General features: G+C 53.6%; 1 protein-coding gene across 4 annotated transcripts; it reads right to left on the reverse strand.

The window, feature by feature from the left end:
* Nucleotides 1–1004: 1004 nt before the first annotated feature.
* Nucleotides 1005–40132, reverse strand: LOC130017141 (minor histocompatibility antigen H13). Of its 4 annotated transcripts, none has more exons than XR_008791338.1 (13): nt 39900–40132; nt 26702–26800; nt 20359–20441; nt 15246–15334; nt 13524–13609; nt 13322–13447; nt 12850–12907; nt 11508–11591; nt 9106–9142; nt 7568–7670; nt 3457–3542; nt 2159–2361; nt 1005–1393 (listed from the first exon to the last, which is right to left on the reverse strand). XR_008791338.1 is itself a non-coding variant. In XM_056107844.1 (13 exons), exons 1-13 carry the CDS (start codon nt 40080–40082, stop codon nt 1294–1296), a joined length of 1281 nt encoding a protein of 426 aa, XP_055963819.1. In that variant the 5' UTR covers nt 40083–40132; the 3' UTR covers nt 1005–1293. The 4 variants fall into 4 exon arrangements, 2 of the variants coding, with proteins under 2 accessions (XP_055963819.1, XP_055963818.1); XM_056107844.1 differs by having other exon boundaries at nt 2215–2361; XR_008791339.1 differs by lacking the exon at nt 26702–26800.
* Nucleotides 40133–70255: the final 30123 nt, after the last annotated feature.

Consider the following 70255-nt stretch of genomic DNA (forward strand, 5'->3'; position numbering starts at 1 on the left):
CAGGGGACTCCATGCCTAGAGCTGATTGCAGTGACACTTGATTCTCTGATCCTACTTGTCCTTTAGCCAATCCAAACTCCGGGGAGCTTTCGGCCTCCAGCCTGGGTCTTAAGTAGGGGCGGGCTGGGGTTTGGAGCCTTGAACCTGAGGCCGTGCCCTCTCCCCTGTTTCTCAACCCCAGGATCCTGTGCCAGGCAGGTGGGTAAGGGCTGCGCCCGCACCTTGCCTGGTCCTCTGGGGGTGCTCCCGCGGGCCAGGGCCGCTGTTTGTCCTGGAGAAAGCCCTGACCCTGGCTTCTCCAGATCTTCGGCCTGGATGGCACTATGGGTAGAGGCCCCTGCAGACTCTCAGGCGGGCGGCCTGCCCAGGGCTCCTGGCCCGGCCTCCCTGTGGGGATGGGGGCATTCCTACATCAGGATCCTCCGGGATGTGCAGGAGTCACTTTAGGAAGGTCCCTGGCCACACACAGAACAGGAGTGATGGGTTTGGGTGTCCCAGCAATCTCAAGTCCAGCGTGCTCCCGCCGAAGCCCTCGAGACCACAGGCCTGGGAATAACCGAAACTTCTTGGGGGCCGCGAGGCCCTATCTTGTCTCTGGCTTTACGGATGCCTGTCCTGTGGGAGCCAGGCCAGTGTCCTGCTGCTCCCCTCCACGTCTCCAGCGGCGGCCAGGGCAGCTGCACTTGGCACCAGTCCACCATGCTCGTTCTCCCCCCACCCCCCTGTTGGGAGTGGATGGTGGTGGTGGTGGTGGGGGAAGGGCCCAGAGCCCGTTCTGCTGGCCAGGGTGTCCTTGGGGTGCTGAGTCGACTGACTGGTCCATGCGGGGCCAAGACCTTGGGGTACAGAAGGGAGCAGAGGTCACAGCCTCACCCCAGACAGTGTGAGTCCGGAGTGCCCAGGAAGAAGCAGACAGGAAAGTATTTTCGGGGAAGGGAAGACCCAGTAAATCCAACACGAGATGCGGGTGCGGCGAGCTCGGCCAGGACAGCGGCCCACGGGGGGCAATGGAATGAGTTTTTTAATGGGAGGCAAAGTCAGTTCGCAATACAAAACCCTATAAAGCACACCCACTTTCCCCACCTGGCACTGGGGGGGATGGGGACCGTAGGGGGCTTCCTTTGCCTGCGGGGGTGGAGAGGCAGGGGTGGGCCTGCCCCACAGTCAGTCGGTCGGTCGGTTGGTCGGTCAGCTGGTTGGTCAGTCGGTCAGTCGCTCCCGTGCCCGCAGGCTGCACACGCGGCCGCAGTCCCGCCGGCGGCTCTGGCTGCAGAAGGTCTGGGCGCTGCCGCGTCACTTCTCCTTCTTCTCCAGCCCCTGCGACCCTGACGCCTCGGTGCCCTCTTTGGATTCTGTCGCTGCCGCTGTATCCTTAGGATTTGACTCCTCGTAGCTGACCGAGAAGCAAAACGAGCAGAACATCAGGTTTAAAGGAGGCGGGGAGACGCCTGTGTGCCCGGCTGGCGGGCCGACCCCCCCCACCCAACAGGAGCCCCTCGGCACACGGGCCACCGCCCGCCACTGACAGGATGCTGCGATGTCTGTGCCCGCAGTAGCCAAGAGAGAGCGAGGGCAGCGGCGAGGGGAGGGGAGGTGGGGTTGAGGCTGCTGCAGACCAGCGCTCGGCTTCCTGAATGTTCCACTGGAGGGCAGTGGCAGGGGTGGCAGGAGAAAGGCCGGGAGCCGGGCCGCCTCCCAGGGCACGAGGTGTCCGGGGGTACAGGCGGGGGCTGGGGCAGTTCACCCGGCAAGTGGCAAGGCGCCACGCTTGCAGGCGGACACCCTGGCCTACCTCTTCCTATGGACTTCACTCATTGAGCAACTGAGTTCAAGCCAAGGCCAACGGCACATTTCCTCACCGGGTCCCCCCCGAGGCAGGAATGTGCCCACTGAGGGATGAAGAAAGAGAACTCGGGGAGAGGAAAGTAACTTGCCCAAGGTTATGGATACACACCCGGTGAGGAGCAGTAGCACCCTCACGGTCCTGATCCACTCTCGGGAGCCCCACGTTCCTGTGGACACCCCAGGCCCCGGCCCCCAAGGCCTGGCCATGGACACCTGGTGGTGGTGGCGTGGAGAGAGGGTCGTGCCGCCCGCCCCAGGCAATGCTCCCTGGCCCGTGCACTGGAGTGGGGGGGTGGGGGGAGGTCTGCCCTACCTTGGGCCTCGGGGCAGTGGGGGAAAGTGGGCAGGCGGACACCCGCTGGGCACTACATGGCGCTGGGGCTGTGCGGGCGCCGGCGGTGCGGGCCGGCCAGCTTCTGCTGCATGGAGTCGGCCAGGCTGGCGGGGGAGCCCGAGACCGTGGGGAAGTGGGTGAGCCTCGGGGTATGAGGCAGGATTTCCGCCGAGGACTCGTAGCTGTGTGAGAGACAGACAGAGAGAGAACGAAGAGATGGAGAGGAGAGACCAGGGAGGTCCGAGCAGGGGGCAGAGTCGTGCCTGCGGGCATCGGGGCTGGGGGACACCACCCCCAGGGACCCCATGCAGCTGGGCAGGGGCATGTAGCCGCAGGAATCCCAGAGACCCACGCCAATGGCTGCGTGCTAGCTAGCTAGCAGAGGGCCCTGTGCCACCCGGGCTCTTCGGGGCGGTGGGGCGAGTGTCAGGGCTGGCCTGCCCTTGGGCAGCTGGGCCCGCTGGGAAGGGAGGAATGAAGGAGAAAGCAGAAAAGGAGAAGGAAAGAGGTGGACAGGGAGGAGACGGGCTGCCTGTGCTCACTGCCACCCCCTCGGGCGGATGGGCAGGTCAGGTGCAGGCGCCGGGGGTGGGGGGGTGGGGGGCACTGCCGAGCTGATAAGCGGGGGCTGAAGCTGGGAGGGGGGAGGCCCCCCCCGCCTGCCCCCAGGTTCACCCCCAGCCGTGCCTCTGAGCGTGTGGGGCTGCAGGCAGGCGGGCGGGGAGCCTGGGCGCAGGGCAGGGCAGAGGCAGGTGCGGGGGAGGGTGAGTCACGGGTTCCCCTGCAGGCAGCCAGGTGCACCGAAGGCCCCAGCAGGCGCTTGGAGGGACAACCGGGGGCCAGGCAGGTGGAGCGGGGTGGCGGGCCCCCAAGTGGGCAGCTTCCAGCTATTTCTGGGTCCCCGGCAGGCGGGTCTGGGGGTGTCGGGGAGCAGACACCTGTCGGCGTCACGCACTCGGGGGGCAGGGGTGAGGCTGTGCACGGGGCGTGGTGGGTGTGTGTGTGTGGCCGCGGGGAAGGGGTGTGTGTGGCTGTGTGGGACCTGCCGTGCGGGGGCTTCCTGCCAGCCCAGGCCCTCCTCCTCTTACTCAGATGGGAGGACCAAGGTGGGGGAACCCTGACATGGGGATGGGGGGGCAGCAGAGTAGGGTGGGGTTGGGGCAGTCAGCTGCCGGCCCAGAGACAGTTCCCAGTTCCGGCTGCTGCCCACAAGCCAGGCACACCCTAAGCGGCGACAGACATTGCAGGGGACAGGAAGGGCCCCCACCCGGCCTTACCTGAACATCTCTGTCACTTCTCCCTTGGCCAGTGCCACCAGGACGGGAAAGCCGATGCAGGCGGGGACCAGGTAGAGCAGAGCTGGCTGCAGAAGGACAGGCGGGTGAGGGGATGGGCGGGGCACACCCTGGGCCCTTTGTGGGGCGTGGCTGTCCCGCCCGCTGCCCCGTGCCCAGCGCCCTTTCAGGAACACAGGGAGCCCCCCATCTGCCCAGCCCCCAACCATGGGGGGGTCACCCAGCATGTCACCCAGCGCCCCTGCCTGGGTCCAGCCTGTTCCCAGAGAGCCTCAGTCCTTAGGTGGGGGCTAGAGCTAGGACACGGCCCTCGGGACGCCCACAGGTGGTGGCGCTGCCAGGACTCGCCCAGGGGTCCAGGCCGGGCCTGTGTGAGACATCAGCGAGACCGGGGGGACGAACATCACAGGAGGAGGATGTGAGGGTGTCCCTGCTCCCCTCTGCCTGCCCCCAGCCTTGGGGGGGCTGTGGGGAGGGGGAGGGGTCCCGGCCCCTAGAGGGATGTGAAGAAGCCTGAGGACAGAGTTCGGCTGCGCCGACTCAGAGCGACTCTCCCCGGAGCACCTGGCCCAGGTGCAGCCCTGCGGGTGCTCGGTGTTCCCAGAGGTCTGAAGCCCCCAGGAGAGGCCCTTGCATCCTCCTGCAACCTGCCCTGACCCGCCCGCCTGTCTCCTTGTCACTGGCCGCAGGCCCCCTGCCCTGCAGTGTCTGGAGTGCCTGGCCCTGGCTGCGAGCCGCAGGCAGGCCCTGTCCACTCGCTGTCCCTCTCCCGGTGCCTGGTACGCAGAAGCCGACCCGGCCAGTCCTGAGCAAGTGGCTTCAACCCGGGGGCTCAGGACGGCCGCCGGGGAGAGGACACTGCCCGGCTGGGGAGCGGGACTCCACGAGCATCCCTGCCGGCCCTGCGGGTCAGGACCCACATTTCCTAGAGGACCTGGCGGAGGCTTACGCAGGGGGAAGGAGTTGCCCGAGGCCCCAGAGCGTGGGAAAGTGGCCAAGCTGGGGTTCAGACCCGGACAGCCAAGCCTCCCCACCGCCCCCCCACTGTGTCAGGGCCCTGCTAGGAGCTAGGCTCCGGGGCAAGAGTGACATCGCTCACAATGACACAGGTCCACACCAAAACCTGGCAGAGGCAGCCAAAAGCAGGACTCAGCAAAACTTACAACTTCAAGAGCATCTACTAGAGATGAGCAAAGCAGGCGATCTCAGCTCCCAAGTCAGGTAAAGCTAGGGAAAGCTAAAACGAAACAACTACCCCCCACTACCCCCCCGCCCCCCCAAAAAAAACCCGAGGAAAAAGAAATGAAGGCCGAAGCAGAAATCAATGAAGGAGAAAATGGAACAAACACAAACGCACTAAGCGATTATTTCCGAAAAGTCGATCTCCTCATACCCATTTCATAGATGAAGAGGCTGAGGACAGGAGGGAAAAGGCTCTGCCCTAATCACACAGCCGGGCAGGATGTGCGCGCAGGCTCCTTGATCGCTAAGTCCAGCATACTCTCTTCGCTGCGGCTATGCTGGCAAGAGAGAGGGCTTTCCGGGGGAGGGGGGGAGGGAGAGGTCAGCCCCCTCAAGCCCGCCTCGCGGCCGCCCTGGAACTCCTCTGGGAGTCCACCTGTTCCTCTGCCTTGGTGAAGTGAAACTGTTTTTTGTTTTGTTTGTTCTGTTTTTGGGGGGCCACACCCGGCGATGCTCGGGAATTACTCCTGGCGGTGCTCAGGGACCCTGCCAGGCAAACGCCCTAGACCTGCTCAGATCGCTCTCTGGCCCCCGAAGTGAAACAGTTTTACTGAGGGGGCGGGGGTGGTGGTGTGGGAATCCCAGAGAGATCAGGGGGCTTCCTCCAAGCGGGGAGTGTTCTCAGGCGGGGGTGTGGGCTACCCCCCAGAACGGGGGCGGGGGGGGGGGCGTCTTGAGATTTCTTCGTTGCTCTCAAGGCACGAGCTGAGGCCTCCAAAGAGAATGTGAAGGAGTGGGTGGCAGGCCCAGCAGGGGTGGGTGAGCTGGGCCACCTCCCACGAACCATCTGCATTCCCTCTGCGCCATGGACCCCCGGGGTTACTCCCTAGCTTGCACTTGTGGGTGGGGCTTTCGATGGAGGCTGATGGGCTGATGAGCACATAGATCAGGTGACCCCGATCAGGAAACCATCCCTGTGCCCAACAGAGGAGGAGATGAAACAATTCCAGCAACTGGCCACAGGGAAGAGTGGGGAGAGCCGCAGGGGCGCGCACGGGCTGGGAGCAGAGGTCAGGGGCCACTGGGCTGCTGTGAGACCCCCGGGAGGTTTGTCTTCTCCGGGCTGTTCTCTCCAGCGGAAACCGGCCCTGTCCTCGACCTCCTGGAGTCCAGCGTGGGCCTGATGCAAGCCTGCCACCTGGTGGCCTCCTGGGGAACAGTTCCCGGCCCGGGCGACCAAAAAGGTGAGTCCAGGCTGGCCCCCAGTTCCAGGCGCAGTCACTTGACAGCCTCCTTGCTAAATGCAGTTCACTCTCAGTCCGCAAAATCCCCGGGATTCTTTGGAGCAGAAATAAAGGGGAGGTGGTTCCCCACTGGCTTTTGCTTTGCTCCACTTATCAGCAGGGGAGCCTTGGATCTTCTATAGAGAATACTAGGGTCAGGTGGAGAATTCAAAGTGCTGGTGAGCATACTTTGCATGCAGGAGCCCCTGATTTAATCCTGGCGCCACGTGGCACCCTGAGCACCACTAGGCGCAAACCCCAAGATGGGAGAAGCTTCCAAGCCCCATCGGGTGTGGCCCCCAATCCCAACACCCCCCAATTCCTCTCCCTCCCCGACTCTCATGTCCATTTTGCAGATACTGTGAACCTATAAACACTGTGAGGACTGGATGCGTTAAATGAGCAAAAGCACATAGCAGAGGGCCTGGCACAGAGCGAGCAGCCTGGTGATTAGCTCAGAGGAGCTCCAGGGAAGAAGGGCTGAGGAGGGGACCTGGGCACTCACTGCATATCCACAGTGGCCACTCTTCCTTGTTCTTTTGACTCTGAGGTCACACCCAAGCAGCGCTCAGGAAACCTCACAGTGCTGGGGCTGAACTGAACCAGGACTCGTGGAGATGTCTGCGTGGAAGGCAAGCGCGTACCTCCCCAGCCCTGGTTCTTGTTAATTATGAGGGACTTAAGCCAGGGCCCAGCGAGGGGTGTGTGTGGGGGGGTGGGGGGGAGGGGAAGTGCAGGTCTGGCCAGCAGGCCCAGAGTGCGGGCAGGGACTGGGGCCAGGCCCCACGACACCCCCGTGGGAGACACCTGAACTCATCTCCCATTCCTGAAGGCCCCTTCTGAAGGACTGAGCGCAGCCTGGCACCTGGGAAGTACTTGTCCTGCTTTTGGTGGTACTGAGAATTGAACCGGGGGCTCCTGCAAGCGAAGCCCATGCTCCCGGGCTCTGCAGCGGCTCCCAGCAGAGTCAGCTCTGCCCTACTCCAGCCCAGTCACCCCCACCAGGCCATGCGGGCAGCTCCTGCCCAGCTGCCGTCACTCAGGGGCAGGCGGAGGGGAAGTGATGGCCAGGCAGGTGGGCACTGGGCTGAAACACCCAACACCTACCTCACCTCCTTTTTTTTTTTTTTTTTGCTTTTTGGGTCACACCTGGCGAGGCACAGGGGTTACTCCTTGTTCTGCACTCAGGAGTTACTCCTGGAGGTGCTCAGGGGACCATATGGGATTCTGGGAATCGAACCTAGGTTGGCTGCGTGCAAGGCAAACGCCCTACCCGCTGTGCTATCTCTCCAGCCCCCCACCTCCTTTCTTCACTGTTCTCCCCAGATCTACTGTCACTGGCGGCCAGGGGACACTCACCAGGCCCATGAGACGTGGGCAAAAAACTTGCTGAGGATTCTGGAAAAGGTTCTGCGCTCCTGACAACGCACCAGGTGTGGCTAATGTCCCTGTCCTACCCACACGCGGGTGGCTGCCTAGCGCAGTGGCAGCTGCTTTGTGACATGGAGGAAAGTCCAAGAGGATCACGGCCATGCTTACTGACCCCGCTGGGTACTGCCCATCTCTGCACTGCTTGTCACCTGCACCCGCCCTCCCACCCTGGCCCCACTGAGTATCGCCATGCTCACCTGGGCATGCTTGAAGATGTGCATGATGAAGATGGTGAGGCCCAGGCCAAAGATGTAGGCGGCAAAGCTGGTGTAGAAGTAGGTGTGGGTGTTCTTCTTCAGGCTTCCAGGAAGGGGCGGGGGGGGGGGCAGGGGAGAGGGGGGGAATGCAAGTCAGTACTGGAGTAGCAACGACCCGGAGTGCGGCAGGGACCCCAGAAGCCTGGAAGTGGGTAAGTGCATCCTAGTGTGGTCCCCAACTGTCTTTGAACCTGGAACTTGTCACCCCCCTTTAACACCCCCCCCCCCCCCCCCGCCTGTTTACTCAGGGGCAAAATGGGAAAATCACAAGCTGTCTTCCCGGTGGTTGTGCATATCAAATAGCTTAAACAAAACAAAACAAAGCAACACCCAGCACCCAAGGCCCAAGAGAGTGGCTGTATTTTTAGCCAGTGCATGAATCACCCAGAAAGCGTGGGAGGAGGAAAAAAAAAAAAAGGAATTCTGGACTCTGCTCTAACAGGTCCCGGGCAAGCACCCGGAAATCTGCATTCTGAAACCTCAGGCAGCTACGACACTGGTGGCTCAGGCTCTGAGACAGGGAAATGGTGACTGCACGGGGCAGAGGCCCTGCCCAGCCTTGCCCTCGTCACTCTGTCCTCTGCCACGTGAGCTCCACAAGCCCACCAGTCCCCAGCCTCTCCGTGAGGCCTGGGGAACTTGCCACCCCTCCTCTGCGCCCGGTGCAGCAGCTGCACGCACCCCAACAGCGCCCCCTGGGGGAAGCGTCTGGGAGTGCGGACGGGATCCTTGAAGCAGCTCTGCCCGGGTGGTCTAGCCGCCAAGTCCACGACAGAAGCCCAAGATTCTGCCTTGCAGGGTGCTGGTGATGGAACCTGCCTCACCAGCAAGACATGGGATCTCTGCACAGGTGGAGGAGAGTGGGCCCGGGTGTGTGTGTGAGCGTCCTGGGAGCGACTATTAATCTTGGTGCGGGGGTGCAAGTGGGCAGAGCTGAGTTGCCATGCACATGGGGGTTCGGTCTCACACCACTACTGGCCACATTACTGCTGGTTCTGCTTTGATGGGGACACAAGGAGACTAAGCAAAGCTCCTAATCCCCTCAAAACCAAGCACCCTCGCATGCCCTCCACGGGACACTTTCCCTGTTTTTTTTTTTGGACACACACACACACACACACACACACACACACACACAGCAGTGCTCAGGGCTTACTCCTGGCTCTGCACTCAGGAATCATTCCTGGTGACACTCAGGGCACCACATCGGGTGCCAGGGGTCGAGCCTGGGCCGGCCGCATCACAGGGAAAAGCCTACCCACTGTGCTAGCCCCCTGGCCCCACCTTCCCTGTGTCTCAGCTGCAGACCTGAGCTGGCCTGCTCTCCTCTCCCCAGTGCTCACTTCCTGCCATTGGAGCGAGACACAGAGGGGCCTGAGTCGGGATGCTGTAGGCTGGAGGCCCGGGAGGCGGGTGTTTCTTTGTGTTCGTGTTGGTTGGGGGGCCCCAAGGGGCAGAGCTTCCAAAAGCTTACTTACCTGATGTCAAAACGTAGCAGCAAGGCGATGAAAATTCCTGCGGGGAGAGAGGGTGCGTGAGAGGGGTGCGGGAAGGCGGGGCCTGCGGAGGGCCAGAAGGGGCAAGGCAGGAAGCAGCAGGGCAGGGGGAAGGCGTATGCCAACTGGGTTCAATCCTCATGACTGTGTAGGGTCCTCAGGCCAAATGAAAGTGATCCCAGGGGCTGGAGCAGTAGCACAGCAGGTAGGGCGTTTGACTTGCACGTGGCCGACCCGGGTTTGATTCCCAGCATCCCGTAGCACCGCCAGGAGTAATTCCTCAGTGCATGAGCCAGGAGTAACCCCTGTGCACCGCCGGGTGTGACGCAAAAAACAAAAAATGATCCCAGAGGTAGGAATAAGCTGAGCACTGTCAGATGTGGCTAACCTCCCCCGCTACCCCCAAAATATAACTTGCTTAATTGCGGAACCAGTGGCATGGGCCAAGGGGGCGGCCGCTACCCCGTCCCTCTACCCTCAGCCCACCTGGGAAGAAGCTTTGGTGCCATGGTCTTGCCAGCATGTCACTGGCCTGTCCACTCTCAAGCTCCCCACACAGCCGCTGCTGTTATTCAGGAGCCCAGGCGGGGGTGGGGGCAGGGGAGCGGCTGCTGACCACGGAGACACCAGCACTGTAAGTGCCCAAGTGGGCGGGCGAGCCTCCTGTGTCAGCAGCTGGTGGGGGCGGGGGAGAGGGGGTAAGGGGAGGTGGACAGGAAGGAGCGGCTCTTTGCCAGGGGTGGGCCATGTGCAGAGGTCTCCCTGGCGGGGTTGGAGGGCCGGGAAGGCTGCAGTTCTGAGCAGAGGCAGCCGACAGTGGCCACATGGCACGGGGCACCGACGGGGGAGGCCCTGGGCCAGGATGGAGGGGCCACCCCATGGGAAGGGTCTTGGCGGGGACATCCTGGAGACAGGTTTTCTTCCTTTTCTGATCACACCTGGTGATGTTCAGGGGTTATTCCTGGCTCCGCACTCAGGAATTTCTCCTGGTGGAACCCGGGGGACCATAGAGGATGCCAGGGACTGAAGTCGGGTTGGCTGTGTGCAAGGCAAACGCCCTACCTGCGGTCTTATCTCTCTGGACCCCAGAGGTAGGTTTTGTTTTGTACTTTTTGTTTGGGGGCCACGACTGGCAGTGCTCAGGGCTTATTCCTGGCCCTATGCCGCGCCTCCTGGAAGAGCCTTTTCCTCTGTTCACACTTCCCCTGAGCCCAAGGCCCAGCGGCCCCAGCACGAGACACAGCTTCTCTCTTTTCTCATCTCTGGGGGCCAGAGAGGACAACAGCCAATTCTGATCTGGTGGAAAACCCAAGTCTTCAGTTTCAAAAACGAAAACTGGCAAAGGGGCTGGGGCACAGTGGTGCGCAGAGCGGGTGGGGAGTTGATGGGTGGGTGGGGGTCGAAAGTGCAGCCTCTCTCCGCGCTGGGCGCCCCCTGGTGGCTGGATTCTCCAACCCACTCCGAACAGGGTTCTGCCCAGAACTTTCAGGCGCCTTCCAACAGCCCAAATGCTGCCTCTGAGAGGGCAGGGGCTCCGGCAGAGGCTCCAGGAGGGCGCAGGCAACTGACACCCGCTGAGAGGCGGAGGTATTTTGCAGGGGTGGAGGGAGACGAATGCCCCATTCTTGCCTTAAGCCCAGACTACATTCGACCAGCACACAAGGTGTCAGGGCACGGAGGCCCTGAGAAGCCAGACGCTTGCTGGGCCTCAGACTCTTTTTCTTTTTGACCACACCAGGCGCTGCTCCAGGCTTACTCCGGGCTCTGTGCTGAGATGACTGGGGGATCATCTGTGGTACCAGGAAATGAACCGGAGCCATCCATGTGCAAGACAAGCACCTAAACTCCCACACTATCTCTCTGGCCCCCAATGTTGTTTATTTTTTTTTGGGGGGGAGGGCTTTTTTTCATACAAACGCCCCACTCACTGTACTATTGCTCTGGCCCCCTGAAATTTTTTTTTTTCTTTTTGAACACCCAGCAACGTTCAGGGGTTACTCCTGGCTCTGCACTCATTACTCCTGGTGGTGCTTGGGGGACCATATGCGATGCTGGGGATCGAACCCGGGTCAGCCACATGCAAGCCCTACCCGCTGTGCTATCTCGCTGGCCTCTGAAAGTTCTTTTAAGCAGGCCTGGGGGTGGGGGGGTAGGGGTGGGGCTTCCAGGCCTGATTCTGATCCCTGGGCCCAGGAGACCAGGTACGCCCTTCAGAGGCCACTGCCCTGACTGATACCAAGCCCACCCCTGCAGGTGCAGCACCCGGAGCCTTGGCTGCGGTGGGTGGCCTGCAGAGGAGTCACCCTAACCCTTTCCTGCTGCCCTTCTGCATGGGTCCCCTTCTTCTGACGCCCTGGCCCTGGGGCCCCGCCCAGCCTGGTCACCTGGAATGACGATGTCTCCGAGTCCCAGCATGGCGAAGTTGTCGGCATCCAGGCCCTTTTCCAGCAGGTCCTGGGGAAACACCACTGCAGGAAAGCGCAGGGACGTGAGAAGTTGGCCGGAGCCCACCCCGCTCGCCCCGGCCCCTCTCTGCTTGACAGACACTGGGATTTCTGGGTGGGGTGGAGGATGGGTGGAGTGGCGAGAGGATGTGAATGGGCTGCAGTTACACGGAAGGATCCAGGACTGCCGGGGCCACAGCCGTGAGCGGCGAGTGAGCTGAAGCTCCCGGTGGCACTGGCCCTGCCTAGCAATGGGCAGCTCCCAGGGCACCGGCCCCAATGCTCGGAGTCAACGAGACGCGCGCCACGTGCCACTGACATCTGTCAGGCTCCCCAGGTCATGGACCCCCACGGAAGAAAAGGGCCACACGCCTACACATTTCTCACTCTAAGCCCTCCCCACAAGTCCGCCGGTGGACGTGTTTGGATACGCAGATGGAGAGAAACGTCTCACTGAGCCACGTGCGTGCGGCCCCAGGAGCAAAACAGGCCACCTGAGGCTGTGAACAGGCCATGTAAGGGCTTCAGGCTGCTCACCTGTCAAATGGCACAACAGCTTTAACCCCATCTACCGCGGGGAGGTTCAGAGACTCACAACCTGGGGAGCGGTGCGTCCCCTGACTCCTTTACAACCCAATCCCAAGGGTGGCTGGGAGGTGGGGACGACACACATCGAGAGGGGCTGTAGCCTTGAGCCCCTAGGCGAGACCAGCCACACCTGCCTGCTGCCATGAGCCTGTGCTCCCCTCGGTGCTCCCTGCTCCGTGCCATCGGCCCCCGGGATCCTGCCCTTGCCTCTGGGTCTCAGCCTGGATCTGAGGTTTCACTCCTAAGCCTGCTACACTTTCCCCCAGCCTCCCATGACAGGTCTGCGTTTGGCAGGGGATTTTGGGGGAAAAGCCTTTGATCAAAGACCAGATGCGCCCTCTGGCCCCTGATGCGGCTGAGGCAGGGGACTGAGGATGCCTGGGCTCTCGCTGCTGACCCGAGGCGCCCCAGCAAGCATGTGGAGGGAATGAAGGGAGGGAACTGGCGCAGGGACTGGCTTCCTGAGACCCGAACAGCGGCCACAGTCAGACCCAGACGAGCGGGGTGGGGACCTCCAGGTGACAGCCCCCTGCCAGCCGTGCGCAAGGCCAGTCACCCCACGGCACGCTGCACTGGAGCCAAAGGTGGGGCCTTGGGTAGTGGCCGCAGAGGTGAGCTCAGAGGCAGGAGGGAGGTGGGAGAGCCCCGAGCGCGGAGGCTGGCGCTGGCTATGGGGGGCGGGGCACGCACTCACATTTTATCGGTGCCTCAAAGGACTTGGCGACGGTCACCATTACGTTGGTGCCAAACACCTGTGAGGAGGAGGAGAGACGGGGTGAGGCCAGGGCCAGGGTGGGCCCTGGGCAGAGCCGAGGTCCACTCTGGGCCACTCGGCCCGTTCATGTGGTTCTGAGGGGCCGCCGGGCTCCAGGGAGAGGGGGGCATGCGGCAAGTCTGAGAGGGGCGTGTGTCTATTCCAGGTATGGCGCTGCCGGAGAGACTCGCTCAGCTCAGTGCCGCCCTCACCCCGGGCTGGGGATAGGGGTCTAGACCACTGCCCCTCCCCCTGGGCAGTCCCCCCACCGCCCCAGGACTGCTCCTTCAACTTGGCACCTGCCACCCTGCTCGACATCACCGTTGGTCCCCGGATGGGCCCAGCGGGCTGAGAGCACCCAGCCGGGGGTGGACACTCTTGGGTGGGCCGAGGCGGAGGCCTGGAGACTCACCCAGAACACGTCGTAGATGAAGAGGCCGCCCAGGAGGATGCAGCCGGTGCTGACGTTGTTGAGGTGCAGAAGCTCCACCCCGTTGAGGGAGAAGGCCAGGCCGAAGAGGTTGTTGGCGATCCAGTGCTGGGGGAGAGAGAGGGTGGTGAGGCCGGTGCCTGCGCCCACCCCGGGGCACCCCCCCCCGTCCCCACCCACTCACCTTCCGCAGCAGATACCAGACGCCCACGACGCTGCTCAGGCCCAGGCACACCAGGTCCTTGGTGTCGAACTCGTAGTTGATGATCTCTGGGCAGAGAGGCCAGGTAAGTCCACTCCCCGGGCTGGCCGGGGCCGCCCCTCCCACCTGTCAGCCCCTGGACGGAGGAGGGCAGGGCTGTGGGCACTGCTGGAGGCCACAGGTTGGGGTGCTCAAGGGTCAGCCCAGAGAGAAGGCGGGCCTGACTCGGCCCAGGGTCGCCCTGAGCAGCCACCACCAGTGTGGTGCCCCAGGGGTCCCTGTTTGCTACTCATGGCGGAGGCAAGAGGGAGGGTGCTGGCAGAGGAAGAGGAGTGGTGGGGGGTGCTCGGTGGCGCTCCTGGGGGGTCCCGCGGAGGCTCAACCCTCAAAGGTTCTCGTCGGCCCAGAGCCAGGGATGTCTCTCCAGTTTTGGAAGAGTGGGCCGTGTCTGGCATCACTGCCGCTTTGGCTGGCCACACCTGGCAGTGCTCAGAGCTTATGCCTGGCTCTGTGCCCAGGGTCACTCCTGGGGGTGCTCGGGATCAAACCCAGCCAGCCGCTTGCCAGGCTACTCTACTACTCGCTGTGTGTCTCTCGGGCCCCTGGAATGACTCTGAGGACACAGCCAGCTCGGGACCACGTTCCCCACATCCCCTGGGCTAAATGGGTCTACGGTACAGCAGCCCTCGCTCTAGCTGGCTGGACCGTACAACGAGGACCCTCGCAGACCACCAGACCTAGAAGTAGGATCCCAAAGGCTGCAGAACGTGCCAGGCACCCCAAGAGGGCAAGACCGTCATAAGCTCAGACTCGACTTGTTCTCTGAGAGAGGGACAACACACGCCACTCAACAATGGATGGCACATCTGACGGGCTTCACAGGCCACCCCACCCCGGAGCTGCCTCAGGACCAGTCTGTCAGCGCACAACCCCAAGGCTTGTCCACCTAAAGACGACTCCTGGGGGTCCTGGGGATTGCGGTTCCTGGGGGCCAAACTGAGGCGTCATGCCTGCTGGGCCCACTGTTCACAGACGGTGACTGCGCTTCCCTCTGGCCAGGCCACTCACACCCGCTGCAGCACACCCTAACCAGCCCCGGGACTGGGTGTGTCCCGACTCCCAGAGTCTTCATTTCCTTTTCTCTTTATTTTCTGGGGCTGGGGACTGGATTCAGGGCTAGTGTGTGAGGCAGGAACCCTACGGGGGAGCAGGGGAGCAACAGGCCTAGTTCTGCTTTCCCAAAAGTTGTGAAACCTAGCTCTCTGACAGGGCCATGACGGGGTGGGGGTGGGGAACGGGGCTAGCCTGGGTGTGAACCCCAGCACCACACACACAGCTACACATAAAAACCATCCTAGCGGGACAGCAGTCACACACGAGAACAGGCCTGATGAAAACAGTTCAGGATGGCCTCCCCATCCTGGTTGGTGTCCAGGGGTGCTCAGAGGAGCCTCCAGCCCATGGAGCTGCCTCCCCGGCCTGGTGCAGGCTCTCCCCTTCTCATACAGAGCCCTAACAACATGCCTCCGAGGCAGGAATGAGGTCCTGGGTCCACTGTACAGATGCAGAGAACTCTCCAACCAGGGACGGCCAAGGTTCGGGGAGGGAACCGTGCTGGCCCAGAGTTGAGGGTGCAGGTAGGTGGGTTCTGGCCCCACCATCCTGCCCTCCTGGAGAGGTGAAGGGGCGGCGGGTAGCACTGACCTTCCTTGTTCTCCCCAGAGCCCTGCGTGAAGAGCAGCTGGTACTGTCGGTTTGGGAAGTTGGCTGGGAAAAACTTATTCATGAAGGGGCTGGAAGGAGAAACAGAGACGTCAGTAAGCAGAGCTCCCGGGGGGCGACCACCGGCCCAGCCACCCCATGCAGGCACCAGTCACGGCCGGGGAATGTTCCCGCTTCACAGGGGAGAAAACAACCTGAGGAGGGTCAGGCAGGGAGTCGGGATCTGAGCGGACCCGCTTCTCGGTTCCGTGATTGCCCATGACGCACAGAGTCCAGGTGGGTGTGCGGTGACACTCACGCGGGTCCTCAGGCGGCCACAGACCCTGACGCCTGGTCCCTGCGCTATTCCCACACTGACCTGAGCCCACCTGAGATGTTTATGGGGCCGTTTATGGGGTCGCATGGGATGGGCAGGTGAGTCACAGCCCCGCGGGTGGGGCCGCCCTCACGTTCCTTCCTCCCACCAGGCCTTTTTGGACCTGGATCCAGACTGAAGGATTTTCTCTGATGACTCAGAATATGGCAATTCCTGGCCAGGCGGGCACTGACTTCCTCTCCAGGATCACCTTTCTACTTCAGTGCCTGGGGCCTCGGGGCAGCAGGGCTGGGGAGTAGGTGGCCCAGCCCCAAGGTCGCCTCCAGCTGTGGAGAGGCGAGAAGGCAGGGGCTGTGCTCAGGCTGGGCCTGGGCCCATAAACGCAGCGTTTGCTGTGATGTTCAGCTGGGGCATTGGCCTCAGCAGATTAGAGCGGCAATGACTGAGGAGGGTGTCAAACCCCGAGGGGTCGCCCCCGACAGCAGGTAGATGGAGGCGGTTGGCGTGCAGCTGTAAGGGGGAGCCGAGGGACCTCTTGATGAGACTCGGGGCCTTGGGAAAAGACGTGGATTCAAGAGACAACTTGGCCTCAATTCTCCGCTCGTCCAACAGCCAATCCCACGGAGGAAGGAGGGGCAGGAGTGAGTGCCTGGGCCGGGGACAGGGTGGCACCAGGACAGGCGGAGACGGGAAGGAACCATGAGGCTGGAAGTCACTTTCATTTACTTTTCGTTTTTGAGTCACACCCGACGGTGCTCGGGGGCTACTCCTGGCTCTGTGCTCAGGGATCCCTCCTGATGGTGCTCGGGGATTGAACCTGGGTTGGCTGTGTGCAAAGCAGCACCCGGCTCTGTTCTGGCCCGGAAGTCACTTTGATCCCGTCTGCAGAGGCAGGGAGAGGCTCGAGCTGCCCGGCCTCCACAGCGGCTTCTTCCACGGGGAGCTGGATCTGGAAAGCCCCTGCGTGTCCTGGAAAAGTTGCTCTCTGCTTCCTTACAGGGGAGGCGGCCAGGCCACAGTTCTCTGTCTCAAAGGCTACGGAGGAAGGCAACAGGGCTCGCCCGCTCTGGCACTGGGAAGGACAGGTAAGGGCAGCCTCAGCCTCGAGCAGGAAGCCTCTGCGAACCGGAGTCTGTGAGCCCGCCCTTGTAGGCAGGGGTCCCAGCTCAGCACCTCGTGCCCGGCAGCGGGGAACACTCGGTTCCCGGCTGGCCGCCTCTGGCTGCCTGACATCTGTGGCAGGCGGCCTCTTCCTGGCTCCTGTCAGAACTAAAGGTCACTCCTCCCTGAAACCACATCCTGGAGCCCTTCCCGCAGGCTGGGGGTGGAGGCGTGGGCAGGGGAGCCATAGTGTGGGTTCTGCTGGCTCAAAAGGTCAGCTGAAGGCGAGAGGGCGAGCTCAAAGGGCAGGAAAAGAGGCTGAGGTTAATTTGGCAGCAAGGATTCTGGCTGGGGCCTGGAGTCTTGGTGCCAGGGGGCAAGTGATGCTAGGCACAAGCTGTGGACTTGGTGGCGGCAGCGTCTTCCCGAGAGGTGTGAAGTGGGCGGGGGAGGAAAGGATCCCAGAGCCTCAGCCTGTGGCTCTGAGCTCAGCTCTTTGTTTTTTGGGGGGCACGCCTGGTGGTGCTCAGGGGTCACTCCTGAGTGCAGGAGACCATCGGGAATGACGCAGATCAAACGTGAGTCGGCTCTGTGCTACTGCTCCAGCCCCTCAGGCTCAGCTCTGGCAGCAGATCACTCTGCCGCCCCTGGAGACCAGAGGCCAAGGCAAGAGCACCTGGCCCAGGCCCTCTCCTTACCTGGCTTCCACCTGCCATGACCACCCCCGCTCCCAGGGCACACACCCTCTGCGCCCTGATCTCCCTGTCTTCAACCCTCCACAGACCACGTGGCTTGGAGGAAGGTCTGACTCTAGGTTTGTGCATGAACAGCTCACCAGAATTCTAGTAACAAGGCAGACTTTTTCTTTTTTGTTTCTGGGCTACACCCTGCAGTGCTCAGAGCTCTGTGCTCAGGGATCACTCCTGATGATACTCCCGGGACCATATCAGCTGACGGGAATCAAACCTTGCTGGCCATATGCAAGGGAAGCAGTGACCTGCTGTACTCTCTCTCTGGCCTGGTCATAGTAAATGTTACCATGGACAGTTCGTGGTGCTCCTGGCTTAGTCTGTGTTGCTCATTTCTAGGGTCAAAATTATAAACTGGCTAACAGACGACTGCCTCCTGGATAATAAACGAGGAATCTACACGGTTTCTTAGTTATTCTACTAAAAGGGGAAAACAATGGGAGCTGGAGAGAGAGTACAGTGGGTAAGGCCTTGCAGGCAGCTGACCGGGTCCGATCCCTGAGCACAGAGCTAGGAGTAAGCACCTAAGCACTGCCCAGCATGTCCTCTCTCCCTGTAACAAAACCAAACCAAAACAACCCCCCTAAAAAACCATAAAAAGATAACAGGTTCAAAACACCCAGTGTGGGCAACTGGGTGGAGATCTCTCTGGCAGAGTCGAGTTAAAGAACAAACAAGGAGGCTGGAGCGACAGCACGGCGGGTAGGGCGTTTGCCTTGCATGTGGCCGACTCGGGTTCGATTCCCAGCATCCCATGTGGTCCCCCGAGCACTGTCAGGAGTAATTCCTGAGTGCATGAGCCAGGAGTAACCCCTGAGCATTGCTGTGTATGACCCGAAAAGGAAAAAAAAAAAAAAAAACCCCAAAATAATACAAAACAAAGAAACCCCAAACAAGTCCCTCAGTAAAAGGTGAGAACCGTCTGGGTCACAGAGAGGATGGCGGTCTCAGGGCTCCAGTGGGTGCAGGGTAGGTGGGTGAGTGCTGGGGACTCGAATCATGACAGGAAGGAGAGGATCTGCCCACCAGTAACGGGACCGACCACATTGGGTGTGGCTGGGCGAGTGCACAGGAACTCACCCACTTCAGCCAGAACAAAAATCAAGGGTGAGGTGGCAGGGAAAGACGACAGGAAGAGGTGAAAGGGCAGAGCTCCAGGTTTAAGACTGTGAGTCCGGCCACCCAGCAGGCTCTGGCAGGCCGGCTCCATGCCCAGGGCGTCCCATGGTGGCTTGTCTCTCTCCTGTCACCCCGCAAGGGGAGATCTGCGTGAGCCTCATGTTTTTTTTGTTTTTTTTTTGGGCAGGGGTGAGGGGGGATCACATTCAGCAACACTCAGGGGTTACTCCTGGCTCTGTGCTCAGGAATTACTCCTGGTGATGCTTAGGGGAACCGTATGGAATGCCAGGGATCGAACCAAGATCGGCTGTGTGCAAGGCAAACGCCCTACCTGCGGTCCTATCGCTCTGGCTCTGCCTCCTGCCTTTTATTTCCCCTCTTTTTGGTTTCTGGGACACAGCTGGTGGTGCTTGAGGGGTGGGGACGGGGGTTGTCCCTGGTGGGGCTTGAAGAGCCGCTGCTGGGGGTCGGGCCTGGGGCTCCCACAAGCCCTTTGAGTCGTCTCCATTCACAGGCGAAGGAACGTGTCGGGACGTGGAGTGCCGCGTGAAAGTGCTGGAGCCAGGTTGTTCCTGGGCGCCTACAGAGCGGCCTGGCCTCTGGGGTCCACTCCTGACCACTGCACTGACCAGAAGCGAGTGGGAGCGAGGCCAATGCTCACCCTGCGTGCAGCCTCTTTCCGTCAGCACTCTCGCTCGCTCTCTCTCTCTGCACCTTCCACCCTCCTGGGCCATCCTTGGTTCTCCACCGCACACCAGCTCCAGGACCCAGCTAGGCAGGGCTGGGGAGCCAACTGAGGTGGCAAGTGGAGTGAGGGATGCCGGGTGCTGACGACCCCCCCATGAACAGGCCTTGGGGGCCAAAGTGGCGAACCGCAGACCCCCAGGCCCAGACCAGGAACCCCCACTGGACTCCCACCAGCCCGTGTCAGAGCAGGATGCCCGGGAGGAGAGCAAAGGCTCTGAGGCCACACAGGCCTGGGTTTGACTCCTGGCTTTTCCATCTTATCAGCTGTGTGACCCTAGCTGGTTTTGTAACCTCTCTGGGCCCCAGTTTGCTTTTTTTTTTTTTTGGCCTTTTGGGTCACACCCAGCGATGTTCAGGCGTCACTCCTGGTTCTGCACTCAGGAATTACTCCTGGCGGTGCTTGGGGGACCATATGGGATGCTGGGGATCGAACCCGGGTCAGCTGTGTGCAAGGCAAAAATGCCCTACCCACTCCGGCTCCCTGGGCCCCCGTTTTCAAACATGATTAAAAGCAAAAGTCAGCCATTGGAGGTTATCTGGCAGGAGAACACAGTTCACACAACGCACGAGGCACCAGGCTCTGGGTGCAAAGCTTCCCTGGTGGAAGGTACCGTGGGATCCTCCCAACACTCAGGTGAGGCAGCTGAGGCCAGCGAGTGCTCCTGAGGCAACTAGGACTCCAGCTCGGGTGAGGCCGTCGAGTTCCAGGGCCCATGCTCCCCGCTCCGCCTGGTGTGGCAGCAGATGAGGGCGCCTGCCGATGGCAGTAGCGTCGCCAGCCTCAGTGTGGAGGCGACCTCACCTGCCCTCACCTCAAAGCTCCCTGGCCCCCCCCCCCCCCCCCCCCGTGTGGTGGGGTCAGACGCCCCAGGCTACTCTCAGCCCTGCTCCGGAGGAAGACTGTGGCCCAGAGAGGTTAGGGACCTGGTCCCAGGTCACCCGCAGTTGTGACATGGGGTACGAGAACCCGGCTGGGACAGCCGGCAGAGGCCACACTCCCCTCCAAGGCCCTCGCCCGTTCCCGGGAAAAGCGGCTTCGAACGCTGCAGAGGCGGCTTCTGACCTGATGGTGTGGGACAGGGCCAGGATTCCCAGCACGAAGAAATACATGGACAGCAAAAGGTTGATGTACTCCTGGGAGAATATCTGAGCAGAAATACAAAGAGAAACAGAAAGTCAGGCCACGAGGAAACCAGTGCGCCCCTTTCTCGCTCTCTTTTATTTTTATTTTTTGTGGGGGGGGGGGGGAGGCTGGGGATCTGGGCCACAACAGGGGCTATTCCTGGCTCTGTGCTCGGGAGTGACTCCTGGTGATACCCAGGGCACCATCCATGGTGCTGGGCAAATGGAAGAGGGTGGGCCGAAGAGGCGCAGGCCAGTGCAGGCCCTCAGTGCGGCTCCCCGACCCCTCTCTGGGGTGGGCTCAACCGGCTGAGGTTGAGGAGTGGCGTCAGGGAGACTCTCAGACAGCCCCGGGCCTTCTGGCTTCTGTGGCTATGGGAGGCGGGTGGGGAAAGAACCTCACTGTGGCCTGAGTACTAGGCCCAGCCCTCTGGGGCCCCAGGCGCCAGCCTGTCTGCGCGATGATGGGGGAAGGGGGCGTTCTTCCGAGTCTCGAGTCTTCTGCACCCCGGAAACACTCTTCTCGGGCTCCTCCTTGCTCAGAATCCAGGTAGGGCCTGGCAGAGGCCACCTCAGCCCTGGGCACCCTAAGACACAAGCTCTCTGTGCTGCTCCGCTCCCTCAACCCGCGTCTCTGGGCACTGTGCGCCCCCCCCCCCCCCCCGTCACGCCCACAGGTCCGGAGCTCTGTTCCTGGTGTGCCAGACTCTCTCGCAGTGCTCCTGAGCTCTGGGACGGCAGCACCTCACCCCCCCTCCATCACATCACATTTGCTGCGGTATCTTCCGACTCTGTTGCCACCGAGGCTCTCTCACCGGGAGGGACGGGCTCTGGTGGGGGGTGTGGGGAGATGCTGCTGGCAGGGAGCAGGAGGGGAGCTACGGGGGCGCCCCTGCCTGCAGGCTCACTCTGGCCTTGCGTCCACGCGCCACGCTGCCCTCTGCGCAGGCCTCGTCTGAGCCACCATCCCGTGCGCCTGCTTCCTGCGGCCCGTCTTCTCCGAGTCTCCACTCAGCTGCTATTTCCTTTTTGTTTCTGTTTTGGTTTCTGGGCCACACCTGGTGTTGTTCAGGGGCTACTCCTGGCTCTCTGCTCAGGGATCACTCCGGGCGGGCTTGGGGGACCTTATGAGATGCTGGGGATCGAACCTGGGTCAGCTGCCTTCAAGGCATGCGCTTTCCCCACTGTACCGTCACTCTGGCCCCTCCCTTACTATTTCCTGCGTCCCTCCTATGTGCTCACCACTGGGGAAGGCCCAGGGAAGAAGCAGACGAGCCCATGGCCTCATGGGGTTTGAGTACCAGTGAGGGAGAAAGAACATCACAGGACCTTTACCCAAAAGACCATCTGGGGGGTCATGGGGACAGGCAGACACAGGGGGCAGGGGGAGTGAAGGGGGAGAGAGTTGTGCCTCAGCCAGCCAGCCAGCCAGGGGAAAACTACTGGAAGACAGCTGTGTGGCTGTCAGAGGGTATATCTGAGATGGCAGGAAGGGTGCGTGCAAAGGTCCTGAGGTGAGTGCAGATGGTGCAGGGAGGAGGGAGGGCTGGAGCTGAGGCAATACAGAGTGTACTGTAACTCCCTGAGGAACAGAGACCCTGGGAGGGGTTAGAGAGGCATCAGGGTGAGACAGGCCAGCTGTGATCTGACGCTTAAGAGGCCATCTCTGCTGCTGTGGGGGAGCAGATGGCCCCCTACACCCTTCGGCAGTGGCACCATGAACTGGGGGTGTAGGGGTCTGAAGTCAGTGGCCACAGAGTCCAGGTCTCTCCTAAGAGTGGGAGCTGTAGGCAGTGCTCAGCGGCTGGCAGAGGCTGGGAGAGCAGGGCAGGACAGGGGCGGGCCTTCCGCTTTCCTGGCCCTGCAGAATGGCTTTCACTTCCCGTCTGATCCTGGGATGATCTGCTTGGTGTCAGTCTCTGCCACTGAGCACGGTCTGCGCCGAGGGTGTGGAGGGGTGGGCCCTTCTCGCTGCCGCGTCCCTGGCATCCAGCCCAGACTGGTTGTAGGGAATGAATGAGCGAACAGATCCTGGAGGCTGCACAAGGGGCTGGGTGCCCGTTTCTCAGGCCCGCAGTCGGGTTCTGCTGATGAAGCGGACACTTTTCTGGGGTGTTAACCCTAAGCCTGTCTGACGAGCATGGCTGAACCCCAAGACTCTCACTTCTTTGCGCTTTGGCTGCGAGGAAGGCAGAGCTGTGGCCCCGTCAAGAGCATTTGAGCGGAGGAGCACGTATCTTTGGGACATGGGGTTGGGGCATGGCTCTCGCCCAAGGCTTCTTCTTTTGATCTTATTTTATTTTACTATGATGAGGATGATGATCCGTTTTTGGCTTTTTGGGTCATACCTGACGCTACGCAGGGGTTACTCCTGGCTCTTCACTCAGGAATCACTCCCAGCGGTGCTCGGGGAACCATGTGGGATGCCGGGGATCGAACCGGTGTTGGCTGTATGCAAGGCAAACACCCTCCCTGCTGTACTATCCTTCTGGTCCCTCGATCCTGTTTTAATGGTTTGTTTACTCTAAGTTCTTCCTTTTATGTTTCTTATGTTGTGGGATTTAGGTTCTCTTTCCTTTTGGACCACCACATCTGGGGGTTCTCAAGGTGAAGGGCCATGCAGTATTGGGGATGGAACTGGGGCCAAGCACATGGTTTTGGAGCACAGCCGGCCATGCTCAGGGGGTGACTCCTGGCTCTGCACTCAGTACTCATTCCCCGCAGTGCTCGAGGGACCATACTGGGAAGCCAGATTGAACCTGGGCCGGCCACATACTATTTCTCTGGCCCCAGTTGCCAGAAATTCTTTCAGGAAACCCTGCTGCAAGATAAACTCTGAAGTCATAAAAACGTGAAAGGGTTCTGAGGAAAGGGTATACCATGAGCACTCGGCACAGACCCGAGAAGGACCTGCTGAGAGGCCACAGACAGACATGGCACACACTCGGACTCGGGGAAAGCAGACTCGGGCCCAGCACACAGGGACACACCAACACCAGCAACGTGACCAGGAGACACAAAGCTGAGAACATGACCCAACGTGACGGAGCAGGAGCCTCTGGTGAAGGAAATGCAGCTGGGGGTCGAGGTGGATTTCAGGGGTGATGCAGAAGGAAAAAAAATGAGAAGGCTCTAGCATGGACTGATGATGGAGTGCCATGATTTGAAAGAGAAGATAAATTCAACTATTTACCCAGGAAAAAAGGGGGAAAAAAATCCCAGTGACTACCTAATTTGGCATAGGCTTGTTTTGTTTTGTTTTGGGGGTGACACTTGATGCTTCAGAGGGTGCTACTCTCGGCTCAGTGCTCAAGGGTGGTGCTTGGAGGACCATATGGTGCCCAGGGATGGTACCTGAGGCCTCCTGCAAACAAAGGTTGTGCTTAGCCCGCAGAACTATCTCTTCAGCCTTCGATGTGCTCTTTTCTGTTTGTTTTTGGGCCACACCCAGTGGTGCTCTGGGATCAGGCCTGGCAGGGCTCAGAGGACCATGTGGGGTACCGGGGATCAAACCCAGGTGGGCTGCATGCAAAGCTAGCACCCAGCCCACTGTTCCATCTCTCTGGCTCTCCTTGATTAATTTTTAATTCTCTCTTAGAGAATTAAAACCAGAATGACTTTTTCTGCTTCAAATGATGGAGGCAGTGGAAGTCGGCCATGTGCCGGCCTTTTGGGTCACACCCAGTAAAGCTCAGGGCTTACTCCTGGCGCTGCACTCAGAAATTACTCCTGGTGGACCTCAGGAATCATATGGGATACCAGGGATTGAACTCCTGTTGGCTGCGTGCAAGGCAAACACCCTCCCCTCTGTACTATTGCTCTGGCCCCTTGCTGAAACTGTTACAAAGTGGAGTTCTGAAGGAGTTGGATGAAACTGAAACAGGAAACAGGTGCAGGTAATGCAGGTGAGATGCAGAAAGCTGATCCCTAAGGCTGGGAGTGTAGGTTGGTTCAATCACTTTGAAGAGATCTAGCACTATCTCTAGAGACGTTGTTTCTATCGCAGACACACTTGAGACTCTGCACACATGCCAAGCTGTGCATATGTGCAGGGGGATGTTCAGGGCATCCCGGCACTGTGCAAGGTCCCAGAAGTCTGCAGGGTTATTTCTCTGAACACGGTCATGAGCAGCTCTTGAAAGAAATGAGAGCTGTAACGGTGTGGATAAAAATATCTCCATGGTGAGAATAAACACATTCTCATATACAGTGATACATTTACTTTTAAATTTTAGCAAAACAGATTCAAAAGAAATCATATTGAGGATATCTGTCCCTTTGTGCCTTTAGGTTGAAAACCACTGTTTTGGTGGGGGTGGATGGTTAGGCCATACCTGGTGGTGGTCGGGGGTCATTCCTGACAGTGCTTGGGGGAAAACATGGTTCTGGGAATGGAGCAGGGGTCGAGGACGTGTGGAGCAAGGCACCCTAACACCTATACTATTCACTCCAGCGTCTCGGTGAAAAAACATAGAAACCATGAATTATACATAACCATGTTTTTTAAGGCCCCCCAAAGCAGGAGGCCTGGGGACCCCAACAGCAATTCTTGGCCAACTGGGTCTTGGCATGCGCTTGGGGATACTGATCAGGCCATGGTCCCAGGATTACTTGGGTCAGCTGAGGTGCTGCAGGCCTTCAGGGCTACCCCCAAGTGCTTAGGGAGCCTCCAGGGCTGCTCCCAGTGATGCTTTAGGGACCACGAGTTGTCGGGAATTGAACCTAGTTTAGGTGCTTACTAGGCCTGTGCCCTAGCCATTATACTATCTCTGGTCCCTGGACATGTTATTATTTAAAAATATATATAGTTTCTGGTTTGGGGGGCATACCCATTGGTACTCAGGGCTTACTCCTGGCTCTGTGCTCAAGGATCACTCCTGGAAGTGCTCCGGGAGACCATATGTAGTACCAGGGATTGAACCTCGGTCAGCTCTGTGCAAGACAAACATGGTACTTGCTGTACTATTGCTCTGACCCCACGGACATATGACTTTAAAATTTAGATTAAAATACATCCTAGAGGGGCCTGTGTGGTGGCTCAAAGAGCTGGTATAAGCTCTGCATGAAAGAGGCCCAGGTTTGGTCCTGGCACCATATGTCCCTGAGCACTGCCAGGAGTGTTCCCTGAGCACCGAGCTGGGTGTGGCACAAAAACCAAAGAACAACAACAACAACAAAATAGCATTCCTGAGAAAACTGCAACGACCAGGAAGGAAAGTGCTTGGATTGCACTAACAGTACAAGAAAACGTAGGACACGGCACTTTGGTTACGAGAGGATCATAAACAGGCTTCTGGGGAATCTGAAGGTGCTCATGGCACCAGGCTCACTGTGAGTATCTCTGTGCACCCCCACCCCTGCCTGGAATTTCCCCCCCTCCTTTTAAGGTTTCGGTACCTATCACTTTTATTATCAGAAAAGTTTTATTTTATTTATTTATTTTGCTTTCTGGGTCACACCTGGCTTTTGCACAGGGGTTACTCCTGACTCTGCACTCAGGAATTACTCCTGGCAGTGCTCAGGCGACCATACGGATGCTGGGAATTCAACCTGGGTTGGCCACGTGCAAAGCAAATGCCCTAACCACTGTGCTATCGCTCCAGCCCCTCTCAGAAAAGTTTTAGAGAATATTAAAAAAAAAATTAAAAAAGGGTAAGGGTATTTTGCAGAAACATGAGAATGCTCAGGATGCTGTTAACGTGAGTGGGAAAAGCAGCTACGAGACTGCAGACACCACGCGGTCACAGCCACGAAGAAGCCGCCCGGGGAAGGGCAGGAGGACACACCTCGGCCGGAAGCCCGTGGCTGTCTCTGGCAGTGGGGTTTTGGAGGACTGCTGCTTTCCCCTTTTTACTTTTCTGTGTTTTCCAGGTTTTCAACACTGAGCCGGTGTAACTTTTACTAGGAAAATAAACCTCGATAAATTAAAAAACAAACAAAAAAGGCAATTAGTATGGTAGAGGCATGTCGAAGACACAAGCTATACACCCCATCCCCATACACACGGTACAAAGAAATCAAACTGGAGCCACAAAAAAAAAAAAAAAAAAAAAGCAAAAAAAGCTACCTGGAGTTAAAAAATAAACTTGGGAAGAACTATCAAGCACCAACAGCGCTAGTCTGGGCGGAGGGTGGTGGGGCTGTGGGGAGACTATCTTCTCCTGCTCTTAAAAATTTTCTTTTTCTTCCCTTTAAATAAATGAACATGCATTACCCCTGTGATGGGGATAAATAAAATGAAGCTATTTTTAAACCAAAGGGCACAGAGCTGGCCAAGGACTTACTTTGAAGAAGAGGTAGAGCCCCAAGAGTGTGCAGCTGGCGATGATGGGAAAGCGGGCGGCGTCCCGGCTGGTGATGGTCTCTGGCATGTCCGAAGCGTTCTGGGGGAAGAGAGTGACCCCTGAGTCGCTGTGGGAGCCGTGTATTGGCACGGACCCGAAGCCCCAGAAGCCCAGAAGTAGGCTGCTCCTGATTCAGTCATGGGCCCTGCTGCTTCCCACATTTCCCAACCTCAAGGCTCTTGAATTTGGTGGCCCAGGGGGGCCCCAGCGACCCTGCGGCAAGACATTCTAAGTGTCCACGGAGGGGACGGGCACTGGCAGGGTCTGGACAATAGTGGCAGACCAAAGGAGAACCAGAACCAGGCTTCTTTTTTTGGGAGGGTCACACCCAGTGATACACAGAGGTTGCTCCTGGCTCTGCCCTCAGGAATTACTCCTGGCGGTGCTTGGGGGACCATATGGGATGCTGGGACTCGAACCCGGAGCGGCTGTGTGCAAGGCAAATGCCCTACCCGCTGTGCTATGGCTCCAGCACCGGAACCAAGTCTTCTTAAGGATTAGCAAAGGCAGAGGCTGGGAGCCCTTCATCCTGAGGGATGAGTACTTAGGAGTAAACAAACCAAAAGCAACGGAGAGGATGAGGGTTGAAACCAGACAGGAGAAGACACCAACTATAAGCACAAGCAACTCTTTGCAAAACTTGACTGAAAAAAAAAAAGAAAAAAAAAGTTACTAGAATCTGTTAAGTTATAAGCACAGGGGCTGAAGCTGTATAGTTCAGCAACTGGTTCTACTTGGCACCTTAAAAAAAAAAAGAAATCAACTAGTAGGGCTGGAGAGATAGTACAGTGGGTAAGCACATGCCTTGCATGTGGACTACCTGAGTTCATCCCCGAGCACACAGCCAGGAGGAAGCCCTGAATGCAGCCAGGTGCGGCCACACCTTCAGCACCACCCCTCTCTGCAAAGAACCCGCAAATTTTTTAATGGTAGATGCTCTAGTTGACAACAATGTGATCAGGGTAAAGAGCTGATGGAGGATAAATATTTACATAAATAACTGAGTCCTGGGCTGTAAGGAGAGTGTAAGAAGCACGTGTAAACAGTGTGAAGAGCAGGCTCTGTACAGGGAAGGAAGGCCTGGTCTGTCCGTGGTACTGCATGTCCCCCAAGCACCACTCAGATAATCTTGTTACTGGGCCAAGCCAAGAAGCCCTGGCACTTTACATATGATCCCAGAGCATCACACCAGGAGTCAGTCTGAGGAACGCCTGGTGCAGGGCCCCTCACAACAAACACGGCCAGAGAGATAGTGCAGGGGGTTTAGGTACTAATCTTGCACAGGGCTAACCCGGGTTTGCACCCCGGCAACCAGCACTGCTAGGGACAGTGATTCCAGATCACAGGAGTAAGTCCTGCACACTGCTGGGTGTGGCCCCAAAACTCACCCCCCCAAAAAAAAACAAACCAAAAACCAAACCAAACCAAACCCCTATCCAAAAAACAAATCGAAGTAATTTCAGTGTATGAAAATGGAGAATTGGGGGGCTGGAGCGATAGTACAGTGGGTACAGCATTTGCCCTGCACGTGGCTGACTCCAGTTCGATCCCTGGCATCCCATATGGTTCCCCCAGCGCTGCCAGGAATAATTCCTGAGTGCAGTTTCAGAAGTGACCCCTGATGCAGAAAGGGGAAAAAAAATTGGGAGTTGAAATATCTGTTAACACAAGAACGAACTCATAAGAGAAGGCTGACTTTCTCAAAACCACCTGTAACAGAGTAACTCTGCTCTAAGCAAGTAAGGCACAGTCCAAAGCTTTCAGGATGATCTTAGGATGCTCTCCTGGATCCGGATGCTCTCCTGGATCCGTCTGCGAGGCACAGCCCTCCTACAAAGGCTTCCCAGCCGTGCTCACCAGGACGAGCCTAGTCTCCAGCTGCGATTCCCATGCCACTTTACATGGCCGGTTCCATTTTACAGCACAGCTAGCAAAGTCCTGGTGCTACCAGATTCCATGTCTGCTCACGCTAATGGGGCGTTTTCTCCCCAAGAGCCCCAGGCTCATCACAGAGCCCAGGTGCCCCGTCACAAGTCTGTGCTATGAATAAGACCTTGACATCCCTGGTGTGAGGAAAGATCTGTTCAGCACCAGCGTCTCAGTGGTAATTCAGATCAGAGTCACCTTGCCAATGAGGCAACACATATTACTACAGGGTCCTTGGCGTGTGTGTGTGTGTGTGTGTGTGTGTGTGTGTGTGTGTGTGTGTTGGCGTGTGTGTGTGTGTAGCAATCCTGGCTCAGGGTGGAAGCTGCAGAAGATGATGAGGGCATAGGAAAGCAAGCCCCGGCGAGGTCGATGGAAGACAGAGATGCGGGGAACAAACCCCACTGGTTTGTGACAAATGGGTTAAGGCAGCTGGGGAGGGTAACCTGCAGGCCTCCAGTTGGAAACTGGACATGGCAGACACCTGGAAAAGAGTCACGGAAATGGAAACCGCAATGGCCCCAAACCTCCGGGAAACCGTTGACTCTCTCTAGTAAGGGAAGTGCAAAGGGAAGGGTGTAGCTTCGGTGCTTTTTCTAGCAGGACGGCAGCAGTGCCGGTTTGGTGACATAGGGAGCGGGTGATGCTGTGGCTGCAGGAACGCCCCGCCCTGGGGACAGGGGAGCACACCTGGGCAGGACAGATCAGTCTTAGCTGCACACACGGTTTGAGCCAGCAATTTCACTTCTGGGGAGTTTTCTGATAGAAAGAAACTATACAAGTGGGGGAAAAAAAAAAACAACCAAACCAAACACGACACAAATACAAAGCATAGCTAAGACTGTCACTGCTCTAGTAATGGCTGGGGGACTGAGACAAACCATTTGTTCTCTGCGTCTCAGTTTCCTTGACTATCTCTAGCTTCACTGACCTCGGAAAAGGCTAAGGGCTTAATAACCCAGGGGAGGGACAGGATGCTGGGGTGTGAATCACAGCAGGGCTGCAGACGAGCAGTGAAACCCTGGGAGGCACCAAAGAGGTTGGTGACTGCTTCTGACATATCGACATGGGCCTGACAGACAGACCATGCTGCCCTCTTGGTCCCTCCATGGCAGCACCGAGGGGCAGTGGGACCACCAGCCTCCCCTTGCTTCCCAGCCCCCCGTGCTGCCTTTGGGGAGTGTGCACAGCACGGCACAGGCCAATGCCTCACCCCTGGGTACCACCACGAGCCCCGGCTGCTTCCTCTGCAGCAGTGCACAAAGCCAGTGAGATGAGACAGCTTTTGACTTGGTGCTCACAGGCCGGCAGGCAAAGACCCCCCCCGAACATGGGACACCCCACTGGAGGGATGGGATAAGAACTGCAGGCCAGTGCTGAGCGTTCCCAGGCGGACTCGTGGTCCTGCTTCCTCCTGGCAGGGGAACCTGGACACGCCGTCTCCTCAGCCCTGGCGCTTGTGCTGTCAGGGTCCTGAGTGGGGCACTGGCCATTACTCCTGCTAGACTCCGGATCGGAAGTGTCAGAGTGTGTAGGGGACACAGGAGAAAGCAGGAGACGGCCGCCAGCACCATGTGGCCCTGGGCAGAGGCTCTGGGTCCCATTCTTGGAGCTGCTGGAGCCAGGCTGTTTGCTCTGGGTGGAAGGAAAGCAGGTACCCGATGGACATGGGGAGCACAGCACATGGGGAAGGCTCCAGGGGGCTCTGGCTTCACCAGCAGGAAGTTCTTGGTCACACACTCCTTTCAATTCCCCCCCCCCCCACTTTCCGGGTGAGAAGAGGTTTAGTACTATCTGATGACAGACCAAGGCCGGACAGACACCCCACCTCCACAGACACCCCACCTCTGCGTGGTGGGTGACTGTAGGATAACACTGTTTTGTCCTTCCTGCATAGCCTCAGGTAGTTTAGGTTTATTGGGTTGCTCCCATCACAGTGTTCCCATTCCTCTGTGTTTATTTGTAACTTCTTTCTTTGTGCTCTGTTGACTTGTAAATACTGTTTTTTTCTTCTCCCTGCATCCTTTGCATAGTTTATTCAGAGCAATGTCCTTTTAGTATGGACACAAGAAGACAGTATGCTTTTGTTGTGTGACTCTCAGTGATATTTTCCTCCTGGGCATCTGTTCTCTCACCTAAGCCTCAGCTGCCCTTTCTTCCTAGGGCCCCCAAAAGCAGGGTCCTGAAGAGGGACTGGATGGAACCAGGGCAAGCAGTAAGCTATGTGCTACCCTGGCATCGAGATGGGCCTGGCCAAAGCGCCATAATGCTTAACTATAAGTTAAGAACTTGGTCATGGACAAATGTGGTCATGATCCAAAAATTAATAATTTGATTCGGACCCTGCTAGGGTTAGGAATGATTAATCTGTCCTGAGCGCTGTAGTCTGAGACTGTGGCAAGATGTTCCCAGGAGAGCTACCCTACAAGCCTCAATGTTATCTCTGTGACTATACAAAAATAACTAGTATTGAGATGTTGATAGAGTTATTGGACTGAGGAAAGGAAAAAAAACACCTTAGGAGGTATTTTGCCTGGGGCAGTCAGGAAGGGCTTTGGAATACCTTTTAGGTGGTATTCCCTTTGAACTTGATGGGCCCTCAGGAAGGGATTTCTTTTTTTCTTTTTTTTTTTGCTTTTTGGGTCACACCCAGCCGATGCTCAGGGGTTACTCCTGGCTCTGCACTCAGGAATCACTCCTGGCGGTGCTTGGGGGACCATATGGAATCGAACCTGGCTCAGCCGCATGTAAGGCAAATGCCCTACCCGCTCTGCTATTTGCTCCAGCCCCAGGAAGGGCTTTCTTAGGTTGATTTTGCTACCTGACTGGGTGCAGTGTCAGCCCAGAGTATAGGGGTGCTGGAAACGAAGAAAGCTGGAGAGAGAGGAGGGCGGCATGACGGACCATGGAGAGGCTAGCAAGGGGGACAGAGAGAGAAGAATGTAGAAGAATACAGGAGCAGGCAGCAGGCATGTGGAGAGAGAGAGAGAGAGAGAGAAAGAGAGAGAGAGAGACAGAGAGAGAGAGAGAGGGAGAGAGAGAGAGAGAGAGAGCGCCCAGGCTGCAAGATGGAGCACAGAGAGATGAGCGGGAGAGACAGAAGGGACGGGAATGAGGAGCAGTGAGAGACTAGAATGGGAGGCTCAGAGAGGCAAGTGGGGAGAATGGAATAAACAGTATTTGATCAATCAACTGGCTTGGCCCTCGTTTCCTCCGCTGTCTGTTCCATGGCCTGGGCCGCCCCGGCTTGGGGAGCTTCCCGGGACCCCCCCCACCCCAAAACCTGGGCGGCCAGGGGAAGAGCCATCAGGGCCACCCCCTGGCCACCTTCAGAGTTTTATAGAGGTGACAGTTATGAACGTGCCTTGGCTGCAGCCCCAAATGAGCAGGGAAAGTGGCCAGACAGGAACAGCAGCCTGGACGGCCTCACAAGAGCTCTCTGGCTCCTCTTAAGTGCTTCATAGGATTTTATGCTCACGAAACCCATGAAGAACAGGCACTTATATTTATCTGTATTTTGGGGGCCACACCCAGTGGTTCTCAGGGAACCACAGGGAACTGAGAACCGAACCCAGGACTCTTGCACGCAAAGCTCCAGCTTCCGGCATGCTCTCTCCAGCCACGGACCCCACTTGTCCCCAAAGCCGGAACTTGGGTAACAGTTGTTTTATAGACAAGGAGACGGAGGCTCAGAGAGGTCAAGGAACCTGAGCAGGTCACGAAGCTAGTGAGCCAGGACTCAACTGAGACAATGTAGGTCTAGTGTCTGACCTCCTGGCCACCCTGCCTCAGGTGGCCTCCACCTGACCTACATGAAGATCTCTGCAGGACAGCTGTGACAAGATGCCCAGGAGCCTGTGACCTTTCAGAAGGACAGACTCCTAAAGGCACAGAACTTTTTTTTGGGGGGGTCACACCTGGCAATGCACAGGGGTTATTCCTGGCTTTGCACTCAGGAGTTACTCCTGGTGGTGCTCAGGGGACCATATGGGATGTTGGTTCAATGCTGGGAATTGAACCCGGGTTGGCTGCATGCAAGGCAAATGCCCTACCCGTTGTACTATCGCTTCACCCCCAGGCAACAGAACTTGAGGTGCCAGAGAGACAGTACAGTGGGTGGGGAACCTGCCTTGCATGTGGTCGACCCTGGCACTGTCAGTGTGGTCTTCCCGAGACATGAACAAAACTTCTGCAGTTAGGAAAATACGACAAGTTGGCTGGATTATAGTTCCAAGCATTTCAGGCTTAACACTGGGGTGTCCTTTCTCCTGCAGAGAGCTTAGGTTAACTGAACTACTCACTCTAGTGCTCCTGCGGGCGCTCCCAATCCTCTGTGTTTATCTTTACCCTCTCCTGTATGTTCTTCTTCCCCTGTCAGTCACAAACAACTCCAAGTCAGACACGGTAACTTGTAAAGTCAAACATCCTGATGGCTCTGTACATCTGTCAAACTGACTTAAGCCTCAGCTGCCCTTAGATTGACCTTAGTTCTCACACCTCAAAAGGAGCATCCCGCCTAGGGACTTGGATGGAGCCAGGGCAGGTCGTAAACTACCCTGGCTTGGACGTGGGACAGCCTAAGGGCCATGAAGTGTAGTAAGAGCAGTCATGCAACAAACTATCATGACCCAAAAACAAGTAATGAGTAAGGACCCTGCTGGGGTTAGAAAAGACTGACCTGGCCTGAGGACTGTGGTCTGGGGAATGTAGCGAGTCATTCCCCAGGAAAAGCCACCCTTTACCACGCGTCTAGAGAGACCATTTGAGCTTAATCTAGGGTATAGATAAAAGCCTTTACCTCTTACTGCTTATACAAAATGACTAGAAATATTAAGCAAATGTATTATGAGTGCTTAAATGGTTTACCAGTAAAGGAAAAGAGAAAGCAATAGGCCTCTAGATGGAATTCGGCCCGGGGTGGATCACCTAGAAGGAATCTTGAGTACTGAAGCCCCGAGGTGGAATTTAGTTGTTGAGTGGATCTCTTAGAAGAATCTCCCCTGAAGGAAGGGCTTTACATCTTCATTGTTTAGGCTGATGTTCAACCACACCAATGTGTAACTGCTGCCCTCCAACCCTTCCGGTTTCTCTATCAGAATTCTGACTGACTTGAATAAACTGCCACTAGTTACCAGCCTGTGGACCCATTCCATCATCCAACAGCTGGTGGACAGTCATCGGCCCTGAATGTGCCAGGGGTCCCCCCAGTCCCTGTGGGATGGTGACTGAGACCTAAGTTAGAATTGTCTTCCAATTCAATTCGGAATTTTAAAGCAGACGCTCTTATGCAAATGCAGTTGCTCCTGAAACACAACCATAATGAGAGTGTAGAGAGTGGGGGGCGGGGGCAGAGACAGATACAAATAGGAGAAATAAATTTAGCTTCCAGGGACAATCTGGATGTGCAGCTATCGGGGCGGCGGGGATGGCGGAGATGCCCAGCTCCAGCCACTGATGCAGCGCGAGGATCAGGCCATGCCCTAGGAGCATGAGTCCGTTCTGCTGGTCTGTGGCTGCAGCCGGGCAGCCCACGGTCTCCACCTCCACCCCCGACACTCACTCCCCACTGCATAATTCTCCTTCCTGAGCATTTCCTGACCTGCCCCTGCCCCCACTCCTTCAGCCCACACTCCGGGGCAAGTGCATAATTAAACTCCATCCCTAGTGATCACGGACCCAGCCAGGTGCTCTTTCTAGACCAGATTATGTCACACTTCTTCTCATGAATGTCTGGAAAGGGAACATGAAAAGGCCACTGAGCAGGAAGCAAGGTCACCAGAACTGCCTCTGTGGTGGCCGATTTGGAGACGTCCATCTCAACCAAATATGCAGAGACCTTGACCCAGAAAATCAATGTTGAGGAATTCTGCTTGACAAGTACAGACAGGGGCTAGAGCCAGAGTAGTGTGGGTAGAACCCTTCCACTGCATGTGGCTAACCTGGCGCCACACAGGGCCAGCTGAACCTCACCGGGAGTAGTGATCTCTGAGGACAGAGCCGGGAGTAAACCCGGAGTACTACAGGGTGGGCACCAAAAAATCATAAAGTCTTCATAGGACCACAAGCAACATTAAAAACAAAACCAAACCAAAAAACCCCACCCCTGATACACAGACAAGGCTGGCACACCTGCCTGGCATATGCAGGACCCTGGTTTGACCCCTGGCATGGCAGGGTCTACTGAGTACAGTTGTACTGTATTGAAGGGGTCCCCAGCATTGCTGAGATCCAAACAAAACACACAGACACGTGTCAATACCAATGTATGAGATTACACTCAGTACAACTGGTTAATGGCCAAAGACTGGCACAACCTACAGCACGGATGGAGAAATGAAACCAGGATCTCTCACACTTGTAAAGACGTCAGAAGCACCCAGCTCATGAAAATGCTGGGGTTGATCTGCATTTTTTGGATAGAGTGTTGACTTTTTTTGTAGTTCCCAGGTGACATGGATGCTGGTGGTCTCCGGGCTGTTTTATTTTACTTATTTATTTTGGGGGTCACACCCAGCAGTGCTCAGGGCTTACTGCTGACGAGGCTCAGAAGACCCTAAAGGATGCTGGGGACTGAACCCGGACGGGCTGCATGCAAGGCACGCATCCACCCTGGTACTATGGCTCTCCAGGTTTCTGTTTTAGCGTCACTGCTCCCAAAAACTGCAGGGCAGGGATGGGCCACCGAGCAGTGGTCAAGGACCATGACTGCCATCCCAACTATACCGACATTTTGTACTTTTTGTTTTGGGGCAACCTCTGGCAGATCTTGGGGACCATGTGGAGTGCCAGGGATCCGCCCAGGCCAATGGCATGTAGGCAAGCATCCTACCAGCTGTACCATCTGACCGGCCCTTGTGCTGATATATTTGACCTACAAACACATTTAGTGAAAGACGTGTACAAGAGTGTCGACACAGTAAATACAAGTGAATGAACAGAAGCCGTGACACACTAAAATAAAGTCACTTAGAAGCGGGGAAAGCACATGCTAATGACCTAAAATTCAGTTTGCTTTCTTTCCTGTGTGCTCAGGGAACTGAACCAGCATCAACTGTGTCCAAGGCAAGTGCCTTCCCCACCGTACTATGTCTCTGACCCTTAGACCCACTCTGGACCAAAGTCTAAAACAGACGGCAGTACCTGGTCCTGGGGAGGAGTATCAGGTGGTTAGGTGGGAGAGAAAATTGTCAAACCCTGTGTGAAATGAGGTAGATCGCCAATGAATTGTCATAGGAAAATGACCAAGATATATTGAAGGGGGAAAAACAGGCAAACTGCTGTCTAGAGGTATGTGCTATGTGATTCCACCGAAACATGAATATATGTAGGCACATACTTAACACCAAATAGGCAACTGGGCTACTTTCAGGGTAGTAGTCAATTTTCATTGAGGGGGGGGGGGGAAAGGAAAAGAGAGAGAGAGAGAGAGAGAAAGAAAGAGAGAGAGTGTGTGTGTATGTGTGTGTGTTGTGGGGGTCATAGCTGGTAGTGCCCTGTGGGGCCAGGGCCTGAACCCGGGCCGTGCGCATGCCTTGCCTGTCAGCCATCACTCCAGTCACATCCCCAGTGTGGGCCTTGATGAACAGAAGCCATCGGGCTGCCTTCAGGGGTCTCACCTCAGGACAGCTCCAGACTCCCAGGGAACCTTCCTGCCAGCGCGCCCAAGCCCCAGGACTGGGCTCCCATCGCACCCCTCGCGATCTCCCCAACACACCTGCCAGCCCATCGCTTCCCGTGCCACCCACAGGAGGGGGCGGGCACTCAGCTCAGGCAGCTGGCCACACATCTGTTTCTCCTTGGCGCCAGAGCTGTGAGGGCAGGGCTTGGCTTTCCCTGCCCCAGTGTCCAGGGAACCCAGCTCAGGGCCTGGCACCGGGCAGGAGCCCTGACAAGCTGGCCAGGGGATGGGCTGCTTTGGCCGGGACCAGCTGCCTCCCTCCTGGGAAGGTCTCTGACGGGCGGGACAGGGTTCAGGGCTGCCCCTCCCGGGGCCCCTTCATCCCCACATACTCCAGGTGTTCCACCTTCTCTCCCCGTGGGCTTTCCCCTGCCCTGCTGGCTCTGAAGGGCTCGCTACCAGGAAGAATTCTACCCGTGTGCACATTTCAGGGGACCCTGGGGCTGGATATGGGTGGGCAATCAAAACTCTCTGACCTCCACCAACTTCTCTCTCCTCACCAGATGCAAACATGCCACCTGGGTGGGGCTTTAGAGGCACCCAAAGAGGGAGTCCTAGATTAGGACCGGGGGCACTGGGTGCTGCCCCTACTTGCCACAGAGCGGTCTAGGAGTGTTTCCACCCCACCGACCCTCAGGGGCTTCCTTTGAACGAGGGATGTAACAAAACTGGCAGTTACTTTGAGAATCAGATGGCAAAGGCTTTGTGAACTTGAGGCTAGAGGCTTCCAAACTTACTTGACTTGCTATACTAAAAAACAAAAACACAACCAAAAATACCCATGTCCCCTCAAAAATGGACCTTCTCTAAGAGAGCAAACTGAGAGTGGGCCCTATCCTGCCACTCAACACACCTTTCACTGCACCCATGGCTGCTACTGCGTCCCTGGGTCATTCCAGTGCTGCCTCCAGGGGACCAGAGTGGTATGACCACATTTATTTTTTCGTTTTTAATTTGGGTGCCACACCCCACACAGCTCAGGGCCTACTCCTGGCGTGGGGACACCATATGGGGTGCCAGGGACAGAATCCAGGTCACCCGCGTACAAGGCAAGGGCCCTATCCACCGTTACCATCATTCCAGCCCAGTGGTATGGGCACCCCAGGAACCACTGCTCTGTTCTTCTAGTTACTGGTGGCATATAAGCTAGTCCGGGTCAGGTCGCCTGCAATTCCCTGCAGTTTTGCCCTAGCTGGGTGGTAGGCGATGCTCAGGGAGAAATTTCAGGCTGCTGAGGATCTAAACCTCTTTTTTTTTGCGGGGCGTGGGGAGGGGGAAGGCAAGCCTAGCAGTGTTACAGTTTTACTCTTTTTTTTCCCTTTCTTTTTGGGTCACACCCAGCAGTGCACAGGGGTTACTTCTGGCTCATGCCCTCAGGAATTACTACTGGAGGTGCTTGGGGGACCATATGGGATGCTGGGAATCGAACCTGGGTCGATCCTGTGCAAGGCAAAAGCCCTACCTGCTGTGCCATTGTTCCAGTCCCCTCCAGGTTTACTCTGGGCTCTGTGCTCAGGGATCATGGTACCCTATGGGGTGCCAGGAACAGAATTCGGGTCGGTTGGGAACAAGGCAGGCACCCTGCCCACTGTACTATCACTCGGGCCCCTCTAGGTCTCTCTTCTGTCCAAGGCCTCGGTGCCAACCCTGCTGGATCCGTCGCCTGCTCCACTTGGCATTAGCTCACATGCTCTCTGCCTACAACATCTGGCTGGCACTGTCCTTCTCCATCAAGTCTGTCTCCAGCACATAGCTTTCCCTCCTCTCCCGGGTGCATTCCCTTCTCTTCCCAACCTCCTGGAGCACCATCTGCATCACGACCACAGAGCTGGTCATTCAGCCCTCAGCCTAACTTGACCATGCCTGGTGACGGGCTCTGATGCCCTCACCTGGGGCAATAACAGAGGCTCAGAACAGTCTGGGGCCTGGAAGACGTTAATGGAAGAGACTAGGGATTGGGGTGCAGAAGGCACCGAAGGAGGCCCCTCTGACCACACTGCCCTTAGTCCTGACCTATTCAGGATTTCTCCTCCACCAAGGGTCTTCCGGAAAGGCAGGGGAGGGAAGTGGAGGCTACTGACAGCTCTGCTTAGAAGCGGCAAAACAGGGGCTGGAGCGATAGCACAGCAGGTAGGGCGTTTGCCTTGCAAGCGGATGACCCAGGTTCGATTCCCAGCATCCCATATGGTCCCCCGAGCACAGCCAGGAGTAATTCCTGAGTGCATGAGCCAGGAGTAACGAATGTGCATCGCTGGGTGTGACCCCCAACCCCCCCAAAAAAGAAAGTAGCAACACAGAAAGAAGGTCACCTAGGCCCTGCCGGCCACCTCCCCTGTGCATCTGTTCACAGAGCTCCCAGGTGGCGAGCATTCTGATTTTGGGGAAGGAAGAGGGCAGGCCCCAGCCGTTGCTCGAGTTGGGCAACTCAGTCCAGGTCTGAGCTAGTTTCAAGAGCGGCAGCTGTCTGGTTAGCCGCCCTGTGAGCGAAGGCGGCTTCCGCTTAAGATTTCGACTTCAGGCCAGGATGGGCAGAAGCCGCTCAGGGAGCTGCGGTTTGCCAGCCGGCCGGAGGAGAGGGGGCCAGAGAGGCGAAGCCGCCTCACAACAGTTCAGACGGAGCTGAGGAGTGAGGAAAAGGCCGACGAATGAAAGGAAGTCAGAAGAGGCAAAGAGCTAGAATCCTCTAGAGTGCCTGACAGGGCGGAGTTAAGGAAGACCAAGGATGCTTCTGCCCAGTCTGGCCAAGGAGCTGACAGCAGCCCAAGCAGACAGGACTGGTTTGGGGGAGTGGGGGGGACGACACAGTGCCTGGGGGTATGAGACTCTGAGAGAGGGTCAGGATCTGGGCTCGGGCAATGGTTAGGTGGGGCTGCAGGGAGGGGAAATCCACAAAGCCAAGGGTCAAATACAGGCTGGGGGAAAAAAAAAAAAGAGGTCCTGACGGTGCCTGGTTCAGAGGAGCAGTTCCTGAATGCGATGCAGATGCAAGACCAGAACAAAACCCCAAATGACCCCCCCATCCCCTCCCCCATATAAAACTGGGTGCTGCGGGGCAGCGGCGTCTGGGGCGAGGGCCAGGTGTGGGTTTGGGGAGGAATACATAAAGGGCCACCGGGGCCGCGGTCAGTTGGACGCTGCCGCCCGGTGTGCATCCCGGGGTGTCGGAGGGCGGCGCAGACCCTCGGCCGGGGATGGCACCAGCCCGAGTCAACCGGGGCGGGGTGGGGGGGGGCGGTTCTCAGGGACCACCGCGCCCCGGGGCAGGGCGGGGGCGGCGCCGAGCTCGGGATGGGCTGGGGGCGCCTGCTCCAGATGGGACGAGCGGCCGGCGCCGAGGGCGGGGCGGGGCGGAGCGGGCCGGACTGGACCCCGCAGGGTCGGGGCCAGGCGAGTGGGCACCGCGGGGCGCGGCGGGGCGGGCGGGATGCTGGGCGGGACGCGCCGGCGGGCTGCAGGGCTGCAGGGCAGGAGGGCGGAGGGCGGGAGGGCGGCGGGGCCCGGCGCCGGGGAGATGCTGGTGCCCCCGGGCCCTACCTTGCCGCGGGCGCAGCGCACCGAGCGCAGGGCGCCGAAGAAGATGGGCAGCAGCGCCATGAGCAGGAGGCTGCCGTAGGCCAGCGCGATGCCCTCGGGCGTGGACGGCGGCCGCGCCGTGCCGTTGGCGGCGCCGCTGGCCTCGGCGCTGCCGTTGTGCGGGTCGCTGAGGGCCGGGTCCATGGCGAGGCGGCGCTCGGGCTCCGGCTCCGGCTCCGGCGGCGGCGGCGGCGGGGGCGGCAGCGGCGAAGCGGAAGGGAAGACGGACACTGCGGGGGGGAAAAGCCACGTTCCCCTAAAGCAACAGGAAGTGACGTCCGCCCGGCCGGGGCCCCGCGCGCAGGCGCGCTCCCGGCCCCCCGCCCGCGCGCCCTCTAGCGGTGGCGGAGGAGCGGGCGCCGCGTTGCTAAGCAACTGCTTAGCGGTCGTCAAAGGAACGCTGGACCGCGGCCAGAGGAGGCATCCCCGGGAGATCCGAGAACCCTTCCAGGCCTCTGTTCCAGTCGCCTTCTCAATCCGAGGCTGACCGAGTTCTCATCCCGACAGAGTCTCATCCCGACGGCTAAGAGTTTATTCAGGCATGCCGCCATTCACTATTGGGTCGTTGCTTTACTCCTTAAATAATTGAGTATTCTGTATTCATCATCATCATCATCATCATCATCATCTTTACTGGTTTGTTTTTTTTTGCTTCTTTGGGTCACACCCGGCGATGCACAGGGGTTACACCTGGTTCTGCACTCAGGAGTTACTCCTGACGGTGCTCAGGGGACCATATGGGATGCTGGGAATCGAACCCGGGTTGGCCGCATGCAAGGCAAACGCCCTACCCGCTGTGCTATCTCTCCAGCCCCATCATCTTTATTTTTGGATCTCCCAAGTACTGCTCAGAGATTTTCAACTTGGCCAGAGGTTCAATGCAAGGGCTTGAGGATGCGGGTCTGCTTGGATTCTTGTGGTCCCTCTGGTTACCAGGCCACACTAGTGATGCTGAGGGCCACCAGGGCTATGGGATGGAGCTGGGATCAGCTGCATGCAAAACTTGGCCCTAAACTTCTATATTATCTATGAAAGCCTTGAGTATCCCATTACATCCTAAGCATCTAGACTCTAGTGGATATAGACAAAAAATTCATCTTTGACTTCACAAGTCTTACTTTTTTTTTCTTTTTTGGGTCACACCCAGCGATGCACAAGGTTTACTTCTGGTTCATGCACTCAGGAATACTCACCGTGGTGCTCGGGGGACCATATGGGATGCTGGGAATTGAACACGGCTTGGCCGCATGCAAGGCAAACGCCCTACCTGCTGTGCTATCACTCCAGCCCCCAGCCTTGCGTTTTAGTACAGTGGGAGGGAGGATGTGGCAAATGCCCTACTCGCTGTGCTATCACTCCAGCCCCGATGTGTTTTCTTTGATCGAATGATAACAGGGAGGGGTGAATGAGTTTCACATTTACAGATTAGGAAACTCACCGGGCTCACCAGTGAAAGAGGAGAGACTTGAGCTCAGGTATGTAGGATTTCCATGCCTCTGCTCTTTCCAACACTCCAGCTACCCAGCTTTGGCTACAGAGTTCGTGCCAGAGTACCTTAGTCCTGGGAAGATGGTGCAGTGTTTCAGGCTCTGGAGTTCAGTAAGATGAACATGGCCTGAATGGACGGATGAAAACGACCTGTCTGATGATTTCCTCCATCAATAATTCAGGCCACGGGATTTTCCCACCAACTGAGCTGCTGGTTGGAGCTTCCTCATCTGAGAGCATACAATTGGAAATTGGAGATTCCTCTTCTTCTCAAGACACTGAGCACTTGAGCTAGTTTGTCTTCAGGCACTTCTGGGCATCTCCCATTACCCTCCAGAGTGGGAGGTGGTAAAGATAACCCAGAACCTAAAGGGTTTATCCAAGCTCAAAAACTCTAGTGAAAGCTTCCGTAATGTTGGATTTCTGACATGGAACTGCTATGTCTTGGTATTCTCTGAAGACTGGATGGGAATGATTGAAGGCAGGGGTCTTCTGAATCTGTTGAAATGACCTGCTTGAGGTTATTTTTCTGGAGAAGATGGAAGCTGAAGGGAAGAATAGAGACTGTTTCCGTAGTGTAGCGGTTATCATGTTCGCGTCACACTGTTTGGTTAAATGAACAAATACTATTTTCAACAGAAGATCTACTCCTTCCCATCACATATTACCAAATCCCAAGATCGTGAATGAATTTCAGATTTTTAAATTTTCATTTCATATGTGCTCACACACACATACATGCACACACACAATAAGTAGCTCTAAAAAATAACAGGGTCTGGAGTGATAGCACAGCAGGTAGGGCATTTGCCTTGCATGCGGCCAATCCAGGTTCAATTCCCAGCATCCCGTATGGTCCCCAAGCACCACCAGGAATAATTCCTGAGTGCATGAGCCAGGAGTAACCCCTGTGAAACCCCGCATGTGACCCAAAAAGCAAAAAACAAAACAAAACAAGACAGCCAAGATTCATCAATGGATGATAAAACTATTAGCAGAGCAGGATATGCATGGGTTAAGGGGGGTTAACCCCAGATATTATTAGTTATAAGTGTAACTTTCTTTACAGTGGGGTGATCTGGCAGACACTGCCTTACCAACTAAACTTAGCATCACCCATTGGGAGGGAGGAAAATGACAAGAGGTGATGCAGTGTCAGGACACCTCATGAACCAGGCTATTTATTTAATTAATTCATTATTTATTTATTTTCAGTGGAAGCGCTGTGACTTCCTTTACTATTAATGGCAGGGTTTCATGCATACTTTATCAACACCACACCCCACACTGGAGTGTCTGCTTCCTTCCACCATTGTCTCAGGGTTCCCTCCCCATACACACCACGTCTCCCCGCTAACTCTCCCCACCCTTGGTTAAGTTTAGTTTTATAAATCAGTTCTCAGAGTCTATTGTTATTGATAATTTTTTAATTCCCTTACTATGCTTCTTTCCACAAACAAAAGAGATCACTCTGTATCTGTCCCTCTCCCTCTAATTTCACTCAGCTTGATGTCTCCAGATTCATTTATGTGGCGAGAAGTTGCATGATTTTGTATTATCCCCAGCTGAGTTGTAATAGTTTATTTCAGATTCTAGCTATCGTGAATAGTGCTGTAATGAGCATAAGAGCACAGATGTCACTTGCTCGGCCAGTGGCGTGGCATCTTTGAAAATACCATTAGCCTCAATGTCATGGAGGGTTTTGCCAACTTTGTCTTCAATGTACCTTATGGTTTCTGGTCTGATGTTGAGGTCTTTAATCCATTTTGATCTTACCTTTGTACATGGTGTTAGGCAGAGTTCTGAGCCCATTTTTTTTTGCATGTAGCCATCCAGTGATGCCAGCACAATTTGTTAAAGAGGTTTTCCTTACTCCACTTCACATTTCCTGCACCTTTATCAAAGATTAGATGATCATATGATTGAGGGGAGATATCGGTGTATTCAACCCTGTTACACTGGTCTACTGCTCTGCCTTTGTTCCAGTACCATGCTGTTTTGATTATTACCGCTTTGTAGTAAAGTTTGAGGTTAGGGAGGTTGATGGGACTATCTTAAACTAAGAAGCTTCTGCACCTCCAAAGAAACAGTGACCAAAATACAAAGACAGTCTACAGAATGGGAAAGAATATTCGCCGAATACACATCTGACAAGGGGTTGATATCAAGGATATACAAAATACTGGTTGAACTCCACAAGAAGAAAACATCCAACCCCATCAAAAAATGGGGCAAGGAAATGAACAGAGACTTTCTCAAAGAAGAAATCCAAATGGCAAAAAAGCACATGAGAAAATGCTCTACATCATTAATCATCAGGGAGATGCAGATCAAAACCACAATGAGATACCATCTCACACCTCAGAGACTGACCCACATTCAAAAGAACAAAAGCAACCGTTGCTGGCGCGGATGTGGCAAGAAAGGGACACTCCTTCACTGTTGGTGGGAATGCCGACTGGTTCAGCCCTTTTGGAAAACAGTATGGACGTTCCTCAAAAAATTAGAAATTGAGCTCCCATTTGACCCAGCAATACCACTCCTGGGAATATATCCCAGAGAGGCAAAAATGTGTAGTCGAAGTGACATCTGCACTTGTTTGTTCATTGCAGCACTCTTTACAGTAGCCAGAAACTGGAAGAAACCTGAGTGCCCAAGAACAGATGACTGGTTAAAGAAACTTTGGTATATCTACACAATGGAGTACTATGTAGCTCTTAGAAAAGATGAAGTCATGAACTTTACATACAAGTGGTACAATATGGAAAGTATCATGCTAAGCGAAATGAGTCAGAAAGAGAGGGATAGACATAGAAAGATTGCATTCATCTGGGGGATATAAAACAACAAAATATGAGATTAATAACCAAGAATAGCTGAGATCAACACCAGGAGGATTACTCCATAGCTAAGAGGCCAGCCGGGTATTCTAGAGGAAAGGACAGTTCAGATAGAGAAGGGAGCACCAAATGGAGGGTGTTTGGAGGATCCTCCCAGGAGGGGAGATGCAGGTTGAAAGTAGACAGGACTCAACATGTTTGCCACTCAATGCCTCTTTTGCTGATCACAACACCCAAAAGGAGAGAGAAAACAAAAGGAAATGCCCTGCCACAGTGGCAGGGGGGGATGGGGGGAATGGGGTGGGGGAGGGATATTATCCTTGGTGGTGGAAAATGGGCACTCGTGGAGGGATGGGTATTTGATCATGGTATGACCGAAATCCAAGCACAAAAATTTGTAAGTCGACAACTGTACCTCATGGTGTTTCACTAATAAAAATTAAAAAAATAATAATAATTCACAGGAAAATTTGGCAAAACCGTAAAAAAAAAAAAGAGCATAGATGTCTTTTGTTTTTTGGGGGGAGAATCACACCCATCAATGCGCCGGGGTTACTTCTGGCTCTGCACTCAGAAATCACCCTTAGCGGTGCTTGGAGAGACCCTATGGGATGCTAGGACTTGAACCTGGGTCGGCTGCTTGCAAGGCAAACGCCCTACCCGCTGTGTTATCACTCCAGCCCCGAGCACAGATGTCTTTTTGAAATAGAGTTTTTGGACCCTTCGGATAGATACCAAGAAACGGAATTACTGGGTCAGATTGAAACTCAATTCTTAGTTTTAAAAAATTTATTTTTAAGTTTTTGTTTTGGGGCTATATCCTGTGGTGCTCAGCACTTACTTCTGGTTCTGTGATCAGGGATCACTCCTGGTAGGCTCAGGGACTATATGTGGTTCCAGAGATAAAATTTGTGTTGGTCATGTGCAAGGCAAGTGCCCTACTCTTTGTGCTATCGCTATGGCCTCTTAATTTTTTACCAGAAGTGTCCACATTGTTTTCCAAAAAAGGATAAACCAGTTGACATTCTCACTAGCAATGAATAAAGGTACTTTTTTTTTCATACATCCACTCCAACTCGGGTTGTTTTTCTTATTTTTGGTTTGTGCTAATCTTACTGGTGTGAGATGATATCTCATTTTGACTTCCATTTCCTTGATCATAAGTGATTCAGAACATTTTTTCCCCTGTATATTTATTGGCCATCTATATGTCTTCTTTGAGGAAGTCCCTGTTTTATGTCTTCTCATTTTTCAATAGAGTGTTTTTTCGTTGTCTTTGTTTTTGTTCGTTTTTGGGTCACACTTGGAAATGCTCATCGCTCTGCACTCAGGAATCACTTCTGGTGGTGCTCAGGGGACCACATGGGATGCCGGGGATTGAACCTGGGTAGCTGCATGTAAGGCAAGTAACTTACCTGCTGTACTCTCTCTCCAGCTCCAAAACTGCTTGTTTTTTGTTAAGTCTTATAACTCCTTAATATATCCTGGATATTATTCCTTCAGATATGTGGTAGGCAAATATTTTCTCCCAGTATGTGGGCTGTCTTTTATTTTTATTTTTTTAACTTATATTTAATATGTCTGTTGACGAACCTAGAAAACTGGAAATTAACCAACAAATATTTTTAACCAGAAAAATTAGTGTTTGCATGTTTCAACATTAATCAAATAAGTTTAATATTATATATTTTTTCCTGTACTTTTACATTTTATACCCCCATATTAGAGCGATAGCACAGTGGTAGGGCGTTTGCCTTGCACGCAGCCAACATGGCCAACCCGAGTTCAATTCCTCCGCCCCTCTCAGAGAGCCCGGCAAGCTACTGAGAGTATCTCGCCCGCACGGCAGAGCCTGGCAAGCTCCCCGTGACGTATTCCATATGCCAGACACAGTAACAACAAAGTCTCCAGTGGAGACGTTACTGGGCCCGCTCGAGCAAATCGATGAACAACGGGAGGGCCTTTACCTTTATTGCTATTATTACACATTTGAGGCAATTCATTTTCAGTAACAAACTTTTGGTCATAGTTCTAAAAATTTTGTCCAATTGTTCATTTTAGAGGTTTCTTAGCTTTGAATTTCTCACACAGAATCTATGTAAAGTATTATTTTTTTAAAATCTCAGTATAAGATGGGGCTAAAAAATTAGTAACCAGGAGCAAGAGTGATAGTACAGCGGGTAGGGCACTTGCCTTGCACATGGCTGACCCCAGTTCGATACCTGTCATCCCATATGGTCTCCCTAGCACTGCCAGAAGTGATTACTGACTGTAGAGCTAGGAGTAACCCCTGGGCACTGCCAGGTGTGGAGTGGGCTGTCTTTTAATCTAGTCATCTTTTTTTTTTTTGCAATGCAGAAACTTCTTTTTGGGGGGACACATCTGATGGTGCTCAGGGCTTACTCTTGACTCTGCACTCGGGAATCACTCCTGGAGGTGCTCAGGGGACCATAAGGGATGCCGGAGATTGAATCCAGTCAGCTGCATGCAAGGCAAACACCCTACTCTTTGTGCTATCTCTCTGGCAACATGCAGCGAAGAAGCTTCTTAATTTGATGTAGTTTTTTGTTTGTTTGTTTGTTTGTTATTTAGGGGCTGAAGTGATAGCACAGCAGGTAGAGCTGCCTTGCATGCGGCCAACCCGGGTTTGATTCCTCTGCTCCTCTTGTAGAGCCCAGCAAGCTACTGAGAGTATCTTGCCCGCACGGCAAAGCCTGGCAAGCTACCGTGACGTATTCAATATGCCAAAGACAGTAACAACAAGTCTCACAATTTGTTGTGAGATGTTACTGGTGCCTGCTCGAGCAAATCAATGAACAACAGGAGGACAGTGACAGTGACAGTGTTTGTTTAGCTTTGCTTCTGTTTGCTCGGTCAACTGCCAGTCATATTTAACCTTCAACTACTTATGAGATCACGATCACGATCACGGTCCTCCCATTGTTCATCGATTTGCTCGAGCGGGCCCAGTAAACGTCTCCATCATGAGACTTGTTACTGTGTTTGGCATATCGAATACGTCACAGGTAGCTTGCCAGGCTCTGCCGTGCGGGCGAGATACTCTCGGTAGCTTGCCAGGCTCTCCGAGAGGGGTGGAGGAATCGAAAAATTTGGAAAAATATAGACTGTGGCATTATCCAGACAATCAATCTGGACTCCAAAAATATCATGAAAGGAAAATAAAACCCCTCATAAGGATTCTTGTAGATGAGTGGAGACAGAATAGGGATAAGAACCACATGAAAACTACCATCCTTGATAAGATCTGGTATCACTACTTTTAAAAAAGTTTATAAAGGAGTCTACTAAGAAATATTTCAAATACATCAGGAAATCTGAGTATGAGTTGTGTGGGTGTGATCACAGTGTTCTGATTCTGTAGGAGCTTGTTAGACAACATGGAGTCCCCAGATTCCCCAGAAACCAGTAAGAAATGCAGAATCTCAGTCTCCACCCTAGACCTACAAAGGGCTCCCCTAGCATGCATTGTTGGAGAAGTGCTAGTGTTACAGAACCTTGTTACTTGTACGGATTTCTGCTTCAGAAAGGCAGATGATCCCCAAGCCAACAAAGTTAGGAAGCAGTCAAACTAAATGTTTGCTCTTCTTATAATCTGCAGAGGCCACAGGGTTTTGAATCAATATTTGCACATGGAAGAATTGCTATATTGTTCCATCTAGCCAACCTTCTTTCTTTCTCAACTCACAACCCTGGTTAACCCTTTTTCTGGGCCTGAACTCAAGATGCACTCAATCCTCAGGGATATCCCTTATGTCTAACAGGGTGGGATGAGCAGCCCGTGCCACAGGGTTTTACACAGACAAAAGAAACAGTGATGGGGCCAGAGAAATGGAATAAAGGTTAGAACGGTTCCCTTGCTCGAGGCTGACCTCGGCTCCATCTCTGATGTCCCATATTGTCTCTTGGGCACTGCCAGGAGGGATTCCTGAGTGCAGAGGCAGGAGTAAATCCTAAGCATAGCTGGTTGTGGCCCAAAAACAAGAGAAGAAAGAAAGGAGGAAAGAAAGAAAGAAAGAAAGAAAGGAGGAGAGAAAGAAAGAAAGAAAGAAAGAAAGGGAGAGAGAAAGAATGAAAGGAAGAAAGAAGAAAGAAGGAAAGAAAAAAGAAAGAAAGAGAGAAAGGAAGGAAGGAAGGAAGGAAGGAAGGAAGGAAGGAAGGAAGAAAGGAAGAAAGGAAGGAAGGAAGGAAGGAAGAAAAAGTCACAGGTCTGCCACATGCAAGGCAAGCGCCCTAACCATTATCCTGTCTCTCCAGCCTGATCACTGTTTCTCTCTGTGCCCCCAAGCTTCTTGCAATAGAGCTGGAATCATTTTGGTTTGGGGGCTACCCCAGAGGGCTATGTAGTGTCAGGGATTGAAACTTGGGGGATTCGAACACACAAAACATGTGCTCCAGTCCTTGAGCCTGGAATATTTATTGGGAAGCACGTGTGTGTGTGTGTGTGTGTGTGTGTGTGTGTGTGTGTGTGTGTGATGCTGGAATGTGTGTGTGTGATGCTGGAAATTGAACCTAGAGCCTCTCATATGCAGAACAGGTGCTCAATTGCTAAGCCATATCTCTGGTCCTTTGGGAAATTTTATTTGAAGTTTCAAACTGCTTTTGTGGGTCATTCTTCCAGCTCCACAATCCTAGAGAAATTATCACATAGATCTATTAGGTGACATGTCCAAGGACTTTCCAGCAGTGTCCCCACTTCTTCCCCTTTCACCCCTGTAGTAGTAGCTAGTAGTAGCTGGGAGCTATATGTCACTGGGATGTCTATTAGAATCCACAGTCCCGTGCTTAGTGAGGGGTTGCCGCTGCATGCTTTGGGTAGGGCAGACAGGGTTTCTCTCATCTCCCCATGCCTAAGTATTGGTAGACGCCCCCTGCACTCTCAAAGTGTTGCAATTTGGCAGGGGAGGATGGCTCCGTGGCTGCCTGGTGAGCCTGAGGCCAAGAATTCAACCCCTGGTGCAATGCTTCCGGAGATCCTCAGATCCTGAGCCCTGCAAGGAATTTCCAGCTACGCCACAGCCGTGTGTGTGTGTGTGTGTGTGTGTGTGTGTGTGTGTGTGTGAGCATTGTGGTCAGGAGTGTGACCCTTGGTGAGCGTGACAGCCAGAACGAGCGTGAGCATTGCAGCTGAGAAGTGTATTAGTGAGCATGCGTGCAAAGTGCTGGAATAGAGCAAAGGTAGCGGGAAAACTAGCGGCAGAAGCGAGACACTAGCGGAGTGCCCCACCTCAGGATGCCTGAGTCACAAGTGCCAAAAGTACAAGAGCACGTCAGGATGACCAGACTGGTCAGGTCCCATGAACAGGACTAGAACGGGGGTCACTGAAACAATTAGCAAATGTTTACATGGAACTTAGATCGTAGAAACCACTGATTGTCCCAAAGATGCGTACGTTAGCAATCAACTTAGCAACCAGGTGGATGTTTGGGGGAAAATGCTTCCCTATAAATGATGTAGCCTGTATCTGGCCTATGAAAGCTTCTGTGAGCTGTGTTCAAGGCTTGACTCAGTAGTGGCCATAGCCAGGTCAAGTCCGCCTGTGTCATCAAACTGTCTGACCTCCCTCATCCTTCTCGGGTGATGCCTGTGTCTTGGGCAGATTTCCATAGCACAGCCCCATGGGAGCACCTAGGAGAAGTATTTGAGCATCACCATAGCCTGCTCCACGCTGGCCAGCAGCACAGATGTGAGTGCCGGGAGACTCCCAATCATTGGAATCATTGATAGTAAGGAGGGAGGGAAAAAATGTACCTTTGTTTGTTTGTTTGTTTGTTTTTTGGGCCATGCCTGGTGGTGCCCAGGGCTTATACCTGACTCTGGAGCTCAGGGGTTACTCCTAGTGGTGGTCGGGTTCTGGGGATCGAACCCAGGTCAGCTGCATGTAAGGCAAGTGGTCTACCTGCTGTACTATCTCTGCAGCCCAAACGTGCCCATATGTATTAAGTTTGGTTACTGTGTTAGATCTGGGGATGGGGACTCTTGTCTGAGTGAGTGACTGCGAGGGACTGCATTCTCAGGAGGAAGAAAATGAGAGAAAGCAGGAGATAAAAGACTAAGTGAAGATGGATCTCAGCTTGGACTCCAGTTTGGCTCCTAGGGGAACTCTGGCCGTGAGTACAGACAACACCATAGGTTCTTGTACCCCTGAATCTTCCAATCACCAGCCATGGTCTAGAGAGCAGACGGCAAGGGACAGTCCGCATGATAGTTGTTTCCTGCGTCGTAAAGGGAAGTTGTCCAGAGAAGGTGGCAGTGATGGTGTTCAGTTAGTGCTTTCAGCAACCAGGGCTGGATGAACACAGTATGTTTGGTCCCTTATAATCATCCAAATCCTCCTTGATATGTTTCAATCTTTAAATCGTACAGCTTAGGGGCCAAAGAGATAGAGCAGGAAGTGAAGCACTTGTCTTGCATGTGATTGAACCTGGTTTGACTCCCCTGTACAACATATGGTTCCCAGAACAGAGTCGGGGATCACTCCTGAGCACACAGCCAGAAATGGGTCCCAGAGCACTGCTGGGTGTGACTCAACTCCTTCCCTCCCATCACCGAATAATAAAATGTAGATCTGAGCCCTAACCAAAATGTGCATGATTTATGTACATTAAAAACATGCACACATAGCAACATGGCAAATTGAGCAAGGAAATTTACATATTAAAGACCACAGACCAAGCATATTAGAATGGTGGCCTATATAGGGATGGGAGCAAGAGGGAAAATGGATGAGTGTACCCAAGAATAGATGCCTGCGTCATATAAAACAGGGGCTTGTGTAAAACAACGGCGATGGTGTGCCACGGGACTGAGCGTACCATGAACCCATTCTTCTGCTCCTGACAGTCAAAGGAGAAAATCACAGATCACTGAAGATCTTAGGAAAAAGCAGTCCCTTCGGAGTTGCTTTTGCGCGTTGTTGGGTAGGCGGGGGAGGGGGAGGTTGGGTTTGCAGAGCAAGAGTCGATCTGATAGCAAGTCAGGCTTCTTTAGTTCACCAAGCAGCTGGAAGACGGTAAGCAAAGGCTGGAATGTGTCGGATACTGAACTCCAATGAAGTGGGAAATGACCAGACTCCGGCCAGGATTGGCAGGGACAGTGTTGGGTCCCGGTATCCCCCACCCCTGAAGCATCTATGTGCCAGGATTTCTCTGAGCTCTGTTCTGCTCTCTCTCTTGATTGTCCTTCTTAGCCAACCTGCCTGCTCTGAGTAGCAGCCCATGGGCTGAGCTGACATGCTGGGATTTGTTTCCAGAAGCTGCCGGCTCCTGGGTCCATGGACCGTCTCAGTTCACTATGGTCATGGGAACCCAAACCCTCCGGGAAGAGTGAGACTCCTCAGATCAGAATCTGTTTGTTTGTTTGTACCACACTTGGCAGTGCTTGGGGGCCTCTCCTGACTCAGTGCTTGGCGTTGCACCTGGTAGCGTGCAGAGACCCACACAGTGCCAGGGCTCGACCCCAGATCTGAGGCACGGACAGTACGCACTCAGCCTCTGAGTTACCTCTCCGGCCCCACAGGGTCAGAATCTGGAACTGGTAATGGTTTCCTTAATCTCCAACTGAATCCCAGGAGGAGAGGATGAGGGAAGATGAGTCACAGAATGTCAGCATCACATTGTACTCAGTGAAAAGGCTATCGTCAGAGAGATGGCTCTGACATGTGCCTGGGTTGTGCATACAGCAGGAGTTTGCGAGTTTGCTATTGATTGAGCGCAAGGTTTGCAAGCAGGATGCTTAGATTCAGTGCTCAGAAGTACTCCCAAGCAGTACTAAGAAGAACATGTGAAATCAGGATCAAACCCGGGGCTCTGCGTGGAACCTTGAGCACTGCCAGGAGTAATCTCCAGCATGGAGCTGCACGTGACCTCTGAGCACTGTCATGTGTGCTCCGCCCCCTCAACTCCAACCACTGCCCTCCACTGTGTGTTTCAATATTGTTTCAACATTATTTTCCTAGAGCATTTCTTTTTTTTCTTTTTTTTTTTTTTGCCTTTTTTTTTTTGCAGGGGGCAGTCACATCCAGCAACTCTCAGGGATTACTCCTAACTCTACACTCAGAAAGTACTGCTGGCAGTGCTTGGGAGACCATATGGGATGCCAGGGATCAAACCCCGATTAGCAGTGTGCAAGGCAAATGCCCTCCCTGTTATGCTATCGCTCTGGCCTAGAGCAATTATTTTCTTAGAGCAATTATAAGCAATTAATGTCTTGGAAGTATTATTTTTTTAGGAATGATATCTTGACAATCTGCTTGGGATGTGTTCGTGTGACAGACCCTTCATGTCATAGCTCAAAGGTGCCAAAGAAACAGAAACTGCAAATTTGCTTTGCATTAGGGGGGGATGGGGGGGATGGGGGGGATGGGGGTGGGAGGGATACTGGTACCCGTGGTGGTGGAAAATGGGCACTGGTGGAGGGATGGGTGTTTGATCATTGTACAATTGAAACCCAAGCACAAAAATTTGTAAATCTACAACTGTACCTCATGGTGTTTCACTAACAAACATTTTTTAAAAAATGTAAATGATGGAGAATGGGCACTGGTGGAGAGATGGGTACTAGATCATTGTATAACTGAAACCCAAGGACAGAAATTTGTAAGTCTACAACTGTACCTTGTGGTGTTTCACTAATAAAAACTTAAAAAAAATAAAAATGTATAGGAGGGGTCTGGAGCAATAGTATAGCAGGACACTTGCTTTGTTTGCTGCCAACCCAGGTTAAATCCCCAAAACCTCATAGGTGAGCCCACCAGGAATGATCCCTGAGTGCAGAGCCAGGAGTAAGCCTTGAGTACCACTGGGTGTGGCCCAAACACAACAACAACAACAACAACAAGAACAAGAAATGTACAGGAGGGAGGGAATGAAGCAGACAGAAAAGGGGGCCTGGAGGAAGGAGAGGAGCCAAGGGCTGGGACACCATATGGAGAGAGGAGAAAATTTGCAGATATGTGTGTGTGTCTGTGTGTGTGTGTGTGTGTGTGTGTGTCCAAATACCTTATTTTCGAAGCTCTGGAGTGAGCTTATCAATGTCCCTCCTCTTCCTACAGTTCTATGATCCACAGGTGCCGGGTTGTGAGGATAGCAGGAGTTTGCTATTGACTTAGCACTGAGTGGGATGACGAATGGGAAACTGAGAGCAAAGGATAATCAGAGGACAGCGTGAGCGCACTGCCGCGGAGTGGGGAAAGGCTTAGCTGGAAGCAGAGTAAATGTGAGAAAAGACATCAAAGAAAGTGCTTTAGGCTACAGTGAGGTTGGTGGCTATGTGATGGGTTTGACGAATATTAGGATCTATTTGGGAAATTGCACGTTTGGGGTCTTATTTCGAAAATAGCATTGAAGAACTGGAGAGATAGATCGTGCAGTGGGTAGGATGCTTGCCTTGCATGTGGCCAACCCCAGTGTGAGCCTTGGCACCCTGTAACAGTCCTGAGCTCCACCAGGAGTGGATCCTGAACACAGAGCCAGACTAAACCTTGAGCACTGCCTTGTGTGGCCCCAAAACCAAAAAAGGGAAGAAAAAAAATAGAATCAATAGAAATTTTTAAAATTGAATCACAGTGAGATACACAGTTACAAAGTTGTTCATAGTCGGGTTTCAGTCATACAGTGTTCCAACATCCATCCCTCCACCAGTGTACATTTCCCAGCACCAGTGTCCCCAGGTTCCCTCCCACTGCCCTCCCCCCTAGCCCCTAGCCTGTCTCTATGGCTTTCCTTCTCTCTCTCTCTCTCTCTCTCTCTCTCTCTCTCTCTCTCTCTCTCTATGTGTGTGTGTGTGTGTGTGTGTGTGTGTCTCCCCTTTGGGACACTATGGTTTGCAATATAAGTACTGAGAGGTTATCATGTTTTTTCCTTTACCTGTTTTCAGCACTCAGTTCTTATCCAGAGCAGTCGTTTCCAACTCTCTTTGTCATGGTGGTCCCTTCTCTGTCCCAACTGCCCTCTCCTCTAGCCCTTGAGGCAGGGTTCCAGCCATGAACCAATCCTCTTGGTGCTTTTTTTTTCTACTGTCCTAGGCGACTGGTCTCATATTAAGTTTTTTTTTTTTATATCCCACAAACGAGTTCAATCCTTCTATATCTACCCCTCTCCCTCTGACTCTTTCACTCAGTATGAAATTCTCCATAGATAACTGGTTAAAGAAACTATGGTACATCTACACAATGGAATACTATGCAGCTGTTAGGAAAAATGAAGTTATAAAATTTGCTCAATGGAAGTTTTTTTTGATGAAGGAGGAAGGACTGAATACTCTGTTGTGTGTGCGTGCATGTGTGTGTGTGTACGTGTGTGTGTGTTGGAAGTTTGGATTTCGGGTCACTCCAAGCTGTACTCAGGGTTTACTCCTTGTTCTGTGCTCAGGAATCATTCCTTCCTGGCAGGGCTTAGGGAAACCATCGGAGGTGTGGGTGACAACACCAGGGTCAGCCAGGCACAAGGCAAGCGCCTCCCCCTCTGCTGTGCAGTCGCTCTGGTCCTGAGATGACATTTACAGAGGTGGGGAAGGCAGGTGGGGGCCAGCAAAGAGGGAGCAGAGGGTTCTACATCCTCTTCCGTCCTGGAATTGTTTCTTGGGGGCAGTTGCTCCTCTGGCTGTTGTGTCCTTTCCTGCCAGCAGAGGGCGGCTTAGGCCAGTTAACGGCTGGAAGGGGCCTCCTGATCACTGGCTATGGGAAGGTCATTGTCAGGCCGTGGAGCGGTGACTGAGGCTTATATCCGGATCAAACAGTAAACTGGGGTTGTCCACCTTCAAGGATTCTGGTTGATCTGGGGCATATAATTTCTCCAGGGCTATTTCCATAGCTTCCTAATTTGTTCCCTTGCTTAAAGGCCATCAGTGTCTACCCACACATTTTCCTCATGATGGTTTCAGGTGTCTCATGAGGCCTTTGAGGTCCTACAATGCTGCCCTTGACAATATGTCCCATGCATGCACCACTGTGCTCTCCTTTTTTATGAAGCCCGTTTCTGCCACAGGCCCTTCGCACAGGTCATCCCTCCTGTGTGGTCCTCATACTCCCTGATGTTTCACTATACTAGCTCCTTCTCTGCATAGCTCTTCAAATGTCATCTTCTTTGAGCTTTCTTCCTTCTCTTTATGTCAGTTGCTTCAGAAAAGAAAAAAGAACCTCTGACTCTTCACTCTACAACATTTAATGTTGTGTTTTCTCTCTCCATTCCTCCTCTTCTTTATTTCTTGCCTTGGGGAGGTTTGGTGAGAGGGCTCAAAGAGTTTATGACTTCCATTTTCTGTAAATTGAAATAACATAGAGCAGATATTATAGTCAGTTTTCCAGGCCCAATAATTCAGCTTGAAGACATGTCTTTCAAAATTAAAAAAAAAGTCTTTGAATACTTATTTACCTTTTTTTAACTTATTATTATTATTATTATTATTATTATTATTATTATTTTTGTGAGAGTGATAGCACAGCGGTAGGGCATTTGCCTTGCACGCAGCCATCCCAGCCGAGCCAGGTTCAATTTCTCCACCCCTCTCGGAGAGCCCGGCAAGCTACCGAGAGTATCTTGCCTGCGCAGCAAAGCCTGGCAAGCTACCCGTGACGTATTCAATATGCCAAACACAGTAACAACAAGTCTCAAGATGGAAACGTTACTGAGCCCGCTCGAGCAAATCGATGAACAATGGGAGGACAGTGTTTGTGGGAGCATATCTGGGAGTGCTTGGTAGTTTATCCCAGTTCTGCTCAGAACTCACTCCCGCAGTATTTGGAAAACATGCAGTTCCTGGGATGGAAACTGCTCTGGCATGCAAGGCGGGGGCCTCTGTCTTTGAGCAGTCTTCTTCCTGAGATGTGTTTTGAATGATCTTTACCAAGGTTTATTTATCTATCTATTTATTTTTGTTTGGGTGCATACTAGGCAATGCTCAGGGGTTACTCCTGGCTTTGTACTCAGGAGTCACTCCTGGCAGTGCTCGGGGGACCATATGAAATGCCGGGAATTGAACGCAGGTAGAATGCATGTAAGGAAAACACCTTCCCTCTTGTGCTATCGCTACAGCCCCTATTTTAGTATCTTGCTGGTAGAACAGACCATGGAAACATTTGTTGGGTGGAGTTTTTGTGTGCCGTTTCCTTTCCTGCCTTACTGTGGATGTTGGACCATATGGGATTCTGGAAATTGAACCCAGTTCAGCCACGTGCAAGGCAAGTGCCCTACCTGCTATACTATCCCTCCTGCAATCTTCACCAAGGCTTATTTTCACTCAATTGCTGGAGTGAAGAAAGAGGCACTTTTTTTCTCCTGTTTCTGGGAGCCACCCAGGGTGGTACTCAGGGACTGCTTCCCAGGGTGTTGTCTGGAGGTGGCTCCAGCAGAATTTGAGGGAACATGCGACACTGGGGAATGGAACCAGGGTCTCCTGCTTGGAAAACAAGAGTCACTAAGAAAAAAAATAGATATTTTCAAAATAAAAACTTTAGGAATTTGACCTGCCTTGACTGTGCAGAGGGTCTGACAATCTGAGCCCTGCACTGTTCCGGCAATGAGTGTGGACATTTCCTAGGTCCTCGTGTCTGATTACAGGCCTTTCTCAGAGGAAGGCGTCCAGGTACGAGGGAGATCCTTCTTGTGGACACAAGTAGAATGGGGTGGTTTGCCCATGAATGCTCAGATGGCAGCACTCGTGTTTGAACTCGGGCTCAGGAGTGACTCTGGGGGTGGACATTAAATATCTGTCCAAACTGAAGGTTCCTTCCTGCCTCAGCACAAGGAGGGATATCATGAGGCTCCCCCTGGCACCCAGAGATCAGTGTCCAAGTTCTAGGTGGCTTCTAAGGTTCAGCAAGCCCAGCTCCCTCCCAAGCCAAGTAAGAAGCTTCACAGTCTTGCTGGAGGCTGGGAGCGCTGTCCTTCTGTCCCCACAATGTGGCCAGTTCTCAGAGTACAATTAAGAAAGGGCAGGATGGGACCAGAGAGAGAGAGAGAGCACAGTGGGTGAGGCACTTGCCTGGTGCACAGCTAATTCCAATTCAATTCCCAGCACCACATATGGTCTCCCAGAGGAGTGATCAATCCCTGAACAGAATCTAGGAGTAAGCCCTGAGCACACCTGGGTGTAGCCCCAAAAAAATGAGGAGGAGGAGGAGGAGGAGAAGGAAGAAGAGGGCAGTAGAAAATAAAACCCGTATCCCGGACTTACAGGTAATAGAAATTATTTTTAAAAGTGAGTCTGGAGGGACCAGATAGCATACAACGGGTCGGATGTTTATCTTGCACATGGCTAGCCTGAGTCTGATCCCCAGTACCCCAGACGATCCCCTGAGCCCACCAGGAGTTATTCCCTCAGTGCAGAGACAGGAGTAAGCTCTGAGATCCATTGGGTGAGGCCCAAACATGAAAAAAAAAAAAAGAAAGAAAAAAGTAAATATGTTTTGTACACTGAATTCAAAGGTTTCAGATTTATATTCAGTGCAAAATCTGTGACTAACTGCTTTCTCTTTTGGCGACACTTTCTGCTATCCCCTGCCGAGGGTGGGCAAACAGGCTGAGCTGAGTTCTCACTGTGCCCCTGCTGTCTAGAGAGAATGAGGAGCTCGTGGGTGTGCTGCAGTCATCAGGCTAATTTTAATGCACATTTGTGGACGACCTACTTCCCATGCACAGCACTTAACGGAGATATGCGCTGACCTACTCTGCACACTCTTCCTTGGGGACAGGCAACGTCATTATCCTCTCATTTCCCAGGAGGCATCTGAGGCTGATTCACTCAGTCACTCAGGCTCGGGTTATGTCTAATAAATATTCATGGACTGAGTGGGTGAGTGATGGGTTCCTGGAGGGAATTTTTTTCTCCTCTGCCTCCAGGCTGTTTCTCATCCCAACTAGCTCTATCTATCCCACAGCATTGGAATTTCACCGTGCTGAGCTCTTAAGGCCCTAGGGCCATGTTCTTTTCCTGAATCTGGTGATGGAATTCTGATGGGTCTTTTTCAGTCTCCTCTTGCCTCCTCTCTGAAACCTACATTGTTTCCTCCTTAGTGTTGGTGCTAAGCCAGGACATTAAGATGAGCCTCTGGATGCTGCCCTCCAAGCAGGAAGCAGAACTGAGGCCCCACTTCTCATTAAGTGGGCAAGATAAAACTTCTGAGTCCGATGATCTGGAGAAGTACAGCATGCTCTCATACATCCTCTTAGTCATACACTATCTTGGCAGTACAAGGCAACAGCTTCCCCCTTTCTTACACATCCTTAATCTGGATTGACCTTCAAGTATCAGTATGAGCCTTCTCTTGGCCCTATGTGTAACCAACCACAAGAAAGTGGGGGATGTAATCTGTACCGTCTATGTGTCCAGTTCCATATCTTCCTCTGACGTTTTTAATCATAATAACATAGCTTTGACAGCATAGCCTTGACAAGACAATGTGTACCGTGATGTTCCTTTGACGAATGCTCATCTAATAACTGTTTGTACTCTTGTTAGTGAGTCTTTCTCTGTGATGAAGTCATTAGGACGTAACTGATAAAAAATAGAATAAAAGGTGGCCAGAACGAGCCTTGGCTCTCGATGCTCTTTTCATTCCTCTCGTGTGTCTTGTCTCTGTGCCTCCACCGGAAGAATATTCATGCAACACTTTAGTGTTATACGCTTCATTTCAACACACAAATTAGATGATGATGATTTTTGACTTTTGGTCCAAAAGGGGTTTTTTGGGTTTGGTTTGGTTTTGGGCCATATGCAGAGGTGTTTAGGGTTTACTCCTGACTCTGCATTCAGGGATCACTCCAGGTGAGGCTTGAGGGACCATGTGGGATGTTGGGGATTAAGCCCAGGTGGGCCATGTGCATGGCAAGTGCCTTACTTGCCATACTTTCACTCTCGCTCTGGCCTAATAAGGTGTGGGGCTATCTTGGCACAGTTCTACGGATGACCAGGACCACACCAGATTGTAGGAGACCATCAGGTACCAGGGTCTAAACCCTGGACTTCCACATGAGAAGCATGCACTCCAGTCCTTTGAACTACTTCTCTGATCCCAAAGTAAACTCTTTCCACACTCCTTGTGTTTGCTCTCTCTCTCCCTGGATCATCCTTCCAGCCCCGAGGTTCCATAATTCTGAAAGGAAAGATCAGGAAGGTAGGTTGGTCAGCCTTTTCTCTTTGTTTGATTGTTTATGGGCTGGTACTCAGGGATTACTCCTTGTAGGACTTAGGGAACCATATGCAGCGCTGGAGAGTGATCCCGGGTCAGCCGTGTGCAAGGTAAGTGCTCTACCAACTGTACTATCTTTCTGGCCTCACAGTTATTTAAATTCAGGCTTCTTAAACTTTCTCCACTCATGACCCTGTTTCATCTGAGAAATGCAAGAGGGGCAAGCATCCCATATTGAAAGGCCTCGGATTCGTGACACACTTGATTTTGAATTCATTTTTGGTTGTTGCATGTTCAGAGACCTTTTACCAGTGCTGACATTTTCACCCTTTCATCCCCCCATTCAGTTACATTGTAATCCACAGTTTTAAAAGCTAGGCTTGGGACTGGAGGGATAGCACAGCGGGTATGGTATTTGCCCAGGTTCGATTCCCAGCATCCCATATGGTCCCCCAAGTGCATGAGCCAGGAATAACCCTTGTGCATTGCCAGGTGTGACCCAAAAAAACAAAACAAAACAAAACAAAAAAAAGCTAGGCTTCAGGGCCTGGAGTGATAGTACAGTGGGGACAACACTTGCCTTGCATGCGACCAAACCCAACCAGGTCCCGTCCCTGGCAACCCTTATGGTCCTCTGAGCACTAACAGGAGTAATTCCTGAGAGCAGAGCCACGAGCAACCCCTGAGCATCACCAGATGGGCTCCCCAAACCAAATCAAACCAAACCCAGGACCACACCAGATTGTAGGAGACCATCAGGTACCGGGGCAGTAACCCTGCACTGGCCCTAGGCTTTGGGCCAGTACAGGGTTACAGTACACACCTTGCATGCAGCTGATGCTGGTTTGATTCCCAGTACCACATGGTTCCCCAACATTACTGGCTGCACTTCTGGAGTGCTCCACCCCCAGGACCACAGCGGGTTCCCCCCAGAGATCCCTGGACACAGCTGCCTTGGGTTCTGGCATTGAACCACTGGCCAGTTGGCCTAGAATTGCTGGGTGCACCTCCACCCCCACCCCAGGTCACTTGAACACTGCTTGGGAGGTGCAAAAAGGAAAGAAAGAAATAAAGAAAGAAAGAAAGAAAGAAAGAAAGAAAGAAAGAAAGAGGGAGGAGGGAATAAGGGAGGAAGGAAGGAAGGAAGGAAGGAAGGGAAGAAGGAAGGGAAGAAGAAAGAAAAAAGAAAGAAAGGAAGGAAGGAAGAAGGAAGGAAAGAAAGAGGGAGGGGGAGGGAAGAAGGGAGGAAGGAAGGAAGTAAAGAAGGGAAGAAGGAAGGAAAGAAGAAAAAAAGAAAGGAAGGAAAGAAGAAAGAAGGAAGAGAGAGAGAAAGGAAGGAAGGAAGGAAGGAAGCAAGGAAGCAAGGAAGGAAAGGAAACTAGGCTTTAACCCAGGCCCACCCTTGGTGAGTAAGACTAGAAGGGGAGATAGTATCTGGGGTGCCCGGGAGGTGAAGGAGGCAGCTGTAGCATAGTATTCTCAGCCCTTCTCTCTGCTGGGGAGACCAGCTGCCCAGCGAGGAGGGGGACAGTGAGAAAGGCCGCATGGAGGACTGGCCCCAGCTTTTTCCCGGTGCCGTGGAGCCCTGCTGGGTGATGTGTGGAGATGGGGCCGGCCTGTCCGGTGCTCCTGACCTGAGCGGAGAGCCGAGAGTGCTCGGTGGGAGCAGGGCGCAGGGGCGGAAGGACTTGCCTCTGGGGAGCAAAGGGTGCTGACGGCGACTGATGCACAGTCCGTGCTGAGTCCTCCCGGCAGCGTGTGGGCTGGTGTCAGCCCGTTCCCAGGAGGCCCAGCTGGCTGACAAGCAGCCAGGGGTGAGATGCCGTGGGAAGGAGATCCTGGTGAGGGCTGTAGGAATGTGGGAAGCACCAAGGCGGGCAGAGGAACGGGGGTGCGGCATCAGCCACGGGAAGGCCGGGCGGCCTGGACTCAACCTCCCGCACCCCCTCCCCTCCCGCCCACTGTGGGATCTTTTGTGATTTCTTTCTTTCTCTTTAAAAATAAATTTAAAAAAAAAAATTGTGGTCGAATCACTGTGAGAGACACAGTTACTAAGCTGCTCAGGATGGTGTTGGTTTCTTTCTTCCTCGGACCTCTCATCTGGGTCAGCGAGGGAGAGACGTGCTTCTGGGTTTACCTTAAAGCTTCTGGTGTCAGGAAGTTGATGCCTCTGGGTGGCGGATGCCATGACAACTATCTTTTTCCTTTCCTTCCCCCCTTCCCCCCCCATTCTTTCCTTTTCTTTTTTGTTTTGGCTCTTTTTTTGGGTTACACAAGGCAATGCTCAGGGATTACTCCTGGCTCCGCACTCAGGGATTACTTCTGGCAATGCTGGTAGTGTTGGTGGTGGTGGTGGTGGGGGAACCATATGGGATGCCCGGGATCGAACCCGGGTTGGCCTCTTGCAAGATAAACCCCTACCCACTGTACTATCACTCTGCCCACCCCCCCACCCCCCTCTCTTGCCACACAGGAGGTGATTGGGGCTTACTCCTGGCTCTCAGTGCTGCAGGACCATATGCAGTGCCAGGGATCAAGCCCGTTGGCTGCCTGCAGAGCTAGTGAAAACCGCTCTTGTTGGTTTGGTTGGAGGGCCACACCGCAGGTGCTCAGGAGAGGTCCTTGCTTTGGGGTTGCTCCTGGTGGCGCTCAGGGGCCTTGCAATCCCAAATGCAACCTTGGCCTCCAGCTTGCGAAGCATCTGCTCAGCTCACTGCTCTCTCTCTCTCCAGCCCCATAACAACTATCTTGGTGGAGATAGTGACCAGGCAGACTGTCGCAGAGACTGCGGCCAGGGAGGAAAGGCCAGAGATTGGCTCTCAGTTTGTCTGGAGCGAGGTTTCTCCCTTTGATTGTTCTTCGTCCATTCAAGGTCAGTGTTTGTGAGGCAAGAGAGGCTGGCGCCAGAAGTCGGGACCTGGGTTCTAGGGCCTGCTCTTCCCGTGGCATATTCTGGACTCTGGGCCTTAGCTGCCTCGCTTGAAAAATGAAGCAGCTGCACCAGGCCCTTTCACCGCAAAATTTCTAGGAATTTACCTTTATTTATTCATGTGTTAATTTTATTTGGTTTCTGGGCTACACCCAGTGGTGCTCAGGACTTAGCCCTGGCTCTTTGTTCAGGGATCACTCCTGACGGGGCTCAGGGGACCCTATGGGGTGCCAGGGATCAAACCTGGGTCAGCCACATGCAAGGCAAGGGCCCTGCCTGCTGTATTATCTCTCTGACCCCTAGCATTTTACCTTTAAAGAAGAAATAATTTTTTTTAAGTGGGTGGGTGGGGGGTGAAGACACACATGGCTGTGCTTGAACTGTTCTTCGTAGCACTCAGGGGCCTGTGTTGCTGGGAATCAAGGCGGGTCGGCCGCTTGTAAAGCAAGTGCCTAACTCTGAACCATTTCTCCAGCTTCAGCAACAAAGTTTTAAGCCATTGAGTTGTTTCCAAAAGCACTTAGGCTGTTAGAGCTTGCTGTAGACATAGCCCTGGAGGGCACCCTAAGGCAGGGCTCACCCCTTCAGACTCAGACTGTTAGGATTCTTGCTGTAGACACACAGCCCTGGAGGGCACCTAAGACAGGGCTCACCCCTTCAGTGGCTCTGAGTGAGGGAGATCTGGGTGGTCCCAGGGCAGAGTCACACTAAGAACCCACTGGAATGCATCTCAGATTTTTTTTTTCTTTTTGGGTCACACCCGGCGATGCACAGGGGTTACTCCTGGCTCATGCACTCAGGAATTACTCCTGGCGGTGCACGGGGGACCAGATGGGATGCTGGGAATCGAACCTGGATCGGCCGCGAACAAGGCAAACGCCCTACCCGCTGTGCTATCGCTCCAGCCCGGAATGCATCTCAGAATTTGACAACGGGTGTGACCCTCTCTGCACTCTGTCGGCCTCGATGGCATGGAGGCTGGAATCCCAGGCGCTGTCCGCAGCAAAGGGCATTTTCTGGGCGGGGTGGGGGCCCTCTGATGTCACAGGGATCAGACCACTGGAGAAGCCACTGGCTCTGGAGCCCAGCGCCGGGCAAGATCCTTCGCGAGGAGAATCAATCCGGAGTTCAGGCCACGCCTCAGCCAGCCCAGAGCTGGTGGTGCAACCTGATCCCCGGGGTGGCTGATGCCCAGACAAGCGGGCAGGGTGAAGAGGGAGCAGGCGGGGAAGCAGGGAGGGAGCTCTGGGGACGCCTGGTCCTGCTCTCCCAGGAGACCAGCCCCGGGGCAGATGCCGGAGCCGTGGCCTCTTGAATCTGCTGTCCCTACCCCAGCACAGCCACCCCCCCTCCCCCCACCGCTCCCGGCAGGACTTTGCAAACAGCTTCTCCGGATGGGACGGACGGGTGGCCGCCTCCTCCCTGCACACTTTCCATTCCCAGCCTGAGCCTCAGCCAGGGCTCCTCAGGAAAATTGGCTGAAAGAGACATTTTCCATGCTCTTGTCTCCTGCGCTGGTGGCTGTCCCTGCCTCCACTCTCTCTCCGTCTCTTCTCCAGCTGGTCACTGAGATCCAGAAGGAGGGAGATGTTTGGGCAACTGGGGCTACATCCTTCTTCTCAGGTCTAATGTGCCTTGACCTCCCAGGTCCTCAGTTTCCATGGCAGTGAGATGGGCTCACCAGGCTGGAGTCAGACAGTCTTGATTTCATTCCTGGCTTTGCTGGTCACTCACACTGTAGTTTTGGACAAAGTTCTGAGCATGTTGGAGGCCCCCAGTGTTCCTGGTTTAAGGTGGGCTTGTCTCTTTCTATAAAAGGTAAAGGTAAAGGCCCTCCCGTTGATCATCGATTTGCTTGAGCGGGCCCAGTAACGTCTCCATTGGAGACTTTGTTGTTACTGTGTTTGGCATATCGAATACGTCACGGGGAGCTTGCCAGGCTCTGCCGATCGGGGTGAGATACTCTCAGTAGCTTGCTGGGCTCTCCGAGAGGGGCGGAGGAATCGAACTCGGGTCGGCCATGTTGGCTGCGTGCAAGGCAAACGCCCTACCGCTGTGCTATCGCTCCAGTCTCTTTCTATGATGAAGATTAATAAAATAATTGATGAAAAGGCTTACTTCAGCACTTTGCGCATAGCAAATGACCAAGACAATCCCTGTTCAATTTTATTTCTTTATGTTTGGCATAGCTGGTGGACCACAGAGGCTATTCCTGGCTCAGTGCTCAGGGGTCACTCTGATGGTTCTGGGAAGCCACCGTGGCTTCTTGCATGCAGAGCATGAGTTCAACTGGTTGAGCTCTTCCCGAGCTCTGAATCTCTGTTTTTAGAAGTTGTGATTAGTCCCTACTAGGTCCTTTGCAAGATGTTTTATATTCCCAATCTAAACTACATATAACACTCTTGCAAAGTGCTCATCATTCCCTTTGTAAAGCTCATAGTCTAAAGGTTCAGAGAAGCAAAGTAACTTGCCCAAGGTCACAGATGGCAAATAGCTGAGTCAGAGAAATTCAAAGACAGATCTGGCTGACTTCACATTATCTATTCTGATAAAGGTTTTGGTACCCGAAAGAAAGGGTATTCCTCTACTCCAGATGACGAAAAGTAGACGAGTATAAACTAAGAATTCTTTTTTTCTTTTCTTTTTGAGTCACACCCGGAAATGCACAGGGGCCACTCCTGGCTCATGCACTCAGGAATTACTCCTGGCGGCACTCAGGGGACCATATGGGATGCTGGGAATTGAACCTGGGTCAGCCGTGTGCAAGGCCAATGCCCTACCTGTTGTGCTATCACTCCAGCCCCTAAAAATTCATTTTTATCTCCCCCTTCCCTTCCCTTTGTTGCACTGAGGTTGTGATGACCAAGGCGCTCTCTCTCTCTCTCTCTCTCTCTCTCTCTCTCTCTCTCACACACACACACACTTGGTTGGGGTGCTTGGGGAGGGCTATGTCACACACTTTAGTTGTGGTAATGGATGTGTGCTCACCAGGCCCACACTGCTCACTACAGTGCTCTATGACAACCTTTATTTATTTATATTTGGGCTATATCTGGTGGCACACTCAGGGTTCACTCTTTTTTTTTTTTTAATTTTTATTAGTGAAACACCATGAGGTACAGTTGTAGACTTACAAATTTTTGTGCTTGGGTTTCAGTTATACAATGATCGAGTGCCCATCCCTCCACCAGTGCCCATTCTCCACCACCGCTAATCCCAGTATCCCTCCCACTCCCCATCCCCCCATCCTACCCTGCCTCTGTGGCAGGGCATTCTCAGGGTTCACTCTTGGCAGACTTGGAGGACCATACAGGATGCTGAGGATGGAATCTGGGATGGCCGCATGCAAGGCAAATGCCCTACCACTGTGCTATCACTACTACCTCTAAAGAGAGATAGGTCTCTCTTTAGAGGTTTCTCTCTCTGTTAGAAGGGGATAGAGAGGAGATGAATATTAGGGATCATTCCTGGAGGGCTCAGGAAACCATAAGGGACACAGAGGATGGAACCCAAGTCAAATACATGCAAGGCAAGTGCCCTACCCACTGTACTATCTCTCTGACCCCCCTGTAGCACATCTCTAATTGCTTACCTAAGACTCTGATTCAAGGCCAGGGAGCCAGCACAGGGTTAGGATGCATATGCATGGCCCAGGGTGACTCTCTGGTACCACACGGCCTCTTGAGCATCACATTGTGTGGCCCTGGAAGCCCTTGGACATTACTGGGATGAGCCTGGCAATCTCAGTCACTGTCAGGCCCAGGCAGGACTACATCTGGAGGCCCTGGCAATGAGCTATGGTTGGCCGACAATCTCTAGGAGTGGCCCCTGACGCCCTGAGGATCTGCTTGGGAGCACCCCCCAAACAGAATTTACTGAGGTATTTATTTATTTTGGGGGGTGCACACTTCTACTGGTGCTCAGGGGCTATTCCTGGTTCTGTGCTTAGGAATACGGGGGGACCCTATTTGGTGCTGGGGGATTTGAACCAGGGTGGGGGGGATGCAAGTGCCTTACCCTCTGTACTATCTCTCAGGCCCCTAACTCAGTAGTTAGAGGCTGTCATTTCAAAGCTTTTCTGGGGTCTTGGGTAGCTGAAGGTGACAGTCATTGAGAGGAATATTGCTCAATTAGCAAAGTTCAAAGTAAGCAGTGAGGGGCCGGAGTGATGGTGCAGTGGGTAGGATGCTTGCCTTGCACGTGGCTGACCTGGGTTCAATTCCCAGCATCCCATATGATCTCTCAAGCACTGCAAGGAGTAATTCCCAAGGAGTACAGAGCCAGGGGTAAACCCTGAGCATTTCTAAGTATGGCCCAAAATGCAAAGAAGCCAATTATTTAGGTTTGGGCTCTACACCCAGCAGTGCTCAGGGGCTATTCCCATTGAGGAGTTCAGGCATCACTCCTGCATACAAAGCGTCCCCTCCAGCCCTTTGAGGTATCATCCCCACCCAAGAACTACCTTCTTTCCCGGAATCCCAGCAACCTTTTTCCCAAGACCATGTCAATGGCGAAAAGACCGGCAATTTCTAACAGAGTGAGGGAACTGGGTATGTACTGTGGTTCTGAATATATAAATAAAAATCAGTCATTTGGGAGGGCAATTTAGGAGTGTCTATCAAAATCGAATATGTACATGTTCTCTTTTCTCCCATGATGCTGAGCGTAGGGCTGGAATCTTCCACGTAGAAGGCAGGCGCACTACCACCAAGTTATAGCCCCATCCCAGGGCATTTTTTGACCTAGTAAACTTAAATCTGGTACTTTATATTCTATGTGCAAGAATGTCTACTGTCACCGGTTTGGTAAAGGACAATGATTATATCCTTCAGAACATCCCTTCAGGGGCAGGAGCGATAATACAGTGGGTAGGGTGTTTGCCTTGCACGTGGCCGAACTGGATTTGGTCCCTGGCTTCCCTTGTGGTCCCCGGAGCCCCACCAGGAGTGATGCCTGGGCACAGAGCCAGGAGTAGGTCCTTGAACACCATTGATTGTGGCCAAAAAAACAACCCAAAAGGTCTTTTCCTGGATAAAACATGTGTACCTGTATGATGGACTATTTTGCAGATGTGTAGCAATGCAGTAATGGAAACTTGGACAGGACCCAGGGAGAGCTCAGTAGCAGAGAGTCTGCCTCTGGGCATAAGGCTGGGAGTTCCACCCTGGGCACCGTGCCCAGGTCAAGTGCAATCCTGATGGCCTTGCCAGTGGGATTCTTGGAACCACAACCAAGTGTTCAATCTCCAGTTCAACCTAGCCAAGCACGTGCTACCCCCAGTCATAGAAACAACAACCAAGGGAGGGGAAACGGATAAAGAAAGAAATGCCATGGATTAAAATAAAGAAAAGGAAAACAGACAGACTCAAAGGAGCAATAAACACTTTAGAAGTAGGACCAGAGGGACCTGAGAGAGAGAGAGTATAATATGGAGGACACTTGCCTGTATGTAGCAAACCCAAGTTTTAACCCTGGGACCTCATATGGTTCCCCGAGCTCTGCCAGGCACGAACTCTGAGTGCAGAGCCAGGAGTAAGCCCTGAATACCACTAGGTACGATCCCCAATTTTCTTTTAAAAAAGAAATTTAAAGATGTCAATACTGGGGGTATGGTGCCACCAGCAGGTCACTCTGTACCTGTGAGGCGAGTGCATCAGCAGCCTGATGGCACCGTCAGGCCTTCAGATACCCCAAAATTGCTGCTGTGCCTTTGGCCAGACCCAAAAACTTGGGGCAAATTTTACCAAGAAAGTAAATGGCCAAAAGTTAGGTATGTGGGAAACACACCCACAAACAACCTCCGGCTCAGCTAATTGGAGGCATGGCCTCTCTGGTTCCTGATGGAACCGCTTAACAGCCATGATCCCAGAGTCTCAGAAACGAATCTTGGAACCCAAAAGCTTTTGGCAGAAATGCATCCTGTTCCTGCAGTAGGTTACTGGGGCTGGGCCACTCCACGTGGGAATAGGTTTTGTGCCATGGCCTGTTCCCCTTGGTGGCCTGGTGACCCTCATCCTCCAGAGGCCACAAGACAGTCAGGTTTGGGCCTGCAGTGATGAGACACGCGGGGCCTCACCAGATGAGAGTGGAACCGGCCCTTTCCTCACCATCCCAGCGAGACCTCGAGTCGCTGCCTATAAACGGCCTCTCTGGCTCCTGATCAAGCTGATTAATGGCCACGATCCCAGAGAATCAGAAAAAAATCTCTAAACCCAGCGGCTTTTGGCAGAAATGCATCTGGACCGCATACACAACCATGGCTCCAGAGGCAAAAGGACTTAATCCAGAGCCTGACAGCTTGCGGCAGAAAAGTGAATGGACCATGCATTAAACTACAGCACCATGCTTCCCCAGGAAGGAAAGGGTGTTGCTCCCTTCCGCCTTTCTCCCTCCGGCAGCAAGGTGTCCGCCACGTCAGAGCTTATTGGAAAGCCAGGTATGAGCCGGCGGTGACGGGGCAACTGTAGTCTCATGGGAAGGGGGCAGTACCGGCTCATCCTTCACGCCCTACTGAGGTCCTGAGTTGCCCCCCACAAGCGGCTCTCCAGCACAGCCATAACACCAGACACACAGAAACCAATCTCTAAATTATCTTTGCAGAAATCCAAAATTGCGTGGCCGCAATAGCTATTGAAAACAAAGCACAGCTATAGAAAACACAAAGTATTTCACAATGCCTTTTCAGCAATTCTGATTGTTGGGTGGGGGGATTCTAAACAATAATGGCACATCTTTTGTCCAAATGATGAATGTAATCAATGTAGAGAAGAGTTAAGTAGAAATCATCTGCCTCACAGGCATTGGATGGGGTTGGAGGTGGGTATATTGGGGTTAATAAATAAAACTATGGGAAAAAAAAGTAAGGTGGAGTTCATGCCCAATTCAATCAGCTAACCAGTGGCTGAATAAATAGCAGTATATATATAAAAAAAGATGTCAATACTCCATTCCCAGCAAGAGGGACATAAAATGCTAAATATTTGAAAGAGTTGAACTACATTTAATTTAAATGACATTCTTGGGACCTGAAACCCAATACTGGCAGAAGGCATATTATCTTCAAGCATACAAGTAACACGAATCATCATAGATTATCGGTTGAAGTATAAAAGGGTACCAAAATTTCTATTATATAAAATTAGAAACAAAAAACTTACTGGAATCCCTCTAAATATTTGAAAATTAAAGAATATACCCCCAGCTGATTTTCTAGTCACTGTCACTGTCACTGTCCTCTTGTTGTTCATCGATTTGCTCAAGCAAGCACCAGTAACATCTCACAACAAATTGTGAGACTTATTGTTACTGTGTTTGGCATATCGAATACATCACGGGTAGCTTGCCAGGCTTTGCCGTGTGGTGAGATACTCTTGGTAGCTTGCCGGGCTCTCCGTGAGGGGCAAAGGAATTGAACCTGGTTCGGCCGGGTCGGCCACATGCAAGACAAACGCCCTACCCACTGTGCTATCTATCGCTCCAGCTTAATTTTTTAAAAAGGTGAAAAAAAAAGTACTTTTATTGAAGTGATACTGGTTTATAACTTCATGTAAGTTTTAGGCATACATTTATTCTTCGGCATACTTAAAGGGCAATGTTTTGATCACCTCCAAAAATCCAGTTTCCACACATCATCTTGTGATTTATTCCCTCTACCTTTTGTGCTATCTCTCTATCTCTCTTCCCGCTCTGTTCTCATCATGTACGTTTGCTATGTTTTTTTCTTGGGGCAAGGGGTTGTTTTACAGCCACATCTGGCAATACTCAGGGATTACTCCTGGCTCTGGACCCAGGAATCACTTCTGGCTGTGCTTGGGAGACTTGAGGAGTTCTGGGGATTGAACCCGAGTTAACCGGGTACAAGGCAAATGCCTTACTCGCTCTACTAACCCTTCGGCCCCTAAGTTTGTTATGTTT

The sequence above is a fragment of the Sorex fumeus genome, unplaced genomic scaffold, assembly GCF_029834395.1.
Source record: "Sorex fumeus unplaced genomic scaffold, SorFum_2.1 ptg000178l, whole genome shotgun sequence".
Taxonomy (NCBI): domain Eukaryota; kingdom Metazoa; phylum Chordata; class Mammalia; order Eulipotyphla; family Soricidae; genus Sorex; species Sorex fumeus.

What these genes read in the sequence shown, in the direction of transcription:
- LOC130017141 (XM_056107844.1), bottom strand. Translation starts at nt 40,082, where the DNA reads ATGGACCCGGCCCTCAGCGACCCGCACAACGGCAGCGCCGAGGCCAGC. An exon ending in TGCGCTGCGCCCGCGGCAAG is followed by an intron (nt 26,801 to 39,899) that starts GTAGGGCCCGGG and finishes CTCTTCCCCCAG; the next exon opens with AACGCTTCGGACATGCCAGA. An exon ending in TCTGGTATCTGCTGCGGAAG is followed by an intron (nt 13,448 to 13,523) that starts GTGAGTGGGTGG and finishes TCTCTCCCCCAG; the next exon opens with CACTGGATCGCCAACAACCT.